Genomic DNA, 72,089 nt, shown 5'->3' with positions numbered 1-72,089 from the left:
AAGCCCAGGACCAGATGGATTCACAGCAGAATCTTACCAAACATTCAAAGAGAAATTGACACCGATTCTTTACAAACTATTCCAAAAGATTGAAACAGATGCAAATCTCCCAAACTCATTCTATGAAGCAAACATCATCCTGATACCAAAACCAGGTAAAGATATAACCAAAAAAGATAACTACAGGCCGATATCGTTGATGAATATAGTTGCAAAAATCCTCACTAAAATACTAGCAAACAGAATACAGCAACACATACGTAAAATTATTCACCACGATCAAGTGGGATTCATCCCAGGGATGCAAGGTTGGTTCAACATACGCAAATCAATAAATGTGATACACCATATTAATAAACTCAAACACAAGGACCATATGATCATCTCTATAGATGCTGAAAAAGCATTTGATAAAGTTCAGCACTCATTCATGACAAAGACCCTCTATAAGTTAGGTATAGAGGGAAAGTATCTCAACATAATTAAAGCCATATATGACAAACCCACTGCCAATATCATCCTGAATGGGGAAAAGCTCAGAGCTTTTCCTTTAAGAACAGGAACTAGACAAGGATGCCCACTCTCACCACTCCTATTCAACATAGTGTTGGAAGTACTAGCCAGAGCAATCAGAGAAGAGAAGGAAATAAAGGGCATCCAGATTGGAAAAGATGAAGTCAAACTGTCCCTGTTTGCAGATGACATGATCCTATATATCGAACAGCCTAAAACCTCTACAAAAAAACTGTTGGAATTGATAAACGATTGCAGCACAGTAGCAGGATACAAAATCAACACACAAAAATCTGTAGCATTTCTTTTCTCAATACTGAACATGCAGAACAAGAAATCAAGAAAGCCTGCCCATTTACAATAGCCACCAAAAAAATAAAATACTTAGGAACTGAGTTAACCAAGGAGGTGAAAAATCTCTATAATGAGAACTACAAACCACTGCTGAGAGAAATCAGAGAGGATACAAGAAGATGGAAAGATATCCCATGCTCTTGGGTTGGAAGAATCAACATAGTGAAAATGTCCATACTACCCAAAGTGATCTACAAATTCAATGCAATCCCCATCAAAATTCCAAAGACATTTTTCTCAGAAATGGAAAGAACTATCCAGACATTTATATGGAATAACAAAAGACCACGCATAGCCAAAGCAATGCTGAGCAAAAACAGTATGGTGCTGGCATAAAAACGGACACACTGATCAATGGAATAGAATAGAGAATCCAGAAATCAACCCACACACTTACTGCCATCTGATCTTTGACAAAGGCACCAAGCCTATTCACTGGGGAAGGGACTGCCTCTTCAGCAAATGGTGCTGGGATAACTGGATATCCATACGCAGGAGAATGAAACTAGATCCATACCTCTCACCATATACTAAAATCAACTCAACATGGATTAAGGATTTAAATATACACCCTGAAACAATAAAACTTCTTAAAGAAAACATAGGAGAAACACTTCAGGAAACAGGACTGGACACAGACTTCATGAGTATGACCCCAAAAGCACGGGCAACCAAAGGAAAAATAAACAAATGGCATTATATCAAACTAAAAAGCTTCTGCACAGCAAAAGAAACAATTAACAGAGTTAAAAGACAACCAACAGAGTGGGAGACAATATTTGCAAAATATACATCTGACAAAGGATTAATATCCAGAATATATAAGGAACTCAAACAACTTTACAAGAAAAAAACAAGCAACCCAATTAAAAAATGGGCAAAAGAGCTAAGTAGGCATTTCTGTAAGGAAGATATACAAATGGCCAACAGACATATGAAAAAATGCTCAACATCACTCAGCATCCGGGAAATGCAAATCAAAACCACACTGAGATACCATCTCACCCCAGTTAGGATGGCTAAAATCCAAAAGACTCTGAACGATAAATGCTGGCGAGGTTGCAGAGAAAAAGGAATTCTCATACATTGTTGGTGGGACTGTAAAATGGTGCAGCCTTTTTGGAAAATGGCATGGAGGTTCCTCAAACAATTGCACATAGATCTACCATATGACCCAGCTATCCCACTGTTGGGAATATACCCAGAGGAATGGAAATCATCAAGTCGAAGGTATACCTGCTCCCCAATGTTCATTGCAGCACTCTTTACAATAGCCAAGCGTTGGAACCAGCCCAAACGTTCATCATCAGATGAGTGGATACGGAAAATGTGGTATATCTACACAATGGAATACTACTCAGCTATAAAAACGAATGAAATACTGCCATTTGCAACAACATGGATGGACCTTGAGAGAATTATATTAAGTGAAACAAGTCAGGCACAGAAAGAGAAATACCACATGTTCTCACTTATTGGTGGGAGCTAAAAATTAATATATAATTCACACACACACTCACACACACAAGAAAAAAACCGGGGGTGGTGGGGGAAGAAGATATAACAACCACAATTACTTGAAGTTGATACGACAAGCAAACAGAAAGGACATTGTTGGGGGGTAGGGGGGTAGGGGGGGAGGGAGGGAGGTTTTGGTGATGGGGAACAATAATCAGCCACAATGTATATCGACAAAATAAAATTGAGAAAAATAATAATAAAAAAAACAAAAATAAAAATAAAAATAAAAAAAAGAAGTCAAAGACAAACAGACCTCTGCTCTGGGAGGCCCAGGTGGCTCTGCAGTGGCCTCTGTCATCCTGTAACCTACTGGTACTGGGAGATCCACAGAGAGGATGTCGGGACACCCTGGAAGCCAGGAAATGCAATCAGTGGCCTTTGAGGATGTGGATGTGAACTTCAGCCAGGAAGAGTGGGCTTGGTAGATTCTTCAGGAACCTCGCTTCTTTAGATGTTATATGGTAGAGGGACTTAATGAAAGTAAAGAAGGCAGTGAGTGTGAAAAAATTCTCAGCCAGATTTTAAATCTTAATGTGAAGAAAATTCCTACTGGAGGCAAATCATGTGAATGTAATGTGGTAAAGTCTTCATATGTCATTCATCCCTTAATAGGAATATTATTTCTCACTTTACACACAAATCATATGAGTGTGTGAAATATGGAGAGAAGCGATATACATGTAAACAATTTGTGAAAGCCTTCATTTCTCTCATAAGTGTTCAGGGACACACGGCAACACGCACTGGAAATGTACTTTATACATGTTTGGTATGTGGGAAAATATTTCCCAGTTTATTTTCTATACGTAAAAGAATTCACACGGGTGCAATACCCTATAAATGTAAACAATGGTAAAGTCTTCAGTTTTTCTACTTCTTTTCAAATACATAAAAGACTTCACAATGGAGATAATCCCTATGAATGCAAACATTATGATAAAGTCCTTAGATGTTTCAGTTCTTTTTCGATACATGAAAGAACCCATACTGGAGAGAAATCCTATGAATGTAAGGTATGTAGAAAAACTTTCACTTTTCCCTGCTCCCTTCAAATACATGAAAGAACTCACACTGGAGAAAAACCTTATGAATGTAAAACGTGGTAAAGGCCTCAGTTCTTCCAGTTACCTTCAAATACATGAAAGAACCCATACTGAAAAGAAACCTTATGAATGGAAGGTATGTGGAAAAGCATTCACTTTTCCCAGTTCCCTTCGAATACATGAAAGAACTCACACTGGAGAAAAACCCTAAGAATGTAAAACATGTGGTAAAGGCCTCAGTTCTTCCAGTTACCTTCAGATACACGAAAGAAACCACACTGAAAAGAAACCCTATTAATGTAAGGAATGTGGCAAAGCATTCAGTTTTCCCAGTTATCTTTGAATACATGAAAGAAATCATATTGGATAGAAACTCTATAAATGTTTAGGAATGTGGGAAAGTATTCCATTTTTCCACTCACCTTCGGAAACATGAAAGAACTCACACTGGAGAAAAACCCTGTGAATGTAAAACATGGTAAAGGCTTCAGATATTTCCTTTTTCTTCAAACACATGAAAGAAATCACAGTGGAGAGGAACCCTATGAACGTAAGCAGTGTCGTAAAGCATTCAGTTTATCCAGTTTTCTTTGAATACATGAAATAACTCAGACTGGAGAAAAGCCCTTTTAATGTAAAAAATGTGATGACACATTCAATTTTCCTAATTGCTTTCAAGAACACAAAAAGATTCACACTGAAGAAAAATCCTATGACACTGAGAAATGTGGTAAAGCTTTCAGTTTTTCTATATTTTTTTGAAAATATGAAAGGACTCACACTGGAGAATAGCCTTATTAATGTAAAAATGTGGTGAGGCCTTCAGCTCCAGTTTTATTTGAAGACATGAAAAAACTTATACTGGAGAAAAACCCTGTGTGGGATGTGGCATTGCGCTGGACCTTATAAATAAAAGAATGTACAATGTATGGAAACCTTAATGGTTTGTAAAATACAGGAAATTGTTAAATTTTAAGTTGCTTCAAAAGTCATGTGAAAACTTCCACTGGAAAGAAGTACTGTAAACTTAAGCAATATGGAAAGCCTAAATTAAATTAATTATTGTATAATGCTTGGGAAAATTCACAACATAAATAAAACATTATACAAGTTATAAATTTTAAACAAAGACAGAGAGAATTCTAAAAACTCCAAGTGAAAATTGTCAAGTCACATATAACGGAATTGCCATTAGACTATCAGCAGATTTCTCAAAAGAAACTTTGCAGGCCAGGAGAGAATGGAATGACATAGTCAAAGTCCTGAAAGAAAAACTGCCAGCCAAGAATACTTTATCCAGCAAAGCTATCCTTCAGAAATGAGGGAGAAATAAAGCCCTTCCCAGACATCAAAAGCTGAGGAAACTCATCACCATCAGGCCAGTCTTACAAGAAATGCTGATGGGAGTGCTACAACTAGAAATGATAAGGCCATAATTACTATCACAAAAACATGAAAAAGTATAAACCTCACTTATAGAGGTAAATTCATAAATCAAACTCAGAATGCCCCAGTGAGGTAATGATGCTATGTAAATCTCTTACTCCTCAAGTATGAAGTTTATAGTCAAAATGGTCAAAAAAAACCCCACAACAGCTACAATTAGTGGCTAAGGAACATACAATAAACACAAATGTAAATTAAGTCATTAAAAATTTAATATGTAGGGGGGAGGGTGATATGAGTTGAATGTGTCCTCCAAACTTTCTTCTATTAGAAACTTAATCCCTACTGTAACAGTGCTGAGGATGGGAAATCCTATTATGGTAATTGAAAGATGAGGCCTTGAAGAGATGAATAGATTGTGAGGACAATGTTCTTGTGAATGGACTGATTCACTCATGGAGTAATGGGTGTGGTAGTGATGGATTTAAAAGGAGACCAAGTGAGGAGGTCTCTCTCTTTTGCTCAGCCATTTTTGCCATGTGCGAGGTAAGAAATAAAATTATTTCTTTATAAATTACCTAGTTTCAGGTATTCTGTTATAAGCAACAGAAACAGACTAATACTGGGGGGTAGGGCAGAGAGGGGAGAAGTCTGGAGTATTTTCGTATGACCAAAGTAAAGTTGCTACCAGCTTAGTTTATTATAACTATAAGACTCTTTATATTAGCCCCAAGGTAAACCCAAAATAAGAAATTACAGCAGACATACAAATCAGAAAAAGAAAGAAAACAAAGCTTAGCACCACAGAAAACAACCAATTCACAGAGGTAAATAAGAGAAAAAGAAAGGAACTAAGAATCTACAGAACAACTAGAAAACAATTAACAAAATGGCAGGAATAAGTTCTCACATATCAGTAATAACCTTGAATGTAAATGGATTAAACTCTCCAATTAAAAGATACAGAATGGCTGAATGGATTAAAAAAACAAGACCCAATGATAAGATGCCAACAAGAGACTCACCTAACTATTAAAGACACATAGACTGAAAGTGAAGGGTTGGAAAAAGACACTCCATGCAAACAGAAACCAAAGCAAGTGGCAGTAGCCATATATCAGAAAAAAAGACTTTAAATAAAAAACTGTAAGGGCCAAACCCATGGCTCACTCAGGAGAGTGCAGCGCTGGGAGCACAGCAGAACTGGGAGCGCCAAGGCCACAGGTTCAGATCCTATATAGGGATGGCCAGTGCGCTCACTGGCTGGGCGTCGTGCAGGCAACACCAAGCCAAGGGTTACGATCCCCTTACTGGTCACAAAAAAAAAAAAAAAAAAAAAACTGTAAAAAGAAACAAAGAAGGTCAATATAAAAGGATAAAGTCATTATAATGATTTATATTATACAATTATATATATAATATAATGATAATGATTCAATGAGATGCTATAACAATTGTTAATATATATGCACCTAACACCAGAGCACCCAGATATATAATGCAAACATTATTAGACCTAAGGGGAGAGACAGACTGCAATTCAATAATATTAGGGGACTTTAATGCTCCCCTTCACAATAAACAAATCATCTAGACAGAAAATAAACAGAGAATCATCTGATTTAAACTGTACCATAGACTAAATGTACCTTACTGTCATTTACAGAACATTCCATCCAATAACTGTAGGACACACATTCTTCTCAACTGCATGCAGAACATTCTCCAGTACAGATCATATGTTAGGCCACAAAACAAGTCTACACAAATTTTAAAAGATAAGATCATATCAAGTATCTTTTCTGACAACAATGGCATAAAACAAGGAATCAACAACAAAAAAAACTTTGGAAATTTTACAGATAAAAGAAAATTAAACAACATCCTCCTAAACAACCAATGGGGTAATAAAGAAATTAAAAGTGAAGTTTAAAAATTCCTTGAGACAAATGAGAAAGAAAACACATCATACCAAATCTATGCGTTACAGCAAAAGCAGTTCTAGGAGGAAAGTTTATAGCAATAAATGGCTATATCAAAAAAGAAGAAAGCTTTCTAACAAACAACTTAACGATACACCTAAAGGAACCAGAAAAACAACAAACTAATCACAAAATCGGCAGAAGGAAAGAAATAACAAAGCTCAGAGGAGAAATACATGAAATAGAAACTAAAAAAATACTTGACAAGACCAGTGAAATGAGGAGTTGGTGTTTTGAAAAGATAAACAAAAATGACAAACGTTTAGCTAGAGTAACCAAGAAAAAAAGAGAGAAGACTCAAATAAAAAAAATAAGAAATGAAAAGGAGACATTACAGTGAATACCTCAGAAATACAAAGGATCATAAGAGACTATTATGAACAACTATATTCCAACAAATTTGATAACATAGAAGAAATGGATAAATTCCTGGACAAATACAATCTACCAAAATTAAATTATAAAGAAATACGAAATCTGAACAGACCAATAACAAGTGAGGAAATTCAATCAGTAATACAAAGTCATCCATTAAAGAAAAGCCCAGGACCTGATGGCTTAATTGTTGAATCCTACCAAACATTTAAAGAAGAACTAATACCAATTCTCTTCAGATTATTTCAAAGAATTGAGAAGCAGGAAATACTTTCCAGTTCATTTTATGAGGCCAGCATTACTGGCAGCAAGACAAAATCAAAAAAGAAAATTAAAGGAAAATATACTTGAAGAACACAGATGCAAAAATTCTCAACAACATACTAGCAAACTGAATCCAACAGCACATTAAAAAGATCATTCACTATGATCAAGTGGGGTTTATCCCAGGGATGCAAGATGGTTTAACATATACAAATCAATAAATGTGATACACCACCACAGAAAGAGACAAAAACCATATGATCATTTCAACTGATGCTGAAAAGCATTTGACAAAAGTTAATACTCCCTCATGATTAAAAAAAAAAAAAAAAAAAACTTTTAGCAAACTAGGTATAGAAGGTATGTATCTCAATACAATAAAGGCCATTTATGGAAAACCTACAGCTAACATCATTCTGAATGGGGAAAAGCTGAAAGCCTTCCCTCTAGATCATGAACAAGACGAGGATGATCACCTTCACCACTTCTATTCAACATAGTACTGAAGTCCTAGCCAGAGTAATTAGACAAGAGAAAGAAAGAAAAGTCATCCAAATTGAAAAGGAGTAAGTCAAAGTATCCCTGTTTGCATACAACATGATCTTATATACAGAAAACCCTAAAGACTCCACCAAAAAAATGTTAGAACTAATAAACAAATTCAGTAAAGTTGCAGGATACAAAATTAACATACAAAAATCAGTAGCATTTCTATATACTAATAGCAAACTATCTGAAAAACAAATCAAGAAAAAAATTCCTTTTTCAATAATTACAAAAAAATTTTTAAAAAGATATGTAGGAATAAACTTAACCAAGGAAGTGAAAGACCCCTACGATGAAAAGTATAAAACTTTGAAGAAAGAAATTGAAGAGGCCATAAATGGTAAGATATTTCATGTTCATGGGTTGGAAGAATTTTTGTAATTAAAATAGCTATTCTACCCAAAGTGATCTACAGATTTAATGCAATTCCTATCAAAATACCAATGACACTCTTCACAGAAAAAGAAAAAAACAATCCTAAAATTCATATGTAACCAAAAACAACCCTGCATAGCCAAATAAATCCTGAGAAAAATGAACAAGGCTGGAAGTATCACACTACCTGACTTCAAATTATACTACAAAGCTACAGTAACCAAAACTGCATGGTACTGACATAAAAACTGACATATAGACCAATGGGAACCAAACACTGAGGCCAGAAATAAATTCACACACCTACAGTCAAATAGATCTTTGACAAAGGCACCAAGAACACATTATTGAGGAAAACAAAGTCTCTTCAGTAAATGGTGCTGGGAAAAGGATATCCACATGCTGAAGAATGAGACTAGACCCCTACCTCTCACTATATACAAAAAGAAATCAACTCAAAATGGATTAAAGATTTAAGTGTAAAACCCAAAACTATGAAACTACTAGAAGAAAACATAGGGGAAATGATCTATGACATGAGGTGGGTGAAGGAATTTTTAAATAAGACTTCAAAAGCGCAAACAATAAAAGCAAAAATAGAAAAATGCAATTACATCAAACTAAAAAGCTTTTGCACATCAAAGGAAACTGTTAACAGAGTGAAGAGACAACCCACAGAATGGGAGAAAATAAGTGATAACTATACATCTGACAAGGAGTTAATATCAACAATATATGAGGAACTTAACCAATTCAACAGCAAAAAAAACCCCCAAATAACCCTATTGAGAAATGGGCAAAGGATTTTAATAGACATTTCTCAAAAGAAGACATATGAATGGCCAACAGGCATATGCAAAAATGCTCAGCATCACTAATCATCAGGGAAACGCAAATCAAAACAAGACACTACTTCACTCCAGTTAGAATGGCTATTATCAAAAATACAAAAGAAAACAAGTATTGGTGAGAATGTGGAGAAAGGGAAACACTTGCACATTGTTGGTGGGAGTGTAAACTAGTACAGCCATTATGTAAAAGAGTATGGAAGCTCCTCAAAAAATTGAAAATAGAACTACCATATGATCCAGCAATCCCACTACTGGGTATATCTAAAGGAAATAAAATAAGGATTACAAAGACATATCTGTACTCCCATGTTCACTGAAGCTTTATTCACAATAGCCAAGATATTAAAACAAACTAAATGTCCTTTGCTGGATGAATGAATAGTGAAAATGTGGTGAATATATATACAATAAAATATTATTCAGCCTTAACGAAGGAAGGAAATCCTGTCATTTGTGACAACATGGATAGAGCTGGAAAACATTGTACTAAGTGAAATAAGAAAGACACACAAAGAGAAAAACTGTATGATCTCACTCACACATGGAACCTAAAATAGTCAAACTCATAGAAGCAAAGAGCAGGATAGAAGAGTAGCAAACAGTCAAATTCACTGAAGCAAAGAGTAGGACGCCAGGGGAATCTAATGTACAGCTCGGTGTAAACAGTTAATGATACTGTATTGTATACTTGTAATTTGCTAGGACAGATCTTAAATTAAATCTTCTCAACACACACACCCACACACCCACACACAATGTTAACTATGTGGATGTAATGGATATATAAATTAGCTTGATCATGGTGATCATTTCATAATGTATACATATATCAAAACATCAAGCTGTGTACCTTAAATACAACTTTTATATTTCAATGATATCTCAATAAAGCTGTTTAAAAAACACAAAATTAAAATACAAAATGTGCAACAACAAAATACAGATGATGAAGATCTGAGCAAGAAGAACAGAGGATGCAGCAAAGAAATATTTAAGAGGTAAAATCAGGAAGTCTTGGTGATCCATAAGATGGTAAGGTCCAGGAGCAGTTTGTGATAACTTCCAGGTTTCTTGTGTGGGTGACTGAGTAGATATTGGTAACACTCACTGAGGCAAGGGACAGTATAATAACCAAAGCAACAGATGTTTGTATTGTTGGGGTAGGGGCAAGCATTTTAATTACGTTTTGGATATGCTGAGTTTAACATCTACATGGAGATATCCCACATGAATTTGGATAACACAAGGCTGAAGCTCAAGGTCAGGACTGCAGATATAGAAGGAAAGTCATCAGCATAAAGGAGCTAGATAATACTTTAAGAGTGAATAAATCCTCAGCTAGCATAATACAGAATCAGGAGATGATATCTTAAAAGTGTTTGTCAAGAAACAGTAAGATGTGGAAAACAGTATGGCAGTTCCTCAAAAAATTAAACATAGAGCTACCATATGATTCACAGCGTTATTCACAATAGCCAAGATATGGAAACAAGGTTGTCCTTCTTCTAAGGTTGTCCACTTCTAAGTATATACCCAAAAGAAGTGAAAGCCAGGACTTGAAGAGATATTTGTACACCCATGTTCATAACAGCATGTTCATAATAGCCTTAAGATGAGAATAACCCACATTCCATCAACAAATGAATGCATAATACAATACTAAATACTAACACAATGGAATATTATTTGGCCTTAAAAGGGAAGAACATTCTGACACATGCTACAGCATGGATGAAACCTGACATTATGCTAATTGAAATAAGCCAGACACCAAAGAACAAATATTATATGATTTCACTTATAAGAGGTGCTTTGAATAGCCAAATTCATAGAGACAGAAAGCAGAATAGTGGTTACCAGGGGCTGGGGGAAGGAGAATGAGATGTTATTTTTTTTTTTAATTTTAATTAATCAATATACAATGTAGTTAGTTGATTTTCGTGTCCCTTTACCAATTCCTCCTTTCCCCCTTCCCTCTCTCCCCTCCCCCCTATCAACATCATATGTTCACTTGTTTTAACAAGTTCAAGGAATTGCTTTGATTATTGTGTCTTCTTCCCCTTCCCCCCATTTGTTTGTTTGTATGATTTATTTATTGTTGAAATGACTTATTTATTCATTGAAATGAAATGAAATAATCATTCATGAAATGATTATTTATTCATTTATTTTTAGCTCCCACAAATAAGTGAGAACATGTGGTACTTCTCTTTCTGTGCCTGGCTTATTTCACTGGGATGTTATTGGTTAGTGGGTATAGAGTTTCAGTTTGAGATGATAAAAACGTTCTGGAATTGGACGGTGGTGACTGATGGTTGCAGAACAATGTGAATGCACGTAATGCCACTGAAATGCACACTTAAAAATGGTTAAAATGGCAAATTTTATGCTATGTATTTCTTACCACAATAATAAAAAAGAAAGAGCAGGAAAAGCATATTTTTTTAAAGTGAGTGAGGTAAACACCCTAAGGAACATCTCAAAGAGTAATTGCTTCTGGAAAGGGGTGGGCATAGGGACTTCTGCTTATCATTGTAAGCCTTTGGTACTCTTGATTTTTAAACTATGGGCATGTATTACATTGACAGAAATAAAAACATTTTAAAACTGGAAAAAAATAAGTGGATGAGATTACTCAGAGAATTTGAGGAGCCGGCGGGGGACGAGATGCCTCAGGGGAAAGGTTGCAAGAAACAATAACCCACTAAAATAAAGTAATGAAAACAGAGGGTTATTACAATGATACAAGGGAATCACCCAGCAATTTAACGCAACAAGCACAGGCACCCCACAGAAACTAGAATGCTTCTGGGTGCTCTCTCATCACTCCTCTCTCTCCCTCTTATTCTTTTTCACAACTCTTCCCCTCTCTCCCTCCTCATTCTGCTACTCCACGTTTCTCTGGATCATGATCTCTTTTCCCTGCTTCTCCGTGAGTGTTGGGTTTATTTTCTCCACTCCCATCCTCTGCCGAGCAGTGTCTTGTATTCACTCATCCCAAATGCCAAGAAAGAAACAAGGAAGGAAAGAAAGACCACAGTGGTGCGTTGGATTGCAGAGGGAGAGAGCATACCTCAGGATACAAAGTGGAGTGGGAGGGGAGAAAGGGGGAAGGGGAGAAGGGGTGGGGGATAATTGGGTGGGGGACACAGGGTACAAACGCAATTTGTGGAAATGGGCAAGCTGCCAGTGTGAATCTGGCCTTCACATCTTGGACACGAGGGGTGACAACCAGCTCTGTATCTCATGAATATTCATAACCAAAAAAAAAATGGTAGTTTCAGCCACTGCATCTATATGACCTCCTGGCCTGGCTCCATACAGTCAACTTCCTCATTTCACTACATTCCTGGGAGAGAGAATGGACTCCTGCAAATCAGCCATCCACCTCTAGTTAGATACCCATCCCTAGTCCAATTGGCTGTGTCCCAGGGCTTTACCTCTCCTTCATGGGAGATTACAGTTTGGGAAGTATTTCAATTAAGGAGATTTAAGCTGAGCATTAACGTCAAAAATAACTACTGTCAAACAATTTCCTTGAGGAATAGTCAGAGTAGGAGAATCAGGATAGAGTGGTTTAATAAAAACCAGAGAAGAGAGAGTTTCAAGCAGGTGAGGGGTTGAACAGTGCCAAATGCTGCAGAGTAACATCACTGAAAATAAAGACTAAAAGGTGTCCATCGCGTTTGGCATTGGAGCCAATGAAAAGGAAGAAAGTGGAACATCATGTACAGATTATTCTTTCAAGAGGCTTGGCTGACAAGGGAATAGCTAAGGGGGGCATCAGCTCAAAGGATTTTGTTTGTTTTTATTAAAACAAAATACACGTTTTGCTGAGATTACAAAAGTGGCAGAGAGCATAAGAGAACAAAGAATTTTAAGAGATGGATGGGTGAAAACGTCAGTATTGAACAGAAGAAAGGACACGTCCCCTGAGATAGGCAGAAAATCATAAGAACTACAGCTACAATTTTCCAGTTCAGAGTTAAGTCTTACATTTGTCAGACAGACCAACCCAGAACATACAGCTACTCATAAAAAAAAGAGGGCCAAGGACAAAATCTAGGAGAATGCCAGCACTTAACAATGAAAGCTAGAGTCTACTCAGGATCTGATCATTCAGGGCAAATGTTTAATTTGTATGGTTCTGGATCTAGTCCCTTAATACCTAATTGGCTACATGCCCCAGGAATGCTAACTAATAACCTTTACAAACCACAATTAGAAAAGAAAGTATGTAGCAATCAAGTCATGTATCATATTTTGGAAACAGAACAAGAATGGGAATCATGAGACCTGCCACCTTCCCTCTCTGGGTTTACTTCCTGTAAAAGTGAAGGGGCTGGCCTCAGTTGTTTCTATGACTCCTCCAGTTGGAACAGTCTATGCTTCTTTGACTCCTGGTTTACCTCCACTTTACTTGTAGCTATATCACTGCTCTCCTACATTAATAAAAATGTACACAAGCTGACCATATTCTTTGTGTGGGTGTTTAGTAATATTTGTTTTTAAATCATTACACAACATAAACATTTTTTGTGGCCCTTTACCAATTTATCCCTAACCCCCTGCCCCCTTTCCTACCTCTGGTGTCTTCAGTTCCATTCTCTCCTTTTAATAGTTGAAGGAATTATTGTGATTGTTGTCTTTTTTTTTTTTTTTTTTTGCCTTTTTTAAAAATTGAAACATAGTTGATTATACATATCTGTGGGTACAGAGTTGAATGTCAATACCTGTGTGCAATACATGATGCTCAAATCAGGATAATTAGTATATTCAACATTATACAATGTAATTGATTTACCAATTCCTTCCTCATACCCCTTCCCCCTTTCCCACCTCTGGTGACCTCAGTTCAGTTGTCTCCTTTTGAAAGTTCAATGAATTATTGTGATTGCTGTATCTTTCTTTCTTTTTTAGCTCCGACTTATGAAGACATGTGGTATTTTTCTTTCTGTGCCTGGCTTATTTCTCTTAACATAATTTTTTCCAAGCTCATCCATGTTGCTGCGAATGGCAGAATTTCATTCTTTTTTATGGCTGAGTAGTATTCCATTGTGTATATAACCACATTTATCCAGTCATCTGTTGATGGACATTTAGGTTGGTTCCAACTATTGGCTATTCTAAATAGAGCTATGATAAACATGGGAGTGCAGGTATGCCTTCAACATGATGATTTCCATTCCTGTGGGTACACACCAAGTAGTAGGATTGCTGGATCATATGACAGTTCTATCTGCAGTTGTTTGAGGAATCTCCATACTGTTTTCCATAATGGCTGCACCAATTTACAGTCCCACCAACAGTGTAGGAGGTTCCCTTTTCTCTGAATCCTGGCCAGCATTTGTTGTTCTCTCTGACCATATTCTTTTTAAGACCATGAGAAAAGGAGAAAATCCACCAAACCTGGACAATCACAAAATATGGTAAAAGAAAGAGAGTCAAAGGGGGAAATGTGATTGACTTCTTGTTATTAATGTCAGTGCTCAGCTGTACAACAGTAAGGCTGTGCCCCTTTGAGATCAAATCAATGACTCAAAAGGGAAAAACTCAAACCACCTTTGTCTCCTTGTCAAATCAAGAAGTACACCCTAACCCTGCTAACTTTTGAGGAAATAGTGAATATTGTTGTCTCTTCACAACTTCCCTCCCACTTGTCATTAAGTGTTAAGAATATCTTAATATATGTAAAATAAGAAGTATTTAACTACTGTTCTCAACTCACCAACTATTCTTCCCAAACCTCCAAAGCTTCATGGGGTTGGGGTTAGAATTAGAGTACGGACAGTGTGCCCTGTGCATTTTCTTCCATACTGCCAGCTAGGTACAATTTACCAGTGTAATGCCTTTGTTCCTCACTTGAATTCTGAAGTTATAAAATACTTTTAGTGGGGGATTGTGAATAAAGATCATGCTGTCCTTTCTACAAAAAGATGGTACAACTGATCTATGAATAAACCATGTCCTTTCAGTTCTTTTTCCGAGGTTGAGGATGGGATTATTCAGAATCACCTATAACCTCTCAACTCTTGTGACCAAACAGCTTTCCTGTAGGCCCAGGTGACCAGTGATAGAGGTAAACTCAGTGGCCAAGAAATTAACTATTTCCTTTACATCAGACCCAGGACCATGAGCTTCTCATGCCTGGTGTCTTTATCAACTACTTTCACTAAACTGACTGTGTCATCTGGTCCACCACCTAGGCAATATGCAGACCTAGGCTGACTCCCAAAACCTTAGTATTGAACACCACAGGCAGAGAGTCCCGCTTGGGGAACTACTTAAGTTTGAGTTTTCTGCTTCAATGTATGGAGCTGATTCCGTCCCCTGAGCAGGGTTTGGGGGACAACATACTGCCTTCTGCTTCTTGTACCAGGGCAGGTAGAGGCAGGCCACAATTTTAGAAGATAGGGATTGCTCAGCTGCCAGCTTTTTCAGCAGATGGTATCACCACCATGAGATAATAGCATGCAGTCCCACAGGGGGCTGGGCACAGAGAAGAAGCAACTGAAAGGGAAAATTAGATCAACAAAAATGGTAGGGAGGTTGCTGCCCCAGTTGAAAATGTTCATGCTTCAACATGAAAGGCTCCTGACTGCACTAGCTGTAAAGATGCATTTCTTCCCCATTCTCATTTGTGTCTCAAAATGCCTTACTAGCTTCCTAGGTGTATTTTATTTCTGCTCTTTCTCAAATAGCACTTCCTTTATGACTGTTAACTGGAAAAGGTTTGGGCTATCTTAACGCTCAGATCTCCCACTTCCTGGGCCTCACCTAAGCACACCTGCTTGGCGTACAGGTCCCATGGTCAGAATCCCTCAGGAATGAGGCTGTGCCTGCCTCCAATGCTTCTGCTGTCAACCCGTTGCTTTGATTATTTAACCAAGAGCTACTGCCACTATATGGTTTGAGTCTGTTAAAAATCAAGGTGATAAATTTTGCTTTTGATTATTCTTTTGTTGTTTTCAACATCCTTTCCATGTAGTAAGAGCCACTTACATATGAATAAGACAAGCAGCCATCTGTTTTACAAACCATTAGACTGAAAAAGTGTCAACTGAAGCATGATCTACTGATTTACCAACTGTTGGGCCCTGGCTAATTGACAGAAATTAGTTGTATTACTGGACATACATGCCCTTACTTCATTAGTTGTGAGGGGTAGTAGGAAATTGTAAAATAACATTGGTGAAAAAGACCATGGCCTTGGGCAGAAGGGGAGCTTACCGCCTGGATGCAGTGTACATGGACTGTCCTATTGCCCTCAGTTCCGGGATAAATCTTGCTACTTGAGACTGAATCCCTCCCCTAGCAGAAACTGGCAGTCTTCAATACTTGGCAGTTGAGTTGCTTTTACAAGTAGGACTTCACGGGAGGCTTGCCTTTGGGGAGAAAGGGGAAAGGCTGTGTATTAGTTTGTTTCTATTGTTTATAACAAAATACCTGGAACAGGGTGATTTATAAAGAAAACGAAATTTATTCCTTACAGTTTTGGAGGCTGGGATGTCCAAAGTCCAAGGAACACATCTGATGGTGGTAATAATGAGCCAGAAGTCTCACATTACAAGATGGTGGAAGCAGAGAGAGCAGAGAGCATTTTCAGAAGAAAAATGCAACGGTGCTAAGAAGAGTAATACAAAAGAAAAAGATTATCAAGAGGAGAGGGAAAAGGCCCTGAAGGCATTGCAGAAGTCTCTGGGAACAACCCTTCCATTTCAGGCCCAAAGGCCTAGGGAGACAACATGGTCTTGGGGAACAGACCTGAGGTGCCCTCCACAGGCTCACTGCCCAGGACCACCTCAGGAAGCTGCTTCCAGCACCAGCACCCCAGCTGCTTTGGCTGCTCCAGCCATTGCTAAACTGGCCCCAGGTGTGGCTGGACCCACAGCTTTGGAAGATATAAGCTGGAAGTCTTGACAGTGTCCACGTGGTGTTAAGTCTTCAAGCTGGCAGAATGCCAGAGCTGTGGAGGCTTGGGAGCCTCCACCTTGATTTCAAAGGACATATGGAAAAGTCTGAGGGCCCAGGAAGAGACCTGTCATGGGCAGAACCACCACATACAGCCTTCCCTAGAGCAATGCTGAACGGAAACAAGGGGTCAGAACTGCAGCAGAAAAACGCCAAGAGCGCTATGCCTATTGGAGCCATGACAGCGGGACCACCATGGAGACCCCAGACCTGTGGAGCTACCAGAATGGAACACCAGCCTGGGAGAGCTGAAGTGTGGCCTGAGACCAGGAAAGCCATAGGAGCAGAGCTGCCCAAGGACTTGGGGACCCAACCCCCACACAAGCATGCAGAGGACATCAAACATGGAGTCAAGGTGTATGATTCGCCAGCTTTGAGATTCAATGCCTGCCCTGCTGGGTTTCAGACTTACTTAGGACTTGTTACACCTTTCTTTTGGCCTATTCCCTCCTTTTGGAATGGGAATATATATCCTATGCTTGTCCCACCATTATATCTTGGAAGTAGATATCTTGTTTTGATTTCAGAGATGAGACTTTGAACTTTGGACTTCTGAGTTGAAACAAGTTAAGACTTTGGGGATGAAATGACGTATTTGTATGTGAAAAGGACATGAGTTTTGGGGGGCTGGGGCAGAATGCAGTGGATTGAATTATGTCCCCCTAAAACTCACTGAAGCTTGAATTGTGTCCCCAAGTTTTATATATTAGAAACTCGGCCCCCACTGTGACTGTTAAGAGGGCGGAAAATCCTATTATGGTAATTGAAAGGTGGAGCCTTGAAGAAGTGATTAGATTGTAGGACCATGCAGTAGTGAATGGATTAAAACTGGTAGTCAGGGGCATGGTTCTGAAGGCTTTAAAAGAAGAGAGAGAAGAGTCTGTCTGTCTCTCTGCTCGCTCTGCTTCCACCATCTTGTAATGTAAGACCCCTGGTTCACTGTTGCCACCACCAGATGGACTTCGGACTTCTCAGACTCAGAAACTGTAAGCAATAAATTTCGGGTTTTTTTTTATAAATTACCCAGTTCCAAGTATTTTGTTATAAGCAACAGAAACGGACTAATACAGACTGTAAACACAAAGAAGAGGAAACTAAATAAAGAATAAAGCTCTCCTGCAACCAGAAGGTGCTCTTATCCCTGGATTCATAAACACTCCTTTTTTATTCAATTGGGTTTCAAAGCTTTTTATACTTAGTGTTTATCTGGCAGTAGATAAAGCCGAAGCAAACAGGCATCTAGCTATCCAACTGAATAGTGGGGCCCAGGAGGGCATGACGTAGACAAAACTCGTATGTATGAAATAGGCACAGTTTGTTCTCATTATGGCCCAATACCTCCTTCGCCACTTTCCTCACCTTCTAGCCCACCTCCCTGAGCCCCAGTATCTCCTGCTGACATCTGTCTGAGCAGGGTCATTCCCCGTCCCACCTCTTAATCGAAGCTGGGGTTCCTATTTCTTAGCACTGAGCACTACTCCAGACCTTTTTCATACTCAAATCAAAAGGTATCATTCTAATCCCTCAGGATCCAACTTTGTAATGGAATATCCTAATAAGTGACAAATCTGCATTCTTAAGAGAAGAATTTCTTCCTCTGGAATTTCCTAGCCCAAACAGGTGATTCTAATGGTGGAAAGTTCAGACATGAACTTTAAATATGAACATTAAACCTTTGCAAGAAATACTTTGGGGTACTTGGGACGGTAGTTTAAGAACTCCTTAAAACATTACTTCCTGCAACAGTTGTCCCTGTTCTTTTGTGTGGGACTTGCTCTAGAATCACACGGAAGCTCCTGGGCAAGAACCATATGTACGTACAGAAGTCCACTGGCCACTTCTGTCCTGGGAGGTTCCCAGTTAGTGAGAGAAATGATCTGAGAATACTTCAGGCAGTCAGAGATGCTGCTTTCTGGTTTCAGAACTCTATAATGCTTGTTTGGAAATTACTGTCTACTTCTTGCCTCTCTCCTTTTTTTCACCAGAAGAAACATTAAGAACTGGATAAGAAAAACATGGAAATAACTGCCAGTCATTTGACCAAATGTGATTTAATTGCACATGAATTACTTTGTTATACTATCACGAAGTCAGCTTACAGAACTTAATCTGAAAATAAAATGGGGATCAATTCTTAAGTAAAAAATGTACTTTAATGAACTATTGATAGATGCAATGATACGTTGAATCTCAAAGACATGCTGAGCGAGAGAAACCTGTTTCAAAATTACCTATGGTATGATTCCATTTATATGACATTCTCAAAAAGACAAAACTACAGTTGCCAGGGTTAGGGCGTGGAGGGAAGATATAACTACAAAGGGGCAGCATGACAGAGTTTTAAAGATGAAGAAACAATTCTGTACCCTGGTTGTGGTGGTGATTACAGGAATCTATATATGTGTTAGCATTCGTAGAACTGTATACTAATATAGTCGATTTTTCTACATAATTTGAAAAATAAAATTAAGAAAAAAAGGAACATGTGCTTTTCCAATTTTTTAGTCCTCTGCAAATCAAGTTTACCCTCTAAAAAATCAAGTAGTAAGTTCAAGATACTCCAGGTCTGAAGAACAGGCATGAAATGGGCTTTGAAGAAAAAGTTATAAAAACCCTCAGAACTCCTCCTAAGGAAGGTATCAACTTGAAGAAGATACAACATATGTATGCCAAGGCCTAACAATGGAATGGGGTTTGCAGCCAATAACCCACAGTCTCTCACTCCCCTCCTAGTTTCTCTTGTGGTCAGAGCCAGCTGACTGACTGGGTGATGGCTCTTCACTATACAGTTAACAGGGCCACGTAGGCCTAATATCTTAAACTCATGAAGAATGATCAAACCAGCAATTCCTATTTAGGAAGGGCTGGGGACAGATTAAGATACCCTATTTTGATTTCCTAGTGCTGCCCTCTGGTATGAAGATGTATATAGCAAAGGCTTGTTTTTTTTCATTAAAGTGATTTTAAATTAAATTTGGTTACTGAGCATTTACAGAAGGTGAACAATACTTCTTTGGATTACCAGAGGCCCTAAGGTGCTGCATATCCAGGCTTGGGGAGTCACTGTTCCTTGTAACCATCTATTTTGGTAGCCAGATGGCCAGTTAGTTTCATGCCTATACAATGAGCCAGATTCCTTCCTCCAGTTTCTGGCAAAATGTTCATGGCCCAAATTTTTCATCTTTATCGTTTTTCAATTAAACTTTTTATTTTGAGATAACTGTCGATTCACATGCAACTGCCAGAAATAATACAGTAAGATACCCCTTTACCCAGTTTCCCTCAGTGCTAACATCTTGTAAAACTGTACTATAATATCACAACCAGGACATTGGTACAACCCATCGATCTTGTCCAGATTTCCCATGTTTTACCTGTAATCATTTGTTTGTGTTAATTTGTCCATTTATTTAGTTCTATGATATTTTATCACATGTGTAGGTTCATGTATCCACCAACACAATACAGAACTGTACTATCACCACAAAGATCCTTCCTGCTGCTACTCTTTGTATTCACACCCACCTCTTATCTGCCCATTCCCTATCCCCTGGAACCCACTAATCTGTTTCCCATCTCTATTTTTGTCATTTCAAGAGTGTCACATAAATAATCATACTGTACATAACCTTTTAAAATTGTGTAGCATTCCATAGCATGGATGAATTAGTTTGTTTAATCACTAATCTGTTGAAGAACACTAGCCATGTCTGAGTTATACAGTTTCTCTGCATCCTTACCAGCATTTTGTGTTGCCACTATTTTTTTATTTTAGCCAATCTGATAGGTATGTAGTGATATCTCACTGTGGTTTTAATTTGCATTTCTCTGATGGCTAATGATGCTGAGCATCTTTTCATGTGTTGCTTGCCATCTGTATATCCTGTTTGGTAAAATATCTATTCATATCTTTTGCCCACTTTCTAATTAGATGAGTTTTGAGAGTTCTTTATGTATTCTAGATATGAGTCCTTTGTCGGATATGTGGTTTGCAAATATCTTCTCCCAGTCTGCAGCTTGCCTTTTCATCCTCTTAATAGAACCTTTCACAGAGGAAAGATTTTTAATTTTGATGAAGTGCAACTTAATGGATTTTTCCTTTTATGGATCATGCTTACGGTGCCAAGCCTAAGAATTCTTTGCTGCTCCCTAGATCATGAAGATTTTCTCCTGTGTTCTTTTTTTTTTCCTAGAAGTTTTATAGTTTTACGCCTTACATTTAAGTCTGTGATCCATTTTGAGTTACTTTTTGTTTATTCACTTAATTTTTGTTTAAAGTGGGATGTCTAGGTAAAAGTAGCTATATATAGTAAGCCTTTACTTTGGGAAGAGTGATTCCTCCCAATTTATTCTTTACCAAAACCATTTTAGCTACTCTAGGTCCTTTGTCTTTCCATATAAATTTTAGAATAAACTTATCTATGTCTACAAAAATCCTTGCCAGGATTTTGAGAGATTTCATTAGACTACAGATCATTTTGGAGAGAACTGACATCTTTACTATGTTGAGTCTTCCAATCTGTGAACACAGTAAGTCTCTCCAATTATTAAGGTCTTCTTTGAGTTCTTTCATCAGTGTTTTGTCACTTTCAGCATACAGATCCTTGCATTTTCAAAGTTTTTACCTAAGTATTTCATTTTCTTTGGAGCAATTACAAATGGTATTGTGTTTTTTATTTAGACTTCCACATTGTTAGTATGTAGAAATGTGATTGATTTTTGTGTTAATTTTGTATCATATGACCTTTATGAATTCAAATATTAGTTCTAGGAGTTTTTTGGTTTTTTTTTTTTTTCTTTTAAAAGATGCCTTCGGATTTCCTATGTAGACAATTAAGTCTTCTGCAAATAGAGACAGTTTCACTTGATCCTTTCCAATCTGTATGCCTTTTACTTCTTTTTCTTGCCTTGTTGTGCTGGAAGTTTTTTTTCCTCTTTCTTGTACTGGAAGTTCTAGCCAGTACAATGTTGAATAGAAGTGGTGAGAACAGACACACTTGCATAGTGCTGATTTTAAAGGGAAAGAATTCAGTCTTTCACCATTAAATATAATGTCAGCTGTAGGTTTTTATAGATGCTCTTCAGGAGGTTAAGGAAGTTCCTCCCTATTCCTAGTGTACTAAGAGTTTACGTCACGAATAAATGTTGAATTTTGGCAAATGCTTTGTCTGTGTTAACTAACGTGGTTACATGATTTTTCTTCTTTAGTTTGTTGACATGGTGAATTGTATCAGTTGATTTTAAAATACTGAACCAGCCTTGCATGCACAGAATAAATCCCACTTTGTCATGGACTATAATTCTTTTATACATTGTTGGATTCACTTTGCTAATATTTTTTTGAAGATTTTCATGTCTAAGTTCATGAAAGAAATTGATCTGTAGTTTTGTTTTCTATTGTCTTTGTCTGAATTGGTATCCTTCTGGGACTCTGATTATATGAATGTTGGATCCTTTGTTATTTTCCATAGGTCCCTGAAGCCCTATTCATTTGTTTTCAATCTTTTTTCTCTCTCTTATCCAGATTGGGTACGTTCTCCTGATCTATCTTCAAGTTCACTGATTCTGTCCTCCGCGTCTCCACTGTATTAATTCTAAATTGCTGGATATTATATTTTTCAGTTCTATACTTTCCATTGGGTTCTTTTTTAAAACGTGAACAGGTGTTTTAATCAGGTACAAAATGCATGAATTTGGAGGAAGAAGAGACCAAGAAAGGCTTCCTTGAGGAAGTAGCACCAGAAGGAGACTTTAAGTAAAGAGGCACAGATTGGCCCTTCCTGGGAATGCTCTGAGCATCTTCTTCTTCTTCTTTTTTTTTTTTTTTAAAAGATGACCGGTAAGGGGATCTTAACCCTTGACTTGGTGTTGTCAGCACCATGCTCAGCCAGTGAGCGAACCGGCCATCCGTATATGGGATCCGAACCCGGGGCCTTGGTGTTATCAGCACCACACTCTCCCGAGTGAGCCACGGGCCGGCCCTCTGAGCATCTTCTTATGTCATCCTCACAACAACCCAACAAAGATTATAGCAATGATTATACCCATTTTACAGATGAGGAAACTGAAGCTCAGTAAGGTAATGTCCTTTACCCAAGGTCCCACAGCTAGGAAGTAAAGGAGTTGGGACTTGAATCCAGGTCTTCCTGACTTTCATGGCCAAAGCCCATGCTTGCTCTCACCAGCATCTGGAAGCCCAGCTCAAATACCCCTGCCAAAAGAAAGTCCTCTCAAACACCCCCAGAATGTGGCTACTCACTCCTCAGGACCCCCATGTCACTCCACCCAAGGATCATACCTACCCCCTCCTGCCATGGGTTCTAGTCAAGTATGTCTATGAAGGATGTCGTCACGGGATCACCTACACCTACACCTGGCACAGGGCTTTGAAGGCTGGTAGCCACCCACAGATGTCTTCTGAGGGACTTTAATTCAATTAAACCTGAGTTCTCACAAATGCCTTTGCAGAGGGCTGTTGTGAGGACTCCATGAATAGATGCTGACAGACTGGCTCAGTGCTTGGCACACAGTGAGCACTCACTAAAAGGGAAGGATGCAGTTGGGCTGTTTATTGTTATTTGTATTTGACTAGCCTCACTTCGTGGATTTGAAGTAATTCCTGCCCCCAGAGAGAGGCATATCAGAGACTGCCACACAGCCACATGCTCAAAACCAGGTTTCCCAGCTCTTGACTCCCCAGGAAGTGCTCCTTCCCCTCAGAAAACTATCCACTCAGGCAAGGTTGAGGTCTGTGTCCTTTGACAATATAAAATTCCTTATTGGTTAAATCATTCAACTGCAGCTCCATTACAGAACCACACAACTGTTTCCAGTCTCATCCTGCTCTTGCCCTTCTCCATGTTCCTAATCAGAGACTGGATGCGCCAAATGTCACACAGCTTGTAGTGTATTTGGTTCTTTTTTATAACTTCTATTTCTTTCACGAGATTTTCTAGTTTTCATTTGTTTCAACAGACTTTGCAATTAAAGTATTTTTGCAATAGCTACATTAAAACCCTTGTCAGATAATTCTAACATTTGATTAGTATCAGCTGATTATCTCAGGGCATTTTGGTTTTTTTTCTTTTTTTTTTTTGGTGTGTGTGTGTGTGTGTGGTATTCTGGATGTGTTGACTATTAAGTTAGAAGACTGATTCTTATTTAAATCTTTTATCTTAACAGGCAGTCACCATTTAGGTTTAGCACACAGGTCCTGGCCTACTTTTGTAGACTGTGATTCCAATGACAATTTACTTTTCAGAGCCTCTGTGGTGCTATTTTGGTCTGCTTGATTAATGTGGTGCTGATGGGTCCCTGCTGGTAGTGCCTGAAGAAGCAGAAGAGTCTGCCCAGGCCAGGTTTCCTGATGCCTCTAGGTGGGGGAAAACGAATATTCTGTGGGAACAAAGAATCTTCTTTGCTTCTGCTTATCCTGGTGGGACCACCCTGCCAGTGCTGCCTGCACTCCTGGCCTCTTTCAGGGGGAGAGGGGACCCTCAAGACCATCAGGACAAAGAGGCTTCCCAGGCCAGGCTACTTGTGGTGGTGGCATTTCCCTTTGATAGTGCCCTTGGTTGTATAGTATCTTTTGGTGGGACAGGGGAGTCTCTGGCCTGGTGGGAAAGGTGAGCACTTCTCCTGGCTGCTTACTGTCAGTGAGGCTCCCTGCTAGATCCCCTTTGCTGGAGTTGTCATGCTCACCTGGTGGTGTTGGCAGGACTCCCACTCAATCCAGAGAAGGAAGAAACCTATCTAATTCACCTTCTGTTGCTAGGTTGGGGATTGGGAAATGCTGGGCTTGGGTCACCTTCTTCTGTTGGTTTGGGAGTTACATGGTGCCCTGCTACTATGGGGTTCCTCCAGTCCTGGGATGCCTAACCATTCTGCCCTCTCCTTTATAGCTTTGAGAATTTTCCTCTAGATGCCTCCTGAATTATTTCCAGGGTTCATAGTTATACTTAGCTTGGAGGAGCAGGGAGAAATGAGTCTACACCACCTTGATCACACTGGAAGTGGAGGACCAGCTTTGCATTGGTTTCTGCTGCTGCTTCTCCTAGGAATGACTCAGGCTTTCATGTATCACTCTCTCAGGTAAAGAAAAGCTCAAGAGGCTTTGCTTTGGCTAATATATCAAGGCCCCAGTTTGTGCATGTCTGTGTGTATGAGAAGAAAGGCTGGCAGAGATCAGCTCTGAAATAACAACTGTATTGCAGTGGACAAACACTCTGATAGTATACTGAGTTAGCTGTGGATTTGTTTTGCCTATAAGATACTCCTATACCACTATACTCACAGAATCATCATATATTGAGGAGTCAGAACAATAAAATTTTGATATTTTCAGACAGGATGGAGGCAGAAAATAAGATTTTAAAACATTCTCTTCTCTTTGTATAAAACCTTAGGATATCAGTATATGGCATACTCTGTGCAGCATTCGTCTTCAAGGAAAATAAGATGCCACTGGAGAAGACTGCCTGTGGCAGGCTGAATAATGGTCCCCAAAAGATGCCCACACCCTAACACCTGGGATCTGTGAATATGCTACCTTACATGGTAAAAGGGACTCTGCAATTGTGATTAGGTTAAAGAGCTTGAAATGAAAAGATTACCCTGGACTATCCAAGGATTCCTAATCTGATTATAGAGTCTGTATAAGACAGAGGCAGAAGGGACAGAGTCAGAGAAGGTGATGTGACTATGGAAGCAGAGGTCAGAGAGTCAGGGAGAGATCTGAAGATGCCACACTGCTGGCTTTGAAGATGGAGGAAGGAGCCATGAGCTAAGGAATGTGGGCAGCATCTAGATGCTGGAAAATGGCTGATTTTGGACTTCTGATTTCTAGAACTGTATGATAATAAATTTGTGTTGTTTTAAACCACTAAGTTGGTGGTGTTTTGTTATAGGAGCCATCGGAAATTGGTATACTGACAGAGGGCAAGTGACAAGATCAGGGGTTGGAGGTCAGAGGGTGCTGTAAAGTAACAGGAGCATGACTGCTGTGCCAGGACACACTAAAACATGAGACCCTAGTCTAGAAACGTGAAGCCTGGGAGGAGACTGGCTCAATGTCTAGACTACTGCTGTCCAATTGAAATTCTGTGATGATGAAAAGGTTCCACATCTTCACTCTCCAGTATAGTAGCCACCAGCCACATGTGACTACTGAGCACTTGAAATGTGGCTACTGCAACTGAGGGACTAAATTTTTAATTTTATTCATTCTCAATTAACTTATATTCACCTTTAAAAAGCTGCACGTAGGTAGTGGCTACTTTACTGGACAGAGCAAGTCTCCATCACTAAAAAGAGTGTGGATAAGGTGAATAAAAAAGTATTCATTAAATTCTTCAGTGCTAAACAACTAGATTACCAAAAACAGCCTATGCCAACTTAAGGTAAAGAAATACCAACATTTTCTGGAGGTCAGATTTCTCATAACCTCTGCTATAATATAACCACAAATCTGGAAAAGAAAAAACGATGTAAGCAGCAGGTAAAATTGCTATCATAAAACCCATGAACTTTACTTCATAGGAGATGCATTACGTGGGTCCTTGGTCAAACATTAGAAGAACCGAGAATACACTGATCTCAGAACTTCTTCAAAAGCACAGCAATCTGGCAGCCACTTATTAGGAAAAGACATATTCCTACATGCCTCAGAGGTCCAGGGCAAAAGCAGATGGTTATAATGGCCACCTTGAGTCACAAAGCAAAGTTATATTATGCTCTGAATCACCTTCTTAAGAAGGCAGAGCAGTGAATAACTAAATCTTTAAAAAAAACAAACAAAGCCTTAACAAGGAAACAGGCAAATATAAAACAAAACAAAAAGATACCATTCAACTTTCACATAAAACCCCTTCTTTTAGGGTTCCAGCCACTATGCCATATCATCCACTCCAGCTCCTTGTCACTATTACTTATGCACCAGGATTGATATGCACCAAGGTTGACCCCACTTCAAGTCCTCTCTCACCATCACCATCAATACTCTTCTCCCTCTTATCCCTCTGCCTTATCCGCCATCCAAATCTGGATCAATTCAATCATCCAACACCACTGTTTCTATTTCCAGGCTGCTGAGCCCTGGTAGAGGAAATAACACAATGATATAGGCAGGAACATCTTGAAAAGCACAGTTGCTGTGGAATATAATGTAGCAGTTAAATATGCAAGATATTTATGTGTGCCAACATGGAAAAATATTCAAGACACATTAAATAAAAAAACAAGTAATATCACACCCCCTTACTATGGCTACAATAAAAAAAGATAGATACTAACAAGTGTTAGAGAAGATGTGGAGAAATTGGAACCTTCATATGCTGCTGGTGGGAATGTAAAATGGTTCAGTCACTGAACAAGTCTGATAGTTCCTCAAAATGCTAAATAGTTACCATGTGACCCAGCAATTCCACCCCTAGGTATATACTCAAGAGACATGAAAATATATGCCCACACAAAATATGAACATTAATTCTCATAGCAGCATTAATCATAACAGCCAAAAAGTAGAAACAATGCACCAACTGATGAACAGATAAACAAAATGTGGTATATACATACAGTGGAATATTATTCAGCAATAAAATGAATGAAGTTCTGATTAATGCTACAACATGAATAAACCACCAGTCACAAAATACCATGTAGTATATGCTTCTATTTATATGAAATTCCAAAATAGGGAACTCTATAGAGACAAGAAGTGGATTACTGATTGCTTAGGGGTAGGGTGGGGTGGGGTGGGAGATAAGGGGGTAATAGCTAAAGGATGCAGGGTTTCTTTAGAGAGTGATGATAATGTTCTAAAAACTGACTACAGTGATGGTTATCCTAAAAATCACTGAATTGTATACTTTACATGTGTGGATGTGGTATGTGAATTATAGCTCAAATAAAGCTGTTTTTTTAAAGCAAATGATAGAATAACACATGTACTATGAGCTCATTTATATAAAAATCCAAACTACATATGTATGCAATATAAACATTTGTGAATGTATGCAAATATACGGAACGTGATTTGGAAGGATACTCATCCATCTGTTAGCATTGGTTACTTCTGGGGAGGGAAGTGGGATTGCCTTCTGTAACATCACACTTTCCGTCTCTCCTTACCAGTCCGGTTGTTCCTCCAAGTTGTTTTGTGGGCACTCCTTCCTCCTCATCCCTTTAGAATCCACATTTTACTCTTCAGGCTCTACTTGAAGTGATCATACAGTCACATACTTCCCATGGCTTCAACAACCTCCATCCATATCCTGACTCATTCATTCAGCAGATATCCACTGAGTACCTACCAGGCACTCCACGAGATGCTGGACACCCAGGAGGAATGAGGCAAACAAGGTTGTCATTTTCATGGAGCTTACATTCTAGTGGTGGGGAAGATACATAATAAACAAGCAAACTTATAAATGAAACATACTTTTAGATAATGGTAAGTGGTAGGGAAAAAATGAAACAGGGTAATGTGATGAGACGTGGACCAGAATAGAAGGCCACTTAGTTGGGATGTTCAGGAAAAACCTCTATGAGGAGCTGACAATGGAGCTGAGATCTGGACGAGGACAAAGATGGTGGGAGAAGAATATTTAAAGCAGAGGGCAAAGACCCAGACAAGGGAACCAATTACAGCTCAGCAAACAAGGAGTGTAGTATGGAATAAGATCAGAGATTTTGGCAAAAGCTTATTGGGCCAAAGTAAAGAGTTTAGACCTTATACAAAGTGAAACAAAGCCCTTGAAGGGTTTTGAAGTAGGGAGAATGATATGACCAAATTTTACATATTTAAAAGTTGGCTCTGGTTGTTGTGCGGGGAATGGACTATAGCAGCAGGAAGACCAGGGAGGAGACAGCTGCAGTGACCTAGGAGAGATGACAGTGGAGGACAAGGAGATGGAGAAAAGTAGAGTGATATGGAATATGTTTATTGGAGATAGGGCTGGCAGGATTTGCTGACGGATTGTATGTAGGGAATGAGAGAGAGAGAGAAATCAAAGGTGACTCCCAGGTTTTTGGCTCAAGCAACTAGATAGATGGTGGGTGCCATTCCCTGAGAATGGAAGACAAAGGAAGAAGCAGGTGAGGGTGGGGACTGCTTCAAGAACTGAGGTTTTGTTTGTTTGTTTTTGGGTTTTTTTGGGCAGCTGACCGATCTGGGGATCTGAACCCTTGACCATGGTGTTATAACACCACACTCTAACCAACTGAGCTAATCAGCCAGCCCAAGAACTGAGTTTTGGACATGTTCAGTTTGAGATGTGTATCAGTCATCTAACTGGGGATCCTAAGTAAATGGCTGGTTATAGAAGTCTGAACCTCAGTGAGAAGCCAGGGCTATGGATAGAAGTTTACAAATTTAAAGTCAGCAGCGTAAAGACAGTATGGGAATAGATGACCTAAGACGAAAGTGCAGAATGAAAAGAGAAGGGGGCCTGATGTGGAGTTTTTGTGTCTCCCATGTTTGTATCTCCAGTCTAACCTCTTTCCCCCACAATTTCCAAACATTCATATCAAATTGCCTTACCTAAATCCAACATGTCCCAAAATGACTCCATGAATTTTCTCACCATCATCATCTCCTCATCATTTGATGATAATCATCATGCAGTTTATGACCATCATTATCTCATGCCTGATTAATACAATAGCCTCCCAGCTGGTGTCTCCGCCTTCAGTCTTGCCCCCCACTGCCAACAATGGGGTCCTTCTAAAATGCCCTGATCATGGTACTTCCCTACTTAAAACCCCTCAATGGTTTCCCATTGTTCAAGGTGAAGTACAAATTCTTAAACTTATAAGGCCTTTCAAGACCTGCTTCCTGCTGACCTCTCCAATCTCATCTTCCACCTACTACTCCCTCTCCCTTACATCCTAGACATACCAATTTATCAATTGCCATTAGTTCTCTGGACTCATCATCCTTGTTTATGTCTGCAAACTTTGACCTGCAATGCACCCCACCACCTGTTTTCCTCCAGCTCTGTGAAAAGTTTCCAGACTGCCCTTCAACCAAGCCAACTTGATCTCTTCTTTCCTGATGTCCCCTCAGTGTCCTGTGCATGCTTCCATCTTTATTGTCTGTAACACCCTATTATATTTACATGTTAATATGTTTCTTCCACCACTAATCTATAAGCTTAATGAGGGCAGGGATGGTACTTACTTATCTTGGTTTTCCAGCACCTAATATAGTGTCCAGTATATAGTAATCACACAGCTACTATTTATCAAGTGCTTACCAGTGCCAAGTACTTCCCTAAGTGCTTTACACGTATTGATTCACTTAATCTTTACAACAACTTTATGAGGTAAGTACTATTATTATGCCTAATCGACAAATAAGGAAATAGAGACTTAAAGAGGCTAAGTAATTTGCCCAAGGTTACACAGCTAGTAAGTAGTGGATATAAGCTCAGACAGTCCAGCTCCAGAGTCTAGGCTTCTAATCACTAGTCTCTTAGTATAGAGTCAATAAATACCTGTCCAATGAATGGGAAATTAGGAATGAGGGGCATGGGGTTTTTTCACATTAATATTCTGACCATGACATTTCATCTTTTCTTTAATTTCAAAATCTCAATTGGTTCAGAGCTCAGAACACAATAATGCTGCAAAATCAAATAACAGACCTTTTGCTACGGGGCTCAAGGGAATCAAGGCAGATGTCACTTCCCTCATACTTCAAGGCACTAGCAAGGTAAGTTGATTTACTGGTTGGTGTTCAGTGAGTAGGGCCAAAGCACAGAAAATAAGATAGGACTAAACATCACATTATAACATCAAAACATCATAACAGCAATCATTTACTGAGAGCTCCATAGATGCCAGGCACTTTGTTAAGAGTTTTACATGGTTTATCTAATTTAATCTTTCCAACAGCCCTCTGTTATACAGGCACTGTTACGATTTCCATTTTACAGATGAGAAAACGGGCTCAAAGAAGTTGGGTAATTTGTCCAAGGTTGCAGAGTTAGTAAATGGCAAGCCAGATTTATGCCAGGGCTGCCCGCTTGCAGTGTGCGTGCTTTAAACCAGCATTGTAGACCGCCTCCACTCCCCAGTGTCAACTGTGACTCTAGAGCTGAGCTGCCGCCTACGATAGCCACTAGCCACACGTGGCTAGGTAAATTTAAATGAAAATTAAATGAAATTTAAAATTCAGTTCCTCAGTCACACTAGCCACATCTCAAGTGATCAAAAGCCACATAAGGCTAGTGAGTACCATATTGGAGAGCACAGAGAACACTTCCATCATCACAGAAAGTTTTATAGGATAGTGCTGCAGTAGAGTGCACTTTCTAAGACAGGGTAGCTTCTTCCAGGTTCTGTACCTGTCTCTCCACTCTTCCAGTTTGGCTCTTCTCACTTTAGAGTCTCAGGCATATATCAAAGTAGTAACTTTCATTACTGTCCACCTCCATCATTCACCTCCTCAGCAATATCACCCTTCCTACCTCCCTTCACTCTGCCACTGCTTGCAACCCATCCTCAGGCCCCATCCCAGTTGCCCCCTCTCCTCTCCAGTTCTGTGAATGCAGAGGTCCTGTTGTCATTCATTTGCATCCTACCTCCAACCCAGACGATTGGGTGGGAGACAGATACTTTATTGCCATGAATATGAATGGTCCCCCAAAAGTAGAGATCCCTGGCTACGGCCTGAAGCCATGCCCTGTCTTACTACTTGCTTCCTGCTCAGCTCCCCAGAAGAAAGGCTCACCCTAACTCTGGCCTAGCTGAGATTAGCTGGTTGTTGAGGTGCAGGCACTTGGGGCTACTATTACTCCAATATAATTTTGGAGCTGGTGAAAAGGACCTGGAACCTTTTAAAAAGCCCGTGTTAGCACTTTCAACATAAATGAAATTTGATAGGATGCTAGAAGGCAAGTTGGTTATCATCTGCTCTACACACAGGAGCAAGTGAGGAAGAAGGGAGACAAAGCACCCAGACATAGGTGAGCTAAAAAAGATACACTCAGATATCCACAGTCGTGGAGAACAGACATGGCAGGTTATTAAAACCAGTACCTACTCCAAAAGGCACTTTGGAAAACATTATATAATCCATCCACACCCCACCTCTGAACCCCAGCAGATTTATTCCTCTGATTAACTTTTCCTAGATTTACATTAAAATGAGCATATACTTTCCAAGCCTCCAGGTGATGGCTAGAAGAAGTGGGCAACAGCATGCAGACTGGGAAGAGTAAGGCCAGCCTAAAATGACTGATTTGCCATGGAGAATCTCAATGTAGGTATTTGACAGTCACCTGAACACATTTTCCAAAAAGGGATTCTGCCTGTCAAGGCAACTAAGAGCTGAGCTATTTAAGACTTTTCGTGAAGGCCCACACCAAAGGTGTATATTCAGCTAAGTCAGGAGTCTCAAGCTGAATGTCTCTCAGTCCATAATGATGCCAGTTGCATGGTACAGTGTGGCCCAAATCAGAGACACCCTGTTGATTCCCAAAAGATTCTCATGCAGAAGCAACATCAGTCCACCTCATGCCACTTAGCAATGAGTTGCAGTAGAGAAAGGAAGGCTGGGGACGGCTCTGCCCCCATCCCTGTGATATGTGGGCCATACTAGCTCTGAAACACAGATGTAGAATGGGGACAGTAAGCAATAGGCAGAGTTCCAGTTCGGTCATGAACCGCTTCCTTGTGGTTGTAGCAGAGTGATAATAGAGCAAGGGAAGGACGAGGGGGCAGAACACAGAGTCAATGCTCCTGAAAGCAAGAGTACTCGCTGCAGACATTCATTGGTTTCTGTTTTTTCTCTGAAGGGGAGAATGTAGGTCAACACACTCAAAGAACTGTGACCAGGAACAGTGGGTCTGAGAGGGAGTCATTTGCTGAGCCCTGCGCCAAGATGAAGCCTCTCATTCTAGGGCATTTGGCTGAGGTCACTTGGCTTTGGAATAAACTCAGGCTGTTGATCCCTTTTGGTGTGTATTCCCTGCAAGCCCTAGGAGCTGAGCGCAAGGGGAGGCTCGCAGTTTTAAAAACAACATATAAATGATTGGCTGGCATGAGCTGGCAAGCACAGGAATATTTACGAGCAAACTGTGTGCCTACTTTGGCTTTCAGACAAGGTGGACAAGGCTTGGGGCAGCTTGGCTAAATATAGACAGCACAGGGGGGCCTATGAAGCAGGAGAGCTAGGTTTCATTCCTAGGTCTCTGCCTTAACCTTTGAGCAAACTCCCTGAGTGCCTTTCTTTTACATACTGATTTGCTCTTACTAAGAAGTATTGAGTAGGTTTCCCCAGGCCTAGAGAAGGGTTCACACCTCAAAAGATCCTAAAAAAATCTTTCCTCAAAAGATCCAAGTTTGGGAAAAGACTAGATGTGATCAGATGGAAGGTGGAGTAGCTGATATATTTTTGGAACAGTATAAAGCTATGATAGCCCACTGGGAGCCACGAGTTCTCATGGACTAACCAAGGTGGCTGCCCAGCCAGAGCCAAAAGGAGGCTTCCTGACCCCTGATCTGGAGGCAGAGCTGGCAGAGAAGCTAACAAGAGGCACCAAATCAGAACTCCTGCTATACAACACACGCTTATGAAGCAGGCAGTGTGAAGTGCAGGTATTTAAGTAGGCAATTTTGGTAGGAAATTCAGAAAGCAGGCAGTTCCTGGCCTTTGTCACTGCTCCACATGCCATTCCCTTCCTCAGCAAGATTCTACTTGCTCAGAAGCAAGGAACCCAAACTCGGATAGCCATTTGTCCAATCTGTAATGAGGAGGCAGTGTTCTCCAAGAAAAACTGGACTATTCACAGAGCAGAGGAAGCCGAGCATAAGGAAGCTATTTTGTATTTCCTGCCTCAAGGCCCTTGGCCCCACCCTCATCTCTGGACGCTTCCTCCATAAGTCAGTGCATATCTGTATGGCAGGAATACATGGAAGGAGCTACTATTTTCTTCTGATTATAAAAGTAATAAGTAGCTATTGTATAAATGAAGAGTGCAAAGGAAAACATAAAGTAGAAAATAAAAATCACCATAACCCCATCATTTAAAGATTACTGCATTTAACAGCCTTTATGTAAATTTGGAGTATTCAGCCCTGGCTCTATTGCTTACTTACAGGGTGACCTTGGGCAAGTTACTTAACCTTTCTGAGCCTCAGTTTTCCTATCTGCAAAATGAGAAAGTGTTATTCCTCAAAGTGTTGTTGCAAAGATGAGAGAATTTACACAGAGGTTCAAAAGACCCTGGAACATAGCAAATGATCAATAAATGTTGGCCATCCTCACCATCACTTTTATTCTATGTGCATACATTCAAAACTACTCATATTGATGGCTGCATAATATTTCATCGTGTGACTGTACTATTCCCTAGTATTAAACACTTACGTTGTTTCCAAGATTTCACTATTACAAAACTGCTGCAAGGAACATCTTTGTACATGTCTTCCTATACACCTCTGATCGTTTCCTTAACATAAATTTTCTAGAGCTGAGTTTACTGGGTAACAGAGTATGAGCATTTTTTTTAGGCCCTTGTTACAGAATGCAAAATGGCTTTCTAGAAAGGTTGTACTCATTTTAAATTTCTACCAGCAGGGCAGGTAAGTACCCCATCTATCCATACTTTCACCAACACTGAATAACACTTTTTAAAAAGTCTTTGCCAATCTGATGGGAAGTCATGGTATCTTATTTTCATCTGTATGACCTTGATTATAAGGGGTGATAAATATTTTAAGCTAACTCTGTTAAGCCTATACAGTAACTCACATGTTCCCAAAAACAAAAATCTATAATGAAGTCCTCAGGTATCCTGAGATGAAAATATACAGGGGACATTTCTATAAAAATAATTCACATTTGAGTAGTTGATATACTTTTTTTAACCATTTTTAATTACAAAATATAACAGAAAACTGCATATATTAAGAGTATTATAAATATGCTTTTGATTACCATCCAGGTCAAGAAATAGAATTTGCCAGTTACTTCAGAAGCCTGGCCCATGTCCCATCTCAATCCTAAAATTAACCACTATGCTGACTTTTATGGTAATCTCTTCCTCTCTTTTTTACTTTTCTTTATAGTTTTATCACCCACGTTGCAACCTTAAACATGATAGTTTAGTTTTGCCTTGTAAAAATATTTTAAGTCTATTTCACTTAGTAACTGATACACTTATAATAAAAATTATACTGGACTATAATGCAATACAACTTAAAGAAGCAAATACTCAAAAATGCTCATTTTTTAAAATAGTGCTTTACAGACACACGAAAACATATACAATTCTCTCCAGGCATGTGAGTAAATAAATTAGTCTGCCTCAAACTTAGCAGGTCATTTTGATATAGTTACATGTGTTGGTTCAGTTTTATCTTTTTCTTAAAAAATGAAACAAATTCATTACTTTAAAAAATAATAATTAGTATATAAAACAATTGATTTACTAAAATCACTGCTGATGCAAAGTTTCATATTTACCAAATTATCAGAGATTATTACCTTGGGAATTTTAAGGCCTTAAAACAAATAAATATAATTAAAACCAAAGTTAGCGTTTAATGACCTTTTTTATAATTTCTATTTTCTTTTTATTTTTATTGAAACATGATTGTACATATCTGCGGGGTACAGAATTGAATATTGATATCTGTGTGCATTATGTGTGGTGCTCAAATCAGGATAATTAGTATGTTGAACATTACATAATGTAATCATTTTTTGTGGCCCTTTACCAATTTCTCAGTAACCCCCCCATTCTCCTCCTCCTTTCTTATCTCTGCTGGCCTCAGTTCTGTTCTCTCCTTTTGAAAGTTCAACAAATTATTATAATTTCTGTATCTTTTTGCTTTTTTTACTTATTTTTTAACTCTCGCTTATAAGTGAGAACATGTGGTATTTCTCTTTCTGTGCCTGGCTTATTTCACTTAACATAATTTTCTCTTAGTTCATCCATGTTGCTACAAGGCAGAATATCATTCCTTCTTATGGCAGAGTAGTATTCCATTGCGTATATGTACCATTTTCCTTATCTAGTTGCCTGTCGATGGACATTTAGGTTGGTTCCAACTCTTGGCTATTGTAAACAGAGTTGCAGTAAACATGGGAGTGCAGGTATTGTTTTAAAGTAATGTCTCCAGTGTCAGTGTAATTTTAACACTTTCTAGTCAAACTTAAATGTCAGTTACAAGTCACAATTCTGAAGTTTAACCTTTTTTTCAACCTATTATATAGGTCAGAGGTCTTAGTTACAAACTACAGAATCCACTCTGACTAAACAGAAAGGAAATCTATGAAACAATATTGGACAGCCCACAGGATCTCTAGAGACCCATAAAGTCAGGCCCTGAAGAGGCCAGAAGCCAGATATAACCATACTGTGGGTGTTTCTCTGGGAAAAACCCCACTGCCACTACCATGGAGAAGACATCAGCTCCCTATTATCCTTGCCTTCCAGTTGGAATTCCAAAGTTGCTAGTATCTCCCTTCAAACAGCCCCAGAAATACCTGCCAGAGAGAATATGGGGATACTTCAAAAGTTCATGGGAAAATAGAATTAAAAGATAATACAAATATTTCCATGAACTTTCTAAAATACCCTGTACTGAGCTGGATAGATTCTGGCAGCTCGATATGACCCCTGTTGCTTGCTGGTTTCTGCTGTGCAGAATGCTGACATGTACTATGATAGATACTGGAAAGCACAGAAAAGTTTGCCTTCTATTTTGGTTTTCTTTCTACTGAACCCTTCAGTCGAATGTAAACCTTATAGGGCAGAGAGACCAGTTCATCACTTAAAAGTAATCAAATACTGATTATTTATGAATTACCTACTACATTCAACAATATTTATTGAGTGCCTACTCTGAGTTTGGCATAGTGCTAGGTGCTGAGGATAGCACTGTGAACAAGACAGACAATGGTCTTCTCTCATTCTAGTCAGTGTAGAGTGACAAAAAATACATAAACAAATAAGTAGTCATGATTTCAGATGAGAAGGGGGCAGGGCTACCTTAGACAGGGTAGTCAGAGAAGGTCTCCATGAGGGGCTGACATGGAAGTGAAAGTTAAAGGAGGAGAAGGATCTGAGCATGTGAAGAGTCAGACAAAGAACAGTTCTGGAAGAAGGAACATCACGTGAGGAGGAACCCACCCCATTCACCGGGTCTGAGGCTAGAGCATGATGAGTGAGCAGGAGAGTAGTTTCCACGTTATTCCAAGCATGTTGAGAGGCCACTGGAGGTTGTGAATAGCCAGGAGTGACAGAACCTGACATACACTTTGAAGGCTCACTCTGGGTGGTGAGTGGAGAACAGGCTGTATAGGAGACAAGCATGAGTAGAAACATTTAGGAGGCAAGTGTCCAGATGAAAGACGATGGTGGTTTAGACCAGGGTGGTTGAGAGAATGAGAGACGATCATATTTGGGATATGCGTCAGAGTTAGAATCAATAGGAATTCCTGACTGTGGGAGGTGAGGGCAAGAGGCAAACCAAGGATGACACCCTGATTGCTGGGCATGAGTGTCAGAGTGAATGATGCTGACAGTCACTGAGATGGAGAAAAGTGAGGATAGGGGGGTGGATTCAAGTTCAGATTTCTGACATGTTGAGGTGCCAATGTCTATTGGACTGGACATGGTAAGTAGATGGTGAAATACACGTCTTGAGCTCAGGAGAGAGGTCAGGTCTTGTGTTACTCCATGCTAAAGCACTCTGAGGGGATGTGTGAAATGTATAAGACACAGTATTAAAAGAAAGAGTTAACACAAAAGGTCCAGTTGATTGGTCCTTGCATGTCTCCAGGGGAGCCTGGAATGACGATTGTCCCTAGGTCTACTGCTGGGAATATGGCCCTCCAAATGTTCTCTATGTCACTGACTGATGATGTCTTGATGTCATTTTATATGTCCAAAGCAATGGGACATGCTATACTTCTGAGGACTGTTTAGTAAGATTCATTGGGGTTCTGAGTTTCATTCCATAAAAGACTCAGAGACCCTGAGACGTGGGCGAGCTTTCCTGGATAGAGATATTTCACAGGTGTCCTTGTAGTCTGCTGTTAGTTGCTCCTGTGTGGCCCTGGATAGGGAAGGACTTGGAGGCCTGTAGCTGACTGATACATATATTTTTTCTGCTGCCTTTGTTCTGTATCCTTTGCTATAATAAATCTTAGCAGTGAGTAAAACCTGCTATTGAGTCTTGTGAGTCCTCCTAGCGAGTCACCCAACTTGGGGTGGTTGTGGGACCCCCAAAATACAGTCTTTGCCCTACAGGAGCTTAAGTTTTAGTTGGAGAGGAAGAAAGGAATATACATGAAGCAACAGTGACCCGAGTAGGACAATATAGTACAGTCATCCTGAGGACAGGGACTAAGTCTTTATTCATCTTTATATCCCCAAAAGAAGGCTGGGTTGACTGAGTGGCCCTCAGTAAAGGTTTGCTTAACTTAATAGAAGAGGTGGAACTTGCTGGATGGGTAGGATTTTGAATATGCTAAGAGAAGGATGGCATGCCAAATGGAGAAAACAACTTGATGTAGACCCAAAAGTGAGAACAGGCAGGGTTTGTTTGTAGAAAGTTGTCCTTTTAGTCTCTCTGCTCCACGATGCCTGGCTCATTTGCTAACAGTGGGCATTTAATAGTCTGCCACTTGTCTGGTATCCTTGTCCAAGTTTGCTGCCACACCCTATTCAGTCTCTTCCCTGCTTTTTCTGGGCAATGCTAATGATGGGAGGTGACAGGACAGCATATTCTTTCTGTTCCCACCCAAGTCACTTGCAAGACAGTAAACTGAGGCTGAGATGTCTAGTTCCAAATCTTGCTGCATCATGAATGATTAGCTTGGCTGCTCTCTCTGGGATTGAGTGATTAAATTTCCCAATGGGACTATAATAACTCCATTAATCCTGAATTCCAGATGTCAGTTCCAAAATAAAAACTCCTAGAATCTATGTACCTCTATCATTACAATCTTTCCGTATTCCCAGGGAAGCTTTCAAAAGAAACAGATGAATAACTACTTTACCAAGAGAGGTTCAGGTGAAGGGAAAAATGGACACAGAGGAAAAGAGAAGACACTCCAGGAAATGCACCAAAACATTTCTGCTGCTGTGAACGGGAAAGAGAATGGAAAGTTTAGTGCTTAGAGCTCAGAGATCATCTAGTGCAACACTGCCCCCTCCTCCCCTGGCAGATGAGTAAGAGCTGTATCCAAGATCACGCAGCAGTCCGCAGCTGATCCAGGACAAGAATCCAGTTTTCCTGATTCCCGGTCCAGTGCTCTATCATATTTTAGAGCTCTATTTAGTAATTCTAAAGTCACAAGAATCATCTGCAAAGAAGGTGGATGCAGTTAATTTCCCAAATAGCAACATCCCTCGGTGAAACATGTTAAGTGCCAGAACAGGGAAGAGCAGCACAAGGCTGAGCCAAGCCATTACATTTACACGGGTTAAGTGAGACTTGTTTCTGACGGCTTTATGGGCTCTGCAGCTTCATTGCCTCTTTGCTTTGCGCCAAGTCAATCACATTGTGTTAGGGGTGAGGGTGGGGGTCAGTGAGAGGAGTGTATAAAGAAGACCTTCCTGCTGGCAGAGGCGCATGGCCAGACTATTAATGGGCAAGCAAAAGGAGGGAGGTAATTGCAGATGCATATGACGGCAGCAGAAAGCTCTGGACCAGCCAGCATCGCCTCCCACCCAGCACTTGCCAGTTCACAGCAGCTGGTCAGAAAGCTCATGGCCATGCAAACAGGACAGGATGCAAGAGTGGAATCTTTACACCAGCCTCTGTGCCCTGCCCAGGTTTCTGACTCAGAGATGAATGGGCTGGGCTAGTTCATCGGCACAGTGAACGTGAACCCAGGTGATATCCTGGCAGTGACTTTCCTAAGGATTGAAATCACTTCCTGTTTGGGAGCCCCAACCCTGAGCTGTACTCCCTCACAGCTCAGGCTTCCACAGAGGATCACAGACAGTTCCTGGGCCAATCAAAGAAATGTGAGGAAAAGCCAGCCTATGGGTGACTGAAAGAGCCTCGGACGAAGTCTGAAATGTGACACCTCTGTGGGTATCAAATCAGGGAATAAATGAATTCAGCATTCAAACCACATTCTTATATTCACACAATCACTTTCACAAAATCGGGGCTTCAAATCCTTACTATAAAAAAGCATTACATTGTCATTACAGGAAATACTTATAATTCTGGTTTAAGTGAGTTATGGCAGAGTTAGAAATAATTCAATTCGTACAGATAAAGTGTTATCCTTTAAACATCAACATTATTAAACAGTATTTTTTAAAAATTTATTATATATATATGTGGGGTACAACAACGCTGATTTTCAATAATTGTGTAGAATGTGTAGTGGTTAAATCAGTATAGTTAGCTTATTCATCATTATAATATGCAATCATTCTTTGTGTCCGTTGACCAATTCCTCATTAGCCCCCTTGCTCTCTGTCCCTTTTCCACCTCTAGTTTTTTAAAAGTTCAGTGTATTACTGTGATTGTTGTTTCTTTCTCTCTGTCTCTATTTATTGTTCATTTGTTTATTTACGGATTCATCTCCCAGTTATGAGTGAGAACATGCGGTATTTCTCTTTTTGTACCTGGGTTGTTCACTTAGGATAATTTTCTCCAGGTGCATCCATGTTGTTGCAAATGGTAGAATTTCATTCTTTTTTATGGCTGAGTAGTATTCCACTGTGTATATATACCACAATTTCCTTATCCAGTCATCCATCGATGGACATTTAGGTTGGTTCCATTGCCTAGCTATTGTAAATAGAGCTGCAATAAACATGGGAGTGCAGGTATGCCTTTGACCTGATGTTTTCAAATCCTCTGGAAATATCCCCAAGAGTGGGATTGCTGGATCATATAGAAGTTCCATCTGTAGTTGTTTAAAGAACCTCCATACTGTTCTCCATAATGGCTGTGCTAATTTATAGTCCCACCAACACTGCAGTCGACATCCTCACCAGCATTTGTTATTCTCTGTCTTTTTTATAATAGCCAGTCTGATTGGGGTGAGGTGATATCTCAGAGTGGTTTTGATTTGCATTTCCTTGATGATTAGTGATGTTGAGCATTTTTTCATATACCTGTTGGCCATTTGTATGTCTTCCTTTGAGAAATGTCTATTCAGCTCCTTTGCCCATTTTTTAATTGCATTATTTGTTTTTTTGCTGTAAAGTTGTCTGAGCTCTTTGTATATTCTGGATATTTATCCCTTGTCAGATGCATTTTTTGCAAATATTTTCTCCCATTCCATAGGATGTCTTTTCACTCTATTGTTTCCTTTGCTGTGCAGAAGCTTTTTAGTTTGATATAATCCCATTTGTTTATTTTTTCTTTTGTTGCCTGTGCTTTTGGGGTGTTACTCATAAAGTCATTGCCCAGTCCTAAATCCTGGAGCATTTCCCCTACATTTTTTGATGGCATGGGAAATATACACGTCTATATTACATGCTTCCCAGATTTCTGAACCCACTCAAACCCTTTTCCAGGTAACTCAGGGTAATCACAATCACGTCTTTAATTATGTTGTGCTATCTTGTTTTTCTGTCTCTTCCCAGGATATCAGGCCTTCAGCGGGCACTTCCCCTGCCAGTTTATCCAAGCTTCTTCCTTCCATTCCCCACTGCTATCTCTCTTCCTGTTGCTTCTCAACTATACAATGAGGAAACAAGGTTACAAAACTCTTTAGAGCAATGTTATAAACAAGGCACTAGAAAAGGCCTGGAGAATAAAGTTTGTGGCTTCAGTGCTATCCTCTGGATGTTTGAGGGAGTTTGCAACTGTTCCTTCCTTCCAGGTTTGGGGCAAGTATTCAGAGAGCAGAGGGTCTCAGAAGCCTGGCCTGGGGATAACTACTGTGCTTCTGAGTATCTGCCTGACATCAGGTCTTGCCTCAAGCCCCGTTGTCACCACCCAACTCTGTGGCTCAGACAGCTCCGAATGACAGAAAATTGGGAAGAACAATTAAGAATAACCATGAGGCCAGAGTCTTCTTTCAGAAAATGAAGTACAGACAAAGCAGGAGCAGCACTGGCTTGGGGAATGTAATCTAACCTCTGACGGAGGAGCATCTCTACACTGCTCCCAGGGGAACTTTAAGCACTTAGGATATTAAAAAGGAGATTTCTCGTGCTTAGGCAGATCCTGAGGGAAACCTGATGACATCAAAAACGCACTAATCAGAAGTAAGCTAAATAAGGTGAATTTTGAAGCTTCATGATTGTAGCAATACTTGAGATCTTTAAGGACTTCCTTTAAAACTTTGCGGGGAAAGCAACACATACAATTTATAATGTCATAGCAATAACTATCATGTGTTCCATATTTTTATGATTTAGAAACCACTTTCATAGTCAGTGCCCATTTCGCTGTAGAGAAGACCATTCTCCCTCCCATGCTCAGACATCACTTGCTACTTTAAGAAGCAACACTTGAAATCTTCTGTATTTACACTGTCTATAACATTCTTGTCAGCTAAATACCCACTATGTCCACATCCTCTATAGGCCAGAATTACTACAGTATTCTGCTGGGAGAGCTGGGCCAGACCCCAAAGGCCCAGCTATGCACAGGATATAAAAGGAGATTGCCTAGATGCTGGGGTCCCTGCCTTCTAGGGGCCTCTAACTACAGTTCTGCCTCTGCCAGACCTATTCACCCCCACATAATGCACAGTAGTGTCCTTCAGCCTGTCCCAGTGTCATTTTTAGTCCAGGAAGGAAGTAATAATTCAGAATTCACACTCATCATTTCATTATTTTGATCTGGACATCAAAGAACCAGCAGGATGATGATGATGAAAAAGTTATTTATCATCTCTGAATCTCAATTTGTGCACTCTTAAAATAGGAAAACTTGCCCCCATCTAGTTTCCAGATATTTGGAGATGATAAACGAAGTACTACAATGGAGTCTTTTAGTTTTTAAGGTGAATTACTTGGAACTGCTTTAAAGGATCACATCAGTCTGAGAGATTCTAACTTGCTCAAAGTTAGATATCTTTGGTCACTTAAAAGGTTTACTAGAAATCACACACAATAACTCAAATCAAAGATATGGAAAAGATGAAAAAGCATAGAATTTGATGTAGGGGAGGGGAAGGAAATTTAACCAGGAAAGTGGCAATCAACAGCAGGGATATGAAATAGAAAGAGGAAGATATGAAAATGTGAAATTGAAGAATCAAAATTTTATTACTGGGCAAGAAAGGGAAAATAGAAACGGTAACTGTCAAGTGATGTTTTCCCAACTAGAATTAAAGATTACATAAGGAAAATTTTTAAAAGCGATTCAATCTGGAAGAACTGAGAACCAATTAAGAACATATTATAAAAGACATGATACTTATACGTGTGAAATAGATTTAAATGGCAAACTCCAACCAAAGTGAATGCTGCATCTGAGTCTTAAAAATCTTTTACCATAACAAGTTTGGCAGTGATTCTATAAGGGGATATGATTTATATTCAAGAACTGACTATTGGGGTGGGTCTCATCTAGATTCAAGATAACAACACCCACATGGAGTATAGCAATGAAGCCAAAAGGAGGAAAGTGAAAATTAATCATCATGGCCCGATTTCAGATACAGCCCTTCTTCACCCCTACCTCCTGACATTTCTGCCCCTCCCATACTTCTAAGCCAACCAGACATCCACAGAGTGGGTAACTTACATCTGGTTTAAGGGCTACCCTTCAGAGAGGTATTTACGCCAGAGGCAAGGAAGGTGAGCTGCAATTCTGGCAGATATGCACTCCCTGAGTTGATCTACACTGACTCTAGTCACTCCTTTCCTACGGAAGACACTAAAGGTAATATGAGAAAATTATGTTCTTAGTTTGATCATTTCTGAAATTCAAAGGGAAAACAATGAAAGCAGCAAACTGTTGCAAAGGCTGAGAAAACAAAGTCACCACATACCACAGGAGTGTGTGTATGTGTGTGTGTGTGCACACACATATACACTAGTATCCTCTAGTGGTTATGGTTCAATTAAACACTCTGAATCAGGTCAGGAGCAGCCAACCACTTTTTGTTTATTTGTTTTGTTTTAGTTTCCTTAACAGCTTTATTTTTTAAATTTATTATTACATATTGATTTTTACAAATTGTGATATTTCTTTATGCCCTTTGCCTGAACTATCACTTCTCAAACATCCTCCCTTCCTCCGCCCCATCTCTAGTACCCTTAGGTTTGTTCTCTCCATCTGAAAGGAAGGAATGAAGGAAAAAAAGAAAGAAAAGGCCAACCACTTTTTACCTCTCAGGTTCCCTCTGGGATTTCTTCTAGTAAGAAATCTAGAAAAGGCTCCACTGGTCATCCTCCTCCTGGAGGATCATATTAACTTTCTCTCAGTGATACTCAAGGAAATTCTGCTCACTTAACCTTGTCAAAGGGTTTACTGCAAATTAATTTACAGTGAAACAACCCTGAGGCATTAGGCCCTGTTTTAGGGTATCACAGGGCTTCTATCACAGTGTCAGAATGCAGTCTGATCTGAGGTTAGGAATCTGTTTTAGTCTGTCTTGTGGTGCTATAACAGAAATACCTGAGACTGGGTAATTTATAAAGAAGAGAGGTTTATTTGGCTTACGATTCTGGGACAGCTGCATCTGGCACGGGCCTCAGGCTGCTTCTACTCATGGTGGAAAGTGGCAGGCAGCTGGCGGGTACAAGCAGATCACATGGCGAGAGGAAGCAAGAGAGAGAGAGAAGGGGCCAGGGTCTTTTTTTTGCAACGAGCTCTCGCGGGAACTAATATAGTGAGAACTCACTCATTAATCCCCCCACCTAGGGAGAGCATTAATCCATTCATGAGGGATCTGCCCCCATAACTCAATCAGTTTCCAACACTGCCACATTGGAGATCAAATTTCCACATGAGTTTTAGAGGGGACAACACATCCAAACTCCATCAGGCCCCTACAGAAATAGGCAGGCCTGCCCCAACCTTGTGAGATAAACCTCATTAAGAACAACTATCACACTTTCTTATTAAGCATTCCGATAGCTCTAGTCAGACCTGACACAAGAGTACGAAGGTGTTTGACCTGGGGACAATTCTTATGTTCTTATGAGTGTGACTCTTGAGACAGAAGCAGGAGAATGTGTGTTTCGTGGTGAGTAAAGAGGGAGGAAAAGGAAAAAGACTGTGACTGATGAACAGGTAAGTACTACCTGGTTCTGTCTCCTCTCCTTAGGTGAAACAAGCAATGTCCGTTAGACTGAAAAGGTGGTCTGGTGTTCACAGGCCAGTCTCTTACACAATTAAAAAATCATCATCACCCATACATTCCATGAGTAGGGTAGGAAGTTAATGATCAGACAGCACCACAGAACGTCTTTTTTCCAACTGTCTTTTTCTTTGCCATCGTGTCTTTGGAGGTCATGTGTTCCAGATGGCATTGCTACAAGATGGAAGAGGGTCAACCAGTCTGCATCAAACATTATGTGAGCAATAAATAGACTTTTGCTGTTTATTTGTTACTGCACCAGAGTCTAGCCCATTCTGACTCACACAGGAACCAAAGCAGTGGTCCATCTAGGATGCCAGATATTTCAGCATAAGAAATTAGGCTAGTCACACACACAATGTATAGTTCCTTATAGAGAAGCAAACTCTACCAGCATGATCAGATTTCACGCTTCCCAAGACTCTCTTTAACAAAACATTATCTCTGAGGGAGGATGGTTCATCCTAAAAATGTAACTTCAAGTTACATCTTTCCCAAGGACACAGGTCTTCCAAATATCATAAAGCATCCAAAACACAGTGACTAGCTCAAGAAATCTCTTCCTAGGCACACATCACCACCTCCTGACACTTCATATTTTACCGACAGCACTGCACACAAAGGCTGGCTTACAGCCTCGATACACAGAATTTCCTCATACATTTAGATTCCTATAAAAACCAAAGAAAAGAAAAGAAAAAAAGAGAGACACAGGTAAGTTTCTCTCTATCAAAACCATCTCAACATCTTGAGGGGCCTGGCTCAACAGACTTTTGAAGTTTAGAATAGGAAGAAAAAGAACGTCCCTCATTCACTATCTCCAAAACATCTAATGTTAGCCTCAGGATCACTCTCAGCGAGTCAGCAAGTCCAGCATAAGACAGGAGGCAAAATGCTTTAAACCTTCAAACAAAAAGGAATGGCTATGGCTTAGTACTCTTCATAAAGGAGGGAAGACTTCTTGGCTATTTTTCACTATAACCAGTTGAAAGCCTTAACTTTCAGAGCATCTACTTACTGAGATGACAGGGACCCCACATAGGACTGCTTACTGCAAATGACCAAACCATGTCTTTAAAAATATCTCTTTCAAATGCAGGTCACATTACCAGTGAAAGTTTGAGAACTTATATACACAGAGAAATATTTTTCTTGGGATAGGGACTTGATGGATATGTTAATAAATTCAACTCCTAAAGAAACCAGTAAGAAGGTCTGGTGGTTAGGGGCCATACAAAAGCCATGGCCTGGGCCCTGTATACAAATTTGCCCCTTACTCCACAGCTGGAATTGGTTCTGTTGGGACGGGACAGTCAGAAAAGTCCTTATATCTCTGACCCAGAAAGCCTCTTTTGAGCATTGCCCAATGCTCCTGTTACACAACATGCAAAATAAATAATCAACCTTAAAAGTCAGGCAGCCAAAACTCTACTGAAATAATAAGCCCTTTTACAAGCTGCTTATCATCTGCCAAAATCAGCTCCAGAAGAACACCAGGAACTCTAAATTCTATTGTTCTCATTAACTACTTGGGGGAACTAGACAAGTTTCAATGACTTTATTCGTTTTCTGAGAGACAGAAGATATAAATGTTTTTATCTACTCAAACCATGTCCTTCATCTCAATAATTTAAAGGTGGCTCCAGTCCCACGATCTCTGAGAGGCCTCTATTAAAAGTGTGAGCTAGAAAGGGGCCCTGGCTTTTTCTTAGAAAACAACCCACTCTCTACTACCCTCCTGCCTGATTGTTGCTGTGAGGAAGGGAAGAATCTAAATACTAACTTTTCCAGAAAATTCACTGAGGGAGGGAAAGGGAAGGACACAAGCATCTGAAAGTAGTCGTCTGCCTGTGAGGACCCACTTGCTTAACTACAAAAGGAAAAAGGAGCTTTGCCTGAGGAAACTATTCAAGGCCATATTTGGTGCACTTGGGAAGGCCTGATGGTGCATCATTGGCCCAGAACAGCTTCTCTAGGTTTCCAAATACAGGATGGGGCCTCTTAAGTGGTCTGGCTAAGGAAATCTGATAAGATAAATCTGTTGAGGTTCATCAGAAATGGGATTCATATGATATTAATATCCCAGGACTGTCAATCCACAGATGAAAAGCTCAGGATTTCCCTCCTTTAAAAAACCTTCCTTCCCTGCCTTTTCCCCTGACTGTTCTCTCCTGTAAAATTAGTCCCATCCTCTGCTAGGCTCTATACATACTGATTTGTTCACACTTGTTTCCTTCACTAGCTTATGAGTTTTCTGAGAGCAGGGACCAACTCTTATTCACCTCTACATCACTATTGTCTAGCACAGTCTCTGCAACATCCTAGGTGTTCACTGAATCATTTAATTATCAATTAAATAAACAATACTTCTAGTTAACATGTGTTCAGTAACTCTGTGTTTAATTTCCTATATTTTTTCTCATTTTCAGGTGGGGAAGCTAAGGCACTAAGAAGTTAAATATCATGCCTAATCTCATCCAGGTAACAAGTGGCAAAGCAATGACGCAAACTAGGTGATCAGGTTCTAGAACCTTCATTTTTAACCACTATACAGAATGGTACAAAGGAATGAATGAGTGATCTTATAAAAGGGCTATATGCATATGAAACCTTAAACATGAACTTAAATTGGTTTGATTTAGAAACCTGGTTGATTCACATATAAATTGATTAAGTAGCTAATACTCTGTGCCAAGCCCATTGCTAAGTATTAGAGGACAAAGATAAAAATATGGTCTTATTTCTCAAGAAGAGAGACAAATAATAAAAGCTTATTGAGCTTACTATATGCTGGACACTGTTCTAAGTACTTCACATATGTTAATTGTTTCTAATCTTTATAAAACCCCTATTACAAAATCCCATTAATATTATTATTATTAAACCAAGATGAGACAGATGAGAAACAGAGACAAGGGGAGGTTAAGCAATTTGCAAGAGCCACCATTTGAAGGCAAGCAGCCTAGGTCCAGAGCCCATGCTCTTATCCACTCCAATCCATGCCTGTTCAGTTTACAGCCACACACAACTCCAACACAATGTGATACATGCTAGGAGAGAAAAAGAGAAAAAATGCTATAGAAATGCAGAGAAGAGACTGGCCAGTTAGGTCAGTTGGTTAGAGTGCAGCCTTATAACAGCAAGGTCACAGGTTTGGATCCCCATACCAGCCAGCCAACAACAAAAAAAAAAAATGCAGAGAAGAAATTATTAATTTCACCTGAGAGAGGGCTCAAAGAAGGCTCTGGGGAACAGGCGACACATGGGCTGGGACTTGAAGACAAGAGAATAGGAAAGAAATTCGAATAAAAACACTACACGGAGACCAGTAAAACTTGTGTGTGTTTTCAAAGCAGTGATACTAAAGCTATGAAGCAAGCCCAGCACCACACTGTCTTCTGCTGCTGCGGCCACTTCTCATCAAGGACAGGGAAACAATCAGTGGAACCGTGGCCTGAATTTTTATGTCGGTTTTCCCACTCAGTTCAACTCTACCTGGAGTTTATTCATCCTCACAGATTCCATAAGAATTTCTTCTCCTCTCCCTTTTGTGAAATAGATAATGTTTCTGGAAGGGGACCCACAGGCTCACTTAGCATACTGAGGCCGGACACTTCAAAGTTGGCAAAGGAGGCTATGTGGGCAAGGGGGACAGCTGTACCTCACAACCCCAATTTTTTCCACACATGAAGATACTCTCTCTTTTGCTAATTGCAGAGGTTCTGAGTTCAGTTTTCTTAAAGGGTATCAGTGGGTTTCCTTAGAGTTTATTATATTCGAACCTGATGGTGACATCCCCTCCTGCAACATCCAGATTCCCTGAGGATTACTAGGTACTACCCCAAGGAACACATGTGAATAAGGAAAAATGAACTTCAAGTTTTCAGTGAGTATTCCTGGAGCAAACGTGTGATTATTTCTCCCACTCTAAATACCTTCTCTTGACCCCACACCATTCAAGTTACTGCCTCATTTCTCCATTCCTCCTTACAACAAATCTCTTCAAAAGATTGGTCTATACTTCCCGTCTACAATTTTTCTCCTCCCTTTCTTTCTTGAGCCACTTTAATCAAGCTTTTGTCTGCTGAAACAGCTTCTCCAAGGCCACTAGTGATCTCTATGTTGCTAAATTCTATCGAGAATTCTCAGCCCTCATCTTGCTTGGCCAACCAGAAGTACTTTTTGCAGTTGATCATTCCCTCTTCGTTAAAGCACCTTCTTCACTTGGCTTCCAGGATACCATCCTCTTCTGGCTTTCCTTCTACCTTCTAGTCACTCCTTAGTCTCCTTTGCTTATTCCTTCTTATCTTCCTAAACTCTAAATGTTGGAGTGTCCCCAGGCTTGGTCTTTGGTCCCCTTCTCTTTTCTAACTACTCTCACTCCCTTGGTGATTTTATCCATATCATACTTTAAATACTATCCAGATGCCTATGACTCAAAAATTTTTATTTCCAGCCTGGGCCACTCCTCTGAATGGCAGGCTCATATATCCTATAGCTTGTTCAACATCTCCACTTAGATGTCTAGTTAACATATCCAAAACTGAACTCCTGATATCCTCCCAACCCTGTTCATCCCATGGTCTTCTTCATTGCTGTTAGTGGCAACTCCATTCTTCCAACTGCTCAGGTCAAAAACTTTGGCATCATCTTGGACAGAGATGCTGTATTACACAACTCCATGGGGCACCAGTCACATTTTCATCAATGCTATTGATGTTGTGCAACACGGTGGCCCTGCTTTCCTTGATTTCTCTTACATCCCACATCTGATCTGTTAGCAAATCCGGTTGGCTCAACCTTCAAAATTATACCCCAAAGCAAACACCTTCTTCCCAATTCCACTGTTCCTACCCTGACCCAAGCTTGTCCCCTTATAATTTACTTTCCACAAAACAACCAGAGCAAGCCTTTTAAAATATAAGTCACCTCACATCACTCCTCTACTCAAAATTCCCCACTGCTTCCCATCTCACTCTGAGTAAAAGTCAAAATTATTACAATGGCCTACAAGACCCTGCATTATTTTTTTCTCTCTTGCATTTATCCCTACCTAATAGACAATGTATTTTATTTATGTATCTCACTTATTATCTATTGCCCATATATGAAATATAAGCTCCATGAGGTCAGAGACTTGGCCTGTTCCATGCACAGATGAAGCCTCACCATCTACAATAATATCTGACACAAAGTAGACACTCAATATATATTTGTAGATGGAGTGAATGAAATACATTGGAAAGGAAGAAATCTTGATACATGGGCCAGAATCATACCAAAACACAATATGGCAAGTGAAATAGCATTTGAGTAGCCAGCCAATACTGGGACCAAGTCAAGTCCCAGGAAATTCAGTTTCTACTTCCCACTATTTGTTTTTCCATTGTTCTGACATTTTATCTGACGGAAGTCTCCTTTCTTTCTCCTCCTAAAGGAAAAGAAATTGGTCTGTACTGTATATAGTAAGGAGCGCCCCCTGGTGGAAGCAACTCCAGAAAGCAATGGAACAGAAAACAAAGTCACACAGAAGATCACTGAGGACTAAGGAAGTAACTCCAACATTTCACAGGAAAAGTCCTTAGCAGAAACCAAGGGAACTAAAGATTAGGTTTGAAGTACATGGGGAAAGTTATCAACTTATTTTACTGTTGAACCTCTTTTGCACCTAATGATGGGAAAAAAATAATACATTTAAAGTTGAACAACATGTGTACCTACCCTCAAGGCATTTTAAATCTGGTAGAGAATATGTTATGAATACAAATAAGTACAAAGCAGTAAGTATGACTGCGAATTAATGAATGTGGGCCAAATAAGAGAAATAAACTAAGAGCTATGACTTACCCAGGAAAGAGAGGTATTACTTTTGGCTGAGGAACTCCAGGAAGACATCTTGGAAGGGGTGGTCCTTGAGCTGAGCCTTGAAAGACAGACAAAATTTTAATAAGAGAGTATTCCAGCTAAAGACCTAAACATAGGGAGGAGCACATCATGTGGAAACCCAATCTGACCAGTGGGGCTTTGTAAAGGTCTCAATTTGGGTGACAAGACAGAACTCAAGCCCCTCCTTGAAAAGAGCAGAGGAATTAGCAAGAAAAAGGTCTTTGGCAGAGGTAAACACAGAAGGGAACCAAAGAAAGCCCCCTTTTCTTTATTTCCCTTGGATAAGAGGAATACTATGGGGAAAAAATATAAAGAAAATACAAATTACAAGATAAACAGTCCAGCTTACATAATAGAGGATTCTGAATCCACAATATCTATTGAAAACACTTACAGGCATGCAGGGTCTATTCTGTTTTATATTTTATCTGAAGGTAATGCCCAGAGAACCTCCTTTCCAAATGAGGTTGCTCTCCCTTCCATTCCCTCCTGTGCAATGTCCTTCCCAAGGAGATGTCAAAACGCATCCTGAACCCATCCACCCCTCTTCATTTCCACTACAATCATCGCTACCCTGATCTAGTGCAACAGCCTCCTGCCTGGTCTCCAGACTTACACGCTGGCCTCTCTACAAGCTACACTGCACATGGCAGTCAAATCAGCAGGGATATTTTGGGAGGAGGTAAATAACTCACGTTTTATTTTCAACTTTTCATTTTGAAGTAATTACAGACTTACCAAAAAAAGTTGCAAAAACAGTACAAAGAATATATCCTTCACCCAGATTCTCCAAATGTTAACATCTTACATAACCACAGTACAGTATAGTAAGTCAAGAAATTAACATTCAAGCAATATTATAATCTAATCTATAGACCACATTCAATCTTCTCCAATTGCTCCACCAATATCCTTTTTCTAGTCCAAGATCACACATGTCTCCTTAGGCACTTTTAATCTGGAACAGTTCCTCGGTATTTTTTTTTTCTTTAATTGCCATGACATTTAAAAAACTGACCAGTTTCAATTTTGGGTTTGTCTGATGATTCATCATGACTAAATTCAGATTATGTGTTCTGGCAAGAATACTACAGACGTGATGGTATGTCCTTTTCAGTGCATCATATATCAAGAGGCACATGATGTCAGTTTGTTCCATTACTAGTGATGTTAACTTTGATCACTTGGTTAAGGTGGTGTTTGCCAGGTTTCCCCAGAGTAAAGTTACTATTTTGCCCTTTGTAGCTTATAAGCATTTTGCAGGGAGAAACTCTGAAACTATAAAAATATCCTGTTTCTCGTCACATTTTTGACCATTAATTTTAGCATCTGTAGCCTGAAACAGTTATTACTGTGGCAACTGCCAAATAATGTTTCTATGTCCATTATTCTTTCTATATTAATTAATTGGAATTCTACCATAAACAAGTGTTTTTCCTTCTTCCTCATCTATTTATTTACTCATTTCTTTATATTAGTATGGACTTATGAATTCTTATTTTGTGATAACCCATTATTATCATTATTTATTCTGTTGCTCAAATTGTCCCAGATTTCACCATTGGGAACCTTTGCAAGTTGACTCCTGTGTCCTTTTGGCATGTCCCCATTATTCCATGAGCACTTTCTTACTTTCTAGCAGAAAAAGACATTCCAAGATCGTCTTTTACTCTCCCTGCCCCAGACTTGGAATCAGCCATTTCTCCATGGAGCCCCAGATCCTTTAACTTGGAGAATGATATTTTTAAACCAAGATCTGAATGCTAGGTGTGCTCATTGGTATTGGGGTATCCTTGCTTCTGGGCCTTCTCAGCAGAGAGAGCTAGGAAATATATATATATAGTATACATAAACATCTATATGTTTCAATATCTATGTGTGAGTATGGCAGGGAGTGGGGAGTTTCGGTGTGCATATGTGTTCATGCACATATAAAACAGTGTGTTCATACTGATACCTCTGATCACAAGGTTCATTCTAGTCTCTGTCTTTTCTTATTTGTAACTCCTCTGATGGAGTAAAATATGCCTCTTGTTATTCACAATATATTTACTTATTGGCTTGATACTAGAAAATACATAGATTCAGAATTGCCAACCCATACCCCTGCAGAAAACAAACCTACTTATTACAGTACAGTATTTTTGCAGTCATTTTTTGTCTTTAGCATGCGAACAGTGGTTCTAAAGTGTGCTCCATGGACAAACAGCATTAGCATCACTTGGGAACTTGTTAGAAATGCAAATTCTTTGGCCCCATCCCAGATCTGCTGAATCAGAAATTCTGGGGCTGGGACTGGCAATCTGAATCCTAACAAGCCCTCCAGGTGACTCTGATGCATACTGAAGTTTGAGAACCACTGTCTTAGAGTATATGAGTATAGTCAAAATATTGTTTTCCAGAGTTACTTAGTATATTAGTCAGCTAGGGATGCCATAACAAAATAACACAAATGGTGACTTAAACAACAGAAATTTATTTCTCACAGTTCTGTAGGCTAGAAGTCCAAGATCAAGGTGTCAGCAGGGTCGGTTTCTGGTGAGGCCTTTCTCCTTGGTTTGCAGATGGTCGACTTCTCGCTGTGTCCTCACATGGCCTTTTATCTATGCAAGCACATTCCTGGTGTTTCTTCCTCTTCTTATAAGGACACCAACCCTACTGGATTAGGACACTACCCTTATGACCTCATTTTAGCTTAATTACCTCCTTAAAGGCCCTATCTTCAAATATAGTCACATAGGGGGTTAGGGCTTCAACCTACGAATTGAGGGGAGGGTGGTAGCAATTCAGTCCATAACACCTAGGTTAGTTATTTATTTTCTCCCACTCCTTCACTATGGTTGTTATTCTTTTGTAATACAGTTAGGTTCCTTTGTTTCTGTTTGTATTCCATTCTGGGTCCCCTTTCATCTCTATTAACTTTTTTAGTAGGTGAAACATTAACATGGTTCTAAAAATCTTAACTATATACATGATTCTAAAAATCAGAAATATATACAAAAGGTATATATGATATTACAGTTCTGATGTTCAAAGGTCTGAAGTGGGTCTCACGTAGCTAAAGTCAAGGCATCAGCAGGGCTGCATTCCCTCTGGAGGCTCTAGAGGAGAATTTAGACCCTCTAATTTCCTTGTCTTTTTCCTGTCTCTAGGGGCTACTTACATCCCTGACTTATGGCCCCTTCTTTCATCTTCTAGACGTCAGCACAGCATCCTCAAATCTCTTTCTGACTACTAACCCTGCTTCCATCATACTATCTCCTTTCTTTGACTCTGGCCTTTCCACCTCCCTCTTATAAGGACCCCTGTAATTCCACTGCCCCCACCTGGAAAATCCAGGATAATCCTCCGATCTCAAGATCCTTAACTTAATCACATCTACAAAGTGCTTTTTGTCATATAAGGTAACATATTCACAGGTTCCAGCGGATGAGGATGTGGACAACCTTGGGGGCTATTTTTCTGTCTACCACACAGATTTTTTTAATTAAAAAATTTTTAATTTTTTAAAAACACAGAGTGCCAGATCATGTCCCTCTCTTTAAAATTGTTAAATGGCTTCCTTCTACTATTAGAATAAGTTCAACTACTTTACCCTGCTAGTCTCCCTTGCCTTCTTCCATTCCTTAAACACGCCAAATTCTTTCTGGCTTCAGGGCCTTTGCACTTACAGACTGGAAAACTGAGGTTTGGAGAATCAGCATGGCCAAGGATATACAGCTAGTAAGCTACTATATGCTAGGCATTATGCTAGGCTCTCAGCGGACATACCAAAGAACATGTGGCCCTTGCCCTCTCTAGTGGAGAGACAGAGAATGAATCCAAGACTACCAGGCAGCATGTTAAGTATTACAATAGAGGTCTGCTAAGGGTGCATTGGGAGCAATGGCACAGTCAGTGAAATCAGGATAAGGAGTCAGAGAAGGCTTCTGGGAGGAGGTGGCACTAAATTTGAAGCATGAGTAGATCTAATGGAACAATAGGGCTCACAGGGAAGCATTTACCTTGATGGATTTTCTCTGATTTTTCATGACCTGGTCTTCAGCTTTGCAGGATGAGAAATGCAATCTAGTAATCTGAAGTTGGGAACACTGATACATTCTAATAAAGCTTAGGAGAGAATGAGGTTTATAAATCAGAACATCAATTTGTTAATATGACCGCAAATGGGTATTCTCTCCCTAGGGGCATGCCTACTAAGACAGTTTTCTGGTGAGCCTAGAACAGAGGTCTAGAAACTTTTTCTTTAAAGGGCCAGACAGTAAATATTTTTGGCTTTATGAGTCATATACGGTCTCTGCTGCAATTACTCAACTCTGCCATTGCAGGGCCAAAGCAGTGATAGACAATATGTAAACAAGTATGGTTGTACCCCAATAAAACTTGATTCACAAAAACAGATGGTGGGCCACATTTGATCTACAGGCTGTAGTTTGCCCACCCCTGTCCTAGAATAAGAGGAGCAGTTATGTGATTCAAATGTTTAATCAAAAGCCTGATGCATTCATCGATGCAACAGATAGACCTACCTCCAGAACAGATTGGGCGTGTTCTCCGGCAGGGTCCCTTCTTTCCTCAACAGTGCTTAGATGGACACTGCCAACGTTTGCCTCTCTGATCCTTCTTTTTAACTGCTGGCCACCCTACAAAATCCCACCCCATTTGAAAGCCTTGGGTTTAAGAAAGCTCTACTTACCAGTAAAATCCCAAGGGAAATGCCAGCAGCAGCAGCATCAGTTTAAATTCTGCAGCTAGAATTTCAGAGAGAGCACCTTGATCCTTTGTTACCTCCAGTGGGGTGGGGGGAGACTCTCCATCCTTACATGTGTTCCCCCAAAAAAGGTGACAGATTTGACAGTCTGAATACTTAAAAGAGGCACTAGCATACAAACTGTGAAAAGAGAGATTATTTTTTAAATTACAAATGACATTTTATTTTTACAAAAGCAGTAAATGTTCATTGTAGAAAGTTAGAAAACAAAAATAAGTAAACAGAAATATTGTATTCCCACCACACAGAAATAACCAGTGTTAACAGCTTAGTATAGATCCTTCTAGATCTAAGTATATAATACATATACTGTATGTATTTTCTACCAAAATGAGATAATACTGTACATAATGTTTTGCAACTGCTGTTTTCAGTTAATAACCTCCCCATCCCATCTTAGTAAGTTTCATCTCATCTAATACCCATCCATATTCAAATTTCCCTAATTTTCCCCAAAATTTCCTATAATGTAGTTTGTTCAGTCAGGATCCAATCTCAGACTACGTGTTGCAACTTAAGTCTCTTTTCATTTAGAATAGTACTCTCTCTCAGGACAGAATTTTGTTTCCTGCTGTATCACCCATGCCTTTAACAGTTCTTGGTACATAATAGTAACTCAGTAAATATTTGTATAATTAATTAATTAATCAAAAACTTAGGAGTTGGGGGGGATTCACCCTAGAGTTTACCTCATCAACCCATCAACCTTTATCTTCATTTCATAGATAATGAACATAAAGACCACAGCAGCGAAGTGACTTTCCAAGGTCACACAGCAAGTACGTGGCAATGCTTTCCATTCCTCTTTTTAATCTATTAAACCAAGAGTTGGCAAACTTTTCTGTGAAGGCCAGATAATTAATATTTTGGGATTTATGGACCAAGAAGCAAGACAGAGGATATTATGTATTTATATTATGAGAGAAAACAAATTTCCACAAAATTTTTATTAATGAAATTTAAAATATAATAATTGACTACAAGGTTTTATAACATAGGTCTACTAATGAAAAGAGTGGAGTAGAAGAATAACATTTTGCTTCATTGGGGTTGAAAGTGTTTCCTATCATCGAACTGATTGTAAATGTTCATCTGAAAAAACGTGAACTCTGAGGTCATAGTTTGCTAATCCTTCTACTATACCAGGCTGCTTGTTTGTGATTTTGCTTTTTTTTTTAAAAGTGTGAATGAAAATAACATTCCTTTTCATTGACAGTTGCATTCGGGTGCTGGCTTACTGAAGTTATATGATACTAAAGTACCAACGAGGAAAACAACTCCTCAGCTACTCCTTTAAAATTATATATATATACTGTCTTTCTTTGCTTACTCCAGTACCTAACTGTTGAGCATGTCCGTCTTCTTTCATTCACATTCACAGAAGATAGGCTGCATTGTGACTATGGCTTTCATGATTAACTATGTGTTGATACTTAGTGGGGCTGACCAATTTAAAAATCAGTACAAGCTAGGATGGTGATTGGCCTGTGACAGGGCTGATTTTTTTTCTCTCTCATATAAAAAGTATGCTATTTAAAGATATAGAGGTAAATACCCAAATAGTTAAAAGAATAAAAAGCAGTTGCTTTGGGGGGCAATTGGGAGGAAAGCAAGAGATTATTTTTTTAAAAAAAGCAAACCTTGTAGAACTATTTGGCCTTTTAAAACTATGTTCATGTGTAATTTTGATAAAAATAAATGGAAGAAAACCAGAGGCACATTAAGATCCCTTCTAGAAAAGGCTTCTTTAATACTTTCCTCCATCCCGCACAAACTGGGTTGTGTCCCTCTTCTCTGCTCCCCACAGCATCCCATGCTCAACTCCATCAGAGCACTCTACTGTAATTATCTGTTTCTCTGTCTCTCTGAAGAAACTGAGCTCCTAATACAAAGAGGGACCATGTATTATTCATTTCAGCTCCTAATTTTTGTAACATTAAAACAAGCATTTATTAAAGTGAAGTAGAACTAGCTAAACCAAATACAACCAAAAATCACTCGATCTAGGCAAATTAACACCACAGTGAGATACCAATCAAAAAGGCAGACAAAAAAGTGTTGGTAAGGATGTGGAAAAATAGGAAACTTCATACATTTACCAGTGGGAATAGGAAATGGTGCCGCTGCTTTGGAAAACAGTGTGGAAGTTCCTAAAAAAGGTAAACACACAGTTACTATATGACCCACCAATTCCACTCACAGGTATATAGCCAACAACTCAAATATCCATCAGCTGATAAACGGAAATACAAAAATGTGGTATATCTATACAATAGAATATTATTCAGCCAGAAAAAGTAATGGGGTACTGATAATGCTATAACATGGATGAACCTTGAAAAAACATCACACTAAGTGAAAGAAGCCAGTCACAAAAGGCCACATATTGTAGAGTCCAGTCATATGAAATGTCCAGAAAAAGCAACTATAAGAAGACAGAAGGCAGATAAGTGGTTGCTTAGGGTTAGAGGTAAGAGAGGAGATAACTGAAAATAAGCTTAAGGGAATTTTAGCAGAGGGACAGAAATGTTCTAAAACTGGATTGTGGTGATGGTGGCATAACTCCATAAATTTACGAAAAATAATTGTATACTTAAAATGAGTGAATCTGATGGTATATAAAGTGTAAGGCTGAGGGGAAAAATCCCCCTATTACATTATTCAGTTTCTCTCTAAATAAACTTTTTTCCCTAGATAGGACTACTCCTATAAAGAACTGTGGTGAATGAAGTTTTTGAGGCATTTGTGTTGGTTGGGGCTTGGGGTTGTGCTGACAGAAAAATCAAAATCAACATATCTCTCTCTGTGTGAAATTATAAGGTGTTTTGAGCTGTACAGCGTGTATCCAGTTTGATGACCCCAGTGTATAGTCTGGATAGTTCCTTGCCAGTTTAAGTCTGAGTGTGCCTAAGACCCCTATTCCAAGCAGGAAACTAGTCAAGTAACAAATTCACTTCTTGGAACTCTCAAGCCCTGTTCACAACCAGATGAACTATTCTATTACAGCATTTCCGTGAAAATGCTGATTGACTGAATGATTGATTGGGGGAGGAGGGGCAATTTGGTCAGTGCTTATTGGGCAAGTTTACCCTGTCATATCAGCCAAAAGAGAGAAAGTCCAGCCCCTAGGCCCGCTCCCACGGGGTACTCCTGGGGAAAGCACATCTTTCCAAGGCCGGTGGGGAGGCGCGACGGCATGTAATGGCACCTCTCCGAGCTAGGGGAAAGGTTGAGACAAAGTCCCTCCTTCTTTGCACTGCGGGAAGGACAAAAACTGTCGCAATATCAGAGTGAGGTGTCTCCTCCCGGGGCCTCTTGGTGCCCGGGAAACTCACGCGGCTGCGCCGGGACTTCAGTCGCTTTCGCCGCTGCGACCCCACGCTCCAGCCGGCGCAGAGCGAAAGGGGCAGACGGTGGAGTTAGGAAGCAGCCCGAGCCGGCTCCGCAGCAGCCAGGGATCCCCCGGCGGTACCCCACGACCCTGCGCGTGACACCCTAATCACGTGGCCGCCGGGCCTCCCGGGATACGCCATTCTGACGTAGCGCCCCGGTAACCGGAAGCGGACGCCGCGGGCGCGACTGGCACGAGCCGGATGGGCGGTGCGGCGGAAATGGCCGAGGGGAGCCGACTCAGTCCGAACTGCAGTGGGTGGAGGCCTAAGGCTTCCACCCTTTCCTCCCTCCTCCTCAGAGGGAAAAGGATCTCCACGAAGGGAGAGAGAATGGCCAGAGAATTATCTTGTACCTGGATCCCAGGTCCCTTGAGCAAAAACGGAACAAAATAAGGCAGTCTTGTTTAACGGGGTTTTTGCTGATATTCTTGAAAACATGTATTTATAGCCGTGAGCGTGTGAGCTAATTATTACCTCTCTGAACCTAAAATAGGAATACTAATAGTGCCTACTTCACAAGGTGTTTGTGAGGATTAAATAATCCACCTAAAGGGTTTAGCAGACTGGGTTATGCAGGCTGTTTAATTTGTTTCTCAAGGTTTAGCAAACACCTAAGAGTAGGTGTCTTTTTTTCTCAGGAGTCAGGGAAATGAAAGAATTTGGACACCATAAGATAAACACATACCTAAGGTGAATTATTCATACAAATATATGTATATGTGAATTAAAGTCATCTGTGCCCACGCTCAATCTGGAGACTGAGAAACAAAACACACCTTGGTATCTACATAAACATAAAGCTACATAAAGTGGCTTCGCTAGTTCACTGTCTTCATTTGCGTTACTTTTCTAGGACTCCTCTGCACAGGCCAATACTCAGAGTTTCTTCATTACAGGAACTCCAAAGACCCCCCAGTTCTACAATGGAAAATATCAACAGTTTGCACCCTAAAAATCTTTTTATGCCTCTCCTTAAGATCCTCTCCTTGCTGCTTCCACCAATCCTAGACTGTTGATATCATGATCCTACGCAATCCCAATCAAATCTCTGCATTGAAAGACCCACTGCCTTAAACCAAACCTTCATTTCTTAGTAAATTCTGACCATTTCTTTCCTCCCTGAAGCACTGCCAAAGCTTTGTGAGGTGATATTGTCCCTTACTGAGTTAAGCAATAAACTCAGCTTGGTCATATCAACAGGTGCCTTGGTGATATTTGGGGAGCCAGCATTTGACAGTTTTAAAGGCCCCACAGAGATGCAGTGGAGGCCGAGACCACTCCACCACAGCTCAAGACCTTCAACTTGGAAATGGTGTGCTCCTCTCATGCCTCTTGACCCTCTTGTTTGGGGCTCTGTGATCACAGTGGTGGAGTACGTAGGTTTCACATTGGTTGGAGCTCTGATCTCTTTCCTTGAGGTTTTAGTTGCTGGGAATAATAATGGTCCTACAGCCCACATATCACCACTATGAGAAGCTATTCCTGACCCCCCCGGATTACAGGGCCCCCTCCTCTGTGTTTTGACAGTCCCTTGGCTCTTCCCTGCTGTAGCCCTCACCACAAGTGTTTCATTCCTGATGAGCTACTGCACACAATGTCAGGCCTAGTGGGGCAAGGGGTCCCTGCACTGTAATTGTGAGGTTGGCCTATGACGTGGCTGGGGCCTGGGTGATTTTATGTGATGTCTTCCTTTCCACCCCAGCCGCCATGCCCACCAATCTCCAGGTAAGTTTGAGTTCTCTCCATCCATCCCAATCCAGTAGTGTGCTCAAAAGAGTTTTATCATTTTCTTCTCCTGTCATTCAGATTTTATATTAATGGCCCTCATTATTTTATTTTCAAATGTTTCCATCAATTCTCTTGCTTTTTCTCAGAAAACAATCATACTTACTACAATTTATAATCAGTATTTGTCAGCCAGTAACAACGCAGTGTTTATTTCTTGTAGTTGTTTTATTGGTATGTTTTTATATTTGCTCAGGCTTTACCCTCATACTCCTCTTTTTTGCCAAATATTTATTTTTTGCTCTGGAAGTTATTATATTTATCATTAGAAAATGAACAAAAACAATTTTATAAACACGTCATATATAAAACTCTATAGAGAATACAATCCCAGTAATGTAAATTATACACATATCTACACACACAGTGTAGATCTAGAGCTAGGGTCTGGTGCTCACAGAGCACGTTCACAAACTCTTCACATGCAGGTCTATGAGCTAGGTAACTGGCAAAAAAGGTCCTTGGAGCCTTGGTTGAAGAAGGAATAGTCTTTTATTCAGCACACACAACATTATGAGCCAAGCAGTCCACAGAGAAACTCCGAAACTCAACTGCTACTGGCAAAGTCCAAAGAAAAACTGAAACTGAGCGGTTGCCAGCAGAGTAAACATGCTCTATTTGTAGATGTGAGCTCTGCCAGCCAGCTTCTGCTTCACAAACTCAAGAACACACAATAGCAACAAAACTAAAAAGATACATTAGCAGACATGTGCACTAACTCCACCCACACACAACTTGTTTATAAGAAATGTGCTGCTCAACCCCCCAACCAGACCTGAGCTGAGGGATCCTGACTAAATTATCATATTTTCCCCACACACAGAGTTAGAAAAAAGGTTTAAAAGAAATATGTCAAAATGATCAGTGCTTACTTATGATTTATTTTTTCTCTTTCGGTATACTTTTATGAATGTTTGAATATTTACCATGTAAAATATAATACATAGGGGTTTCAAGATGGCGGTGGCTGTGGCGGTTGGCGCGGAGTAGCTGAGGTGGAAAAGGCAGCCACTGAGCCTTAGGCAGACAGGAAACTTGTGGACCTTCCTCTTGCCATCTCTTAAGGGAGGACCGCTGCTGCTGACCGGTCGTGGGGGGTGACCGCCACTTTGCCCTCGGCAGGAGAGGCTGCCTCATTTACAGGCAACAGCTTTGAAGTATGGAGCAGGAAAAGAACTGTTTCTTAGCTGCAAAAGCGAGTCTCTAAACAGGGAACATGGCACCAGGGCTGCTGTGGATGCAGACAGGATCCCAGAGGCCAGGGCCGCGCTGAAGGCAGCCAGCTGCCCTACTCATGATTCGAGGTTTCAGGCCGGCATAAAAGAAGATTCCTGGGAGTGCCCGAGCCGCCCCGAGGGACCGAGCGAGCAGCCCGAGGCGGGAGGAACCGAGAATGGGGAAGGAGACAAACCAGAGGCAGAGAGTGAGCGCCCGACCTGGCACAGCCCTGTGAGTGACCCACAACCCGGCCCTGCTCGGGGGGCTGGTGCCCACCCGACTTCTGCCTGCATCACCAGGCCACTCACCGCCCCGGGGCTGCCTCCATTTTCTCAGGTGGTGGCAGCTCCAGCCCGGCTAAGCCAAGCCGGTCCTCCTCACCTGGCTCGGCTCCTCACTGAGCCTTCCCACTTGCATGCCCCGGCGTGGGGCTTCCCGGGGCCTGCGGGCTGGCCTCCCCTCCCACTCCCTCCGTGGTTCTCTGGCAGGGCTGGTGGCGTGGGGCGTCACTGGCCAGCGTCAGGAGGGCAAGGAAGTATGGGCGGGGCCAACTATCACTCCACCACACCCTGGACTCCGGCCCCCAGTAAACTTCCTGTTACTGGGAGGCAGATACCATCTCTGCGGCCACCAGTTCTGAAAAATGCCTAACCAATTTCTGGTTAGGAATAGTATGGTAGGAAAGTTCCCAAATCCGCTTGAACCTGCCGGAGAGCTGACTGCAGGCGGGCACCGGACTCAGTCCGTGCCGGGGGTATACAAAGGTGAACCGTGTGCTGCAGGCTCCTCCCCCGAGGAGCTCACGCTCTGGTGAGGGAGATTAGACAAGTACACAAATAACCGCAATACCAGGAGGAAGGTGATAAGTCCCGAGAAAGATCTAAACAGTGCTACAAAGGCACCCAGAGTGACCAGTCATCTGTGCCTACCAGAAACCTGGTAGACTTCCTGGGCAAGGCGGTGCCGAGCAGGGTCCTGAAGGCCCAGCAGATAGACGAGGGTTGCAGAAGACACGTCCCAGCCCAGCACAGTGCGCACAGAGCGGGGAGACGTCCGGCCGGGGAGGCGGAGACTCAACAGAAACCACACACCCTGTGGAGTCGCCACTGCATGATCCAACAGCCCGGGTCAGAGCACACGGAACAGGGAGAAGTCCTGCACAGGAAGTGAAAGCTCAGCACAGATCACAAACCCTGTGGTACGTGATCCAGCAGCCCAGCAGAGTCCAAGCTGACCAGAGAGGTGGCTCCCCGGAGAGGCCCAAGACCCGAGGCAACCATACACACAAGGTACTAGAGGCCAACTGAGCAGTCACAGAGGTAGCCATACCAAATTGGCAACCACAGCAACATCTTAGTTAGTCAATAGTCTCAAACCGGTGGACTGTGAAACCCCCTGCCACAATGAATAAACATCAAAAAAAAGATACCAGAAATACAAAAACTCAAGAAAGTACACCACCAAAAGTTAATAAATCTCAAACTCTAGATCCTATAGAACAAGAAGCCCTTGAAATGACTGACAAGGAATTTTGAGTGATAATTCTAAGGAAACTGAATGAGATACAAGAAAACTCAGCTAGACATCATGATGAAATGAGGAAAAGTACACAGGACCTGAAAGCGGAAATGTACAAGGAAATCAATGTCCTGAAAAAAAATGTAGCAGAACTTGCTGAACTGAAGAAGTTATTCAGCGAAATAAAAAACACAACGGAGAGCTTAACCAGCAGGCTTGTCGAAGTTGAAGAGAGAACCTCTGAACTTGAAGATAGGCTGTTTGAAATAACACAAGCAGACAAAAAGAAAGAAAAAAGAATCAAAGACATTGAAGAAAATCTGAGAGAGATATCAGACAACCTTAAGCACTCAAATATCCGAGTCATGGTTATTCCAGAAGGGGAGGAAAACGGAGATTTTATTGAAAACATATTCAAAAAAATAGTGACAGAAAACTTCACAGGTATAGGAAAAATCACAGATCTTCAGATCCAGGAAGCTCAATGATCTCCAAACATATTCAACCCAAAAAGGCCTTCTCCAAGATATGTTATACTCAAATTGACAAAACTCAGAGACAAAGAGAGAATCTCAAAAGCTGCAAGAGAGAAGCGTCATATCACCTATAAGGGAGCCCCAATCAGGCTAACATCAGACTTTTCATCACAAACCCTAAAAGCTAGAAAGGAATAGGAAGATATATTCAAAATACTAAAAGACAATGATTGCCAGCCAAGAATACACTACCCTGCAAGGCTATCCTTCCAAAATGAAGGGCAAATAGTATATTTCTCAGACAAACAAAAACTGCGGGAGTTCACTACCACATGAGAACCTTTACAAGGAATACTCAAGGGAGTACTGGGTTTGGTTCCTGAAAAATAACTACCACTGTCATAAAAATGCAAGAAAAATCAATACCCACTTGTATAATAAGAATGGCATTCATGAAGAGAAAACAAACAAACAAAAATGCTATCTACAACCTAAGGAACCAACAAACACAGAAACCAAACAGTAAATCAGAAAGCAAGGAACAAAAGACACCTAAGACAACCAAACAACCAATTAAATGCTAAGAATAAATCAACACCTTTCAATAACAACTCTTAATGTAAAAGGCTTAAATTCCCCAATCAAAAGACACAGACTGGCTGACTGGATCAAAAAGGAGGACCCAACTATATGCTGCCTACAAGAGACCCACCTCACCCATAAAGATTCACATAGACTAAGAGTGAAAGGATGGAAAAAGATTTACCATGCAAACAGAAAAGAAAAACGAGCTGGAGTAGCTATTCTTGTATCTGACAAAATAGACTTTAAACTAAAAACCATAAAAAGAGACAATGAGGGGCACTACTTAATGATAAAAGGCCTGATCCATCAAGAAGACATAACAATCATAAATATGTACGCACCCAATGTTGGAGCAGCCAGATTTATAAAACAAACTCTATTAGACCTAAAGAAGGAAATAGACACTAATACCATAATAGCAGGGGACCTGAACACCCCACTGTCAATATTAGACAGATCATCTAGGCAAAGAATCAGTAGAGAAACACGAGATCTAAACAATACTCTAGACCAATTGGAATTGGCAGATATCTACAGAACATTCCACCCAACAACCTCAGAATATTCATTCTTCTCAGTAGCACTTGGATCATTCTCCGGGATATATCACATATTAGGTCACAAATCAAGTCTCAATGAATTCAAAAAAATTGGAATTGTCCCATGTATTTTCTCAGACCACAATGGATTAAAACTAGAAATGAATAACAAACGAAACTCTGGAAACTATACAAACACGTGGAAATTAAACAGAATTCTACTTAATGACATATGGGTCCAAGAAGAAATCAAGCAGGAAATCAAAAAATTTATTGAAACTAATGAAAACAATGATATATCATACCAAAACCTGTGGGATAATACAAAAGCAGTATTAAGGGGGAAATTTATTGCATTAAATGCTCACCTCAGAAGAATGGAAAGATGGCAAATGAACAACCTAACACTTCACCTTAAAGAACTAGAAAAAGAAGAACAATCCAAACCTAAAGTTAGCAGACGGAAAGAAATCATTAAGATCAGAGCAGAACTGAATGAAATTGAAACCCAAAAAACAATTCAAAAGATCAATGAGTCAAAAAGTTGGTTTTTTGAAAAGATAAATAAAATTGACAAACCATTAGCATGGCTAACTAAAAAAAGAAGAGAGAAGACTCAAATAACAAAAATTAGAAATGAAAAAGGCGATATTACAACTAATTCATCTGAAATACAAGGAATCATTCGAGACTACTAAAAACAACTATACGCCAACAAATTTGAAAATCTGGAGGAAATGGATAAATTTCTGGACACACATAAGCTCCCAAAACTGAACCATGAAGACGTAGAAAATTTGAACAGACCAATAACAATAAAGGAGATTGAAGCTGTTATCAGAAGGCTCCCAACAAATAAAAGCCCAAGATCAGATGGATTCACAGTAGAATTTTACCAAACATTCAAAGAGGAATTGACACCGATTCTTTACAAACTATTCCAAAAGATTGAAACAGACGCAAATCTCCCAAACTCATTCTATGAAGCAAACATCATCCTGATACCAAAACCAGGTAAACATATAACCAAAAAAGAAAACTACAGGCCGATATCCTTGATGAATATAGTTGCAAAAATCCTCACTAAAATACTATCAAACAGAATACAGCAACACATACGTAAAATTATTCACCACGATCAAGTGGGATTCATCCCAGGGATGCAAGGTTGGTTCAACATACGCAAATCAATAAATGTGATACACCATATTAATAAAGTCAAACACAAGGACCATATGGTCATCTCTATAGATGCTGAAAAAGCATTTGATAAAATTCAGCACTCATTCATGACAAAGACCCTCTATAAGTTAGGTATAGAGGGAAAGTATCTCAACATAATTAAAGCCATATATGACAAACCCACTGCCAATATCAGCCTGAACTAGACAAGGATGCCTACTCTCACCACTCCTATTCAACATAGTGTTGGAAGTACTAGCCAGAGCAATCAGAGAAGAGAAGGAAATAAAGGGCATCCAGATTGGAAAAGATGAAGTCAAACTGTCCCTGTTTGCAGATGACATGATTCTATATATCGAACAGCCTAAAACCTCTACAAAAAAACTCCTGGAATTGATAAATGATATCAGCACAGTAGCAGGATACAAAATCAACACCAAAAATCAGTAGCATTTCTTTTCTCCAATAGTGAACATGCAGAACGAGAAATCAAGAAAGCCTGCCCATTTACAATAGCCACCAAAAAAATAAAATACTTAGGAATTGAGTTAACCAAGGAGGTGAAAAATCTCTATAATGAGAACTACAAACCACTGCTGAGAGAAATCAGAGAGGATACAAGAAGATGGAAAGATATCCCATGCTCTTGGATTGGAAGAATCAACATAGTGAAAATGTCCATACTACCCAAAGTGATCTACAAATTCAATGCAATCCCCATCAAAATTCCAAAGACATTTTTCTCAGAAATGGAAAGAACTATCCAGACATTTATATGGAATAATCAAAGACCACGCATAGGCAAAGCAATTTTGAGCAAAGAAAATAAAGCTGGAGGCATAACACTACCTGACTTTAAGCTATACTACAAAGCTATAATAACCAAAACAGTATGGTACTGGCATAAAAACAGACACACTGATCAATGGAATAGAATAGAGAATCCAGAAATCAACCCACACACTTACTGCCATCTGATCTTTGACAAAGGCACCAAGCCTATTCACTGGGGAAGGGACTGCCTCTTCAGCAAATGGTGCTGGGATAACTGGATATCCATATGCAGGAGAATGAAACTAGATCCATACCTCTCACCGTATACTAAAATCAACTCAAAATGGATTAAGGATTTAAATATACACCCTGAAACAATAAAACTTCTTAAAGAAAACATAGGAGAAACACTTCAGGAAATAGAACTGGACACAGACTTCATGAATACGACCCCAAAAGCACGGGCAACCAAAGGAAAAATAAACAAATGGGATTATATCAAACTAAAAAGCTTCTGCACAGCAAAAGAAACAATTAACAGAGTTAAAAGACAACCAACAGAGTGGGAGAAAATATTTGCAAAATATACATCTGACAAAGGATTAATATCCAGAATATATAAGGAACTCAAACAACTTTACAAGAAAAAAACAAGCAACCCAAGTAAAAAATGGGCAAAAGAGCTAAGTAGGCATTTCTCTAAGGAAGATATCCAAATGGCCAACAGACATATGAAAAAATGCTCAACATCACTCAGCATCCGGGAAATGCAAATCAAAAACCACACTGAGATACCATCTAACCCCAGTTAGGATGGCGAAAATCCAAAAGACTCTGAACGATAAATGCTGGCGAGGTTGCAGAGAAAAAGGAACTCTCATACATTGTTGGTGGGACTGCAACATGGTGCAGCCTCTATGGAAAATGGTATGGAGGTTCCTCAAACAATTGCAGATAGATCTACCATATGACCCAGCTATCCCACTGTTGGGAATATACCCAGAGGAATGGAAATCATCAAGTCGAAGGTATACCTGTTCCCCAATGTTCATCGCAGCACTCTTTACAATAGCCAAGAGTTGGAACCAGCCCAAATGTCCATCATCAGATGAGTGGATACGGAAAATGTGGTATATCTATACAATGGAATACTACTCAGCTATAAAAATGAATGAAATACTGCCATTTGCAACAACATGGATGGACCTTGAGAGAATTATATTAAGTGAAACAAGTCAGGCACAGAAAGAGATATACCACATGTTCTCACTTAGTGGTGGGAGCTAAGAATTAATACATAATTCACACACACACACACACACACACACAAAAAAAAAAAATACCGGGGGGGGGGGTTAAGAAGATATAACAACCACAATTACTTGAAGTTGATACGACAAGCAAACAGAAAGGACATTGTTGGGTGAGGAGGGAGGGAGGTTTTGGTGATGGGGAACAATAATCAGTCACAATGTATATCGACAAAATAAAATTTTTAAAAAAAAAAATAATAATATAATACATAGGTTGGTGACATTCTAAATACTCTACTTTTATAAAAATCTTAAAGTTATTTAATAAATAGGCAGAACTTTCCAGAACACTCAGTGAGAGGTGGAGGAGCAGCAGCTGCCTGAGCTGTGCACAGTTTCACCCTCCTTCCTGCTCATTGGCTGTAGAAAATGGTGAAAGAAACCACTTACTATGATGTTTTGGGGCTCAAACCCAATGCCATCCAGGAGGAATTGAAAAAGGCTTATAGGAAACTGGCCTTGAAGTACCACCGTGATAAGAATCCAAATGAAGGAGAGAAGGTTAAACAGATTTTTCAAGCTTATGAAGTTCCCTCTGATGCAAAGAAATTGAAATTATATGACAAAGGAGGAGAACAGGCAATTAAAGAGGGTGGAGCCGGTGGCAGTTTGGGCTACCCCATGGACATCTTTGATATGTTTTTTGGAGGAGGAGGAAGGATGCAGAGGGAAAGGAGAGGTAAAAATGTTGTACTTCAGCTCTTGGTAACCTTAGGAGACTTTAATAATGGTGCAACAAGAAAACTGGCTCTGCAAAAGAATGTTGTTTGTGACAAATGTGAAGGCTGAGGTGTTCAGAAAGGAGCTGTAGAGTGCTGTCCCAATTGCCAAGGCACTGGAATGCACATAAGAATTCATCAAATAGGTCCTGGAATGGTTCAGCAAATTCAGTCTGTATGCATGGAGTGTCAGAGCCATGGGGAATAGATTAGTCCTAAAGATAGGTGTAAACACTGCAATGGAAGGAAGATAGTTTGAGAGAAGATTCTAGATGTTCTTATTGACAAAGGCATGAAAGATGGCCAGAAGATAACATTCCATGGTGAAGGATACCAAGAACCATGACTGGAGCCAGGAGATATTATCATTGTGTAAGATCAGAAGGACCATGCTGTTTTTACTTGACAAGGAGAAGACCTTTTCATGTGTATGGACATACAGCTTGTTGAAGCATTGTGTGGCTTCCAAAAGCCAATATCCACTCTTGACAACCAAACCATAGTCATCTCCTCTCATCCAGTCAGATTGTCGATCATGGAGATGTCAAGTGTGTGCTAAGTGAAGGCATGCCAATTTATTGGGGCCAGTGAATAACACTCACTGCTGGCATTTTATATGCAGTAGTGAATGAGTGAAGGACTGTAATCACACATAATATGCTCACTACTTGCTATTGTTTTTGTTTTAATACTCAACTATAGTAGTGTTTTAAAAATTAAATGAAGAATAAATGCAAATATAAAAGCTCTGACTTTGCCCTGTATGTATGATGACACATGCATTCCCTTCTGCAGTGCCATCTTTTTTTTGCGAAAAACAAACTGTGTTGACTGGTGCTGGTTACTTTTTTTTTCCTTTTGGACCATAAGTCCCTGAGGTAATGAGTTCCAGGGCTGGGTAACTTAGAAATTAAAGTGAAAAGACCTTTACATGGAGAAGTAATTTGCATGTATAGTATAGAAAGATGTTCCTTAGGTATGTTACAGGCTTACTTTAAACCATTTGAGTTATGCTTCAAAGTAACTGTAATTTAATATTGGTAGCAAATCATGATGAGTAGCTCTAATTGTAAGTTGAAAAGTCATCACATATTCACATGCTTAAATCTAGGGATCTGAATTTAAGCAATTCTTGAAATGTATGAATGTGTCCTTAATATACTGATTACAAAGCAAAAATAAATAAATAAAAGTATTTAATAAATAAAATAGTTTTACAAAACATTCTGGCAGACAGAGAAGGAAAAAGTTTACATGCCTTTTCTTGTGTTTTGGATATCAATGATACTAAACAAATTCTATTTTTAATTATGTCGTCTAGAGCCAAAGTTGGATCTTGGTCCATCCAGGATATTTAAAATCAACCTCCCTCATGTTCCTGTTCTTAAAATCTTTCTCTTACTTACAGCTTTTTAAACAGCTTTACCCTGTGCTTGATGAACAGGAAACTGGTTAAGTATTGATACCTGTCTGCTCTAATAACTGATCTTCCACTGCGATGCAGTTTTTCTCAGAAAAGTCAATAGTATTGCTTGAAATATATGATGGAAAGTTCACAGGCTTTGGAGCCCAATTTACCATCTGCTTACTGGCTATATAACCTTAATCCTGTTCCTACCTCTTGCTGAGACTCATCTCTCTCCTCTAAAACGGGATTAAGAATTCTTACTATGTTAATGACATGTTCAACACATAGCAATTGGAAATCGTATTCATTATTATTATTATTGATTATTCTTTAATAGAAGAAAAATAGCAAAGAGTACCCAAACATCCATATTTTGCAGGGCAGTTATTTTTAATATTTACAAATGCACATGGCTTGATTGGGAATTTGAAACACTTAACCTAAAGTTTGGTGATGGGACACAGATGAAGCTACAAAGAAACCCATCTCTTGCTTTCCTCCATGCTAGGAGTGAATGGTCCAAATAATAAATGACACCCTGGGGGAGTGAGAACCAAGCAATTGATCTAGAATGTCTCCCAGGTTTCTGATCTCATCAACTAGGTGGATGGTGGCCGAGCCATGTGCACTATCCTCTCATTGACTAGCTTCTCTCCAGCAGCACCTGTTCTGGGTGAGCAGCAATAACAAAGGCTGTGATTCACTGAGCATCTACTGTGTGCCAGACACTTCATTCATTCCACCCACAAACATTTACTGAGAACCAGCTATGTTCCAGGAGTGTTCTAGGAGCTGGGGATGCACCAGTGAACTACAAAGACTAAAATGTCTGCCCTTGTTGAGTTTATGTTCTGATGAGGAGAGACAGCAATATACAATATAATGAGTCACTAAATTATGTAGTATAGTAGAAGAGACGAATGAGATGAAAAAATTGAGTGCCGATGGCTAGGTGTACAGTAGTAAGTGGGCTCTTCAGGGTCGGCCTCACTGAGAAGGTGACATTTGAGCAAATACTGGAACACGGTGAGGAATCAAGGCACAAGGCTGTCCGTAGGAATAGTGAGAATGGACAGTGCAGACACGTGAGGTG

General features: G+C 39.9%; 1 protein-coding gene and 1 long non-coding RNA gene across 5 annotated transcripts; one reads left to right on the top strand and one right to left on the bottom strand.

The window, feature by feature from the left end:
• Positions 1–13,925: 13,925 nt before the first annotated feature.
• Positions 13,926–59,577, bottom strand: LOC134367431 (uncharacterized). Of its 4 annotated transcripts, XR_010022410.1 has the most exons (10): positions 59,423–59,577; positions 58,187–58,237; positions 56,013–56,207; positions 55,321–55,426; positions 53,803–53,974; positions 51,278–51,353; positions 48,651–48,703; positions 16,701–16,834; positions 16,441–16,595; positions 13,926–14,619 (listed from the first exon to the last, which is right to left on the bottom strand). It is a non-coding gene; the product is annotated as an uncharacterized LOC134367431 (long non-coding RNA). The 4 variants fall into 4 exon arrangements; XR_010022413.1 differs by lacking the exon at positions 48,651–48,703; XR_010022411.1 differs by lacking the exon at positions 55,321–55,426.
• A 9,661-nt stretch (positions 59,578–69,238) lies between these two features.
• LOC134368407 (dnaJ homolog subfamily A member 1-like) lies at positions 69,239–70,179 on the top strand. Its single transcript, XM_063084898.1, has 2 exons — positions 69,239–69,556; positions 70,114–70,179. The coding sequence occupies exons 1-2, from the start codon at positions 69,239–69,241 to the stop codon at positions 70,177–70,179; spliced, it is 384 nt and encodes a 127-aa protein (XP_062940968.1).
• Positions 70,180–72,089: the final 1,910 nt, after the last annotated feature.

Source organism: Cynocephalus volans, chromosome X (genome assembly GCF_027409185.1).
Source record: "Cynocephalus volans isolate mCynVol1 chromosome X, mCynVol1.pri, whole genome shotgun sequence".
Classification (NCBI taxonomy): domain Eukaryota; kingdom Metazoa; phylum Chordata; class Mammalia; order Dermoptera; family Cynocephalidae; genus Cynocephalus; species Cynocephalus volans.
The sequence above is the reverse complement of the archived record's forward strand: the minus strand, read 5'-3'. Positions and strand labels throughout refer to the sequence as shown.

What these genes read in the sequence shown, in the direction of transcription:
- LOC134368407 (XM_063084898.1), top strand. Translation starts at nt 69,239, where the DNA reads ATGGTGAAAGAAACCACTTACTATGATGTTTTGGGGCTCAAACCCAAT. An exon ending in GGGAAAGGAGAGGTAAAAAT is followed by an intron (nt 69,557 to 70,113) that starts GTTGTACTTCAG and finishes TCATCCAGTCAG; the next exon opens with ATTGTCGATCATGGAGATGT.